General features: G+C 33.4%; 5 protein-coding genes across 8 annotated transcripts; 4 read left to right on the top strand and 1 right to left on the bottom strand.

The window, feature by feature from the left end:
- Positions 1–43,104: 43,104 nt before the first annotated feature.
- Positions 43,105–43,407, top strand: LOC125371064 (sugar transport protein 8-like). Its single transcript, XM_048378912.1, has one exon. It carries the CDS (start codon positions 43,105–43,107, stop codon positions 43,405–43,407), a length of 303 nt encoding a protein of 100 aa, XP_048234869.1.
- Positions 43,408–43,493: 86 nt separating this feature from the next.
- On the top strand, positions 43,494–44,659 carry LOC8271142 (sugar transport protein 8). The gene has a single exon (XM_002530144.4). The coding sequence runs from the start codon at positions 43,507–43,509 to the stop codon at positions 44,596–44,598; it is 1,092 nt and encodes a 363-aa protein (XP_002530190.2). The 5' UTR covers positions 43,494–43,506; the 3' UTR covers positions 44,599–44,659.
- Positions 44,660–45,786: 1,127 nt separating this feature from the next.
- On the top strand, positions 45,787–53,141 carry LOC8271141 (peptidyl-prolyl cis-trans isomerase CYP37, chloroplastic). Of its 2 annotated transcripts, none has more exons than XM_015725993.3 (12): positions 45,787–46,021; positions 46,814–47,074; positions 47,162–47,251; positions 47,654–47,749; positions 48,587–48,694; positions 48,900–48,949; positions 50,386–50,488; positions 51,378–51,431; positions 51,770–51,928; positions 52,014–52,136; positions 52,327–52,376; positions 52,478–53,141. In XM_015725993.3, the coding sequence occupies exons 1-12, from the start codon at positions 45,827–45,829 to the stop codon at positions 52,587–52,589; spliced, it is 1,401 nt and encodes a 466-aa protein (XP_015581479.2). In that variant the 5' UTR covers positions 45,787–45,826; the 3' UTR covers positions 52,590–53,141. The 2 variants fall into 2 exon arrangements, with proteins under 2 accessions (XP_015581479.2, XP_002530189.2); XM_002530143.4 differs by having other exon boundaries at positions 46,806–47,074.
- Positions 53,142–54,140: 999 nt separating this feature from the next.
- LOC8271140 (F-box/LRR-repeat protein At4g29420) lies at positions 54,141–56,723 on the bottom strand. The gene is made up of 2 exons (XM_002530142.4): positions 56,210–56,723; positions 54,141–55,480 (listed from the first exon to the last, which is right to left on the bottom strand). Exons 1-2 carry the CDS (start codon positions 56,682–56,684, stop codon positions 54,573–54,575), a joined length of 1,383 nt encoding a protein of 460 aa, XP_002530188.1. The 5' UTR covers positions 56,685–56,723; the 3' UTR covers positions 54,141–54,572.
- Positions 56,724–61,881: 5,158 nt separating this feature from the next.
- LOC8271139 (deoxyhypusine synthase) lies at positions 61,882–71,768 on the top strand. Of its 3 annotated transcripts, none has more exons than XM_015725995.3 (9): positions 61,882–61,972; positions 62,169–62,227; positions 62,493–62,699; positions 62,789–62,956; positions 63,762–63,980; positions 64,253–64,339; positions 70,846–70,951; positions 71,037–71,272; positions 71,472–71,768. In XM_015725995.3, exons 3-9 carry the CDS (start codon positions 62,505–62,507, stop codon positions 71,559–71,561), a joined length of 1,101 nt encoding a protein of 366 aa, XP_015581481.2. In that variant the 5' UTR covers positions 61,882–61,972; positions 62,169–62,227; positions 62,493–62,504; the 3' UTR covers positions 71,562–71,768. The 3 variants fall into 3 exon arrangements, with proteins under 3 accessions (XP_015581481.2, XP_025015067.2, XP_002530187.2); XM_025159299.2 differs by having other exon boundaries at positions 61,942–62,031; XM_002530141.4 differs by lacking the exon at positions 61,882–61,972 and having other exon boundaries at positions 61,979–62,227.
- Positions 71,769–72,089: the final 321 nt, after the last annotated feature.

Raw genomic sequence — 72,089 nt, 5'->3', positions numbered from 1 at the left:
TGTAGGACGAAATTGTTGTAATTAAAAAAAGTTGAGGGACCAAATGATAAGAAAGAAAATGAAGGGACCAAAAGTCGATATGGAAGGAAAGAAAGAAGAAAAGAAAGAAGGAAGAAGAAGAAGAAGGGAGAGAGGAAAGCATCGGGCGTCGGGGAAGAGAAGAGAGGGAGGAGGAAGAAGGCAGCAGTTGTCCGGGAGCCAGTGGTGGCGACGGAAGTGGTCGGCGTCGGCAGTCTGCAGCAGCAGCAGAGGCGCAGCGTGGAGAGAGAGAAGGCACGTGAACTTCCTTGTTGCTTGCAGTGTGTTTCCAGTCGGTGGCCGGCCGATCTTGGTGGCGATCGACTCCCCTTGGCCTAGGCTTCAGTTTGGTGGTGGCGGTGTCGCAAGTGGTGGCCGGAGTTGGTAGTTGCGGTGGAGAGAGAAAAGTTGGGGCAGCCAGCATTTTCTAGCTTTTCCGGCGAGCTTCGACGAGCTTTGGACGATCGAAAGACATATCCGTACTCTCCTCAGCTCAAGCTTCACAATGGCACCAGTTTCGTGGCGATCGGACTCCGTTTGCAAATTGATGGCCGAGATCGTTCTTAAATCCCTCCAGATGATCGGGGGTCAGATCAGAAAATCAAAAGTGGGGATCGTCATCAGCGCATCGTTTTGAGTCCGTTTGTGCATTCGGATCGTCGATTGGACTCCGGCGGCTGGAGGCGAGTCGATTGAGCGATCAAGCGTCTCGGTAATTTTCTCTGGCTCGTTGACTTTAGAATTCTTTGGTAGATTTTATATTTATTGAATTGCGTTGAATATTAAAAAATATTATGAGTCAAAATAATTATTTATCAGACTGCCTGCCTTGGATCGTGTTTTGTGATGTGTGGCGGAGTCAGAAAATCAGTGAAGTCTTGGGGACCCGACTCCCGTTAAAATGAAATGTTGATTATTCGAAGTATTTTCTGGCAGGTCCTGGACCCGTTTTATGGGGGATAAATGCCTGTATTTTAAGGGAGGTTCTGCCGGATTTTTGGTAGAATTCTTCCGAGTCGAGATTTTTAGATAGTTAGTCCTAGGAATCTAGACCTAGGGTTAATTATCAACTGTTTCAGCGTTATTGATTAATTATTTTCCATGATTAGATAATCCTTCAGTTCGGCTCGCTCCACCCGAGGTATCAGAGCAGAGCTAGGAGGTCATCAAAGCTGTGAGTGAAAGTCATATATCTGTTATGCACGTGTCATGCATAAATTTTAAATAGCTATTATGATTAACTGATTGCAAGTTTAAATTATTCATTTAATTACTATTTATATATATCATGCTCTTTGATTACTATTTATATATGTCATGTTTTTCATCACTAAATTTACTATTGCCTGATGACTTGGGATGGGACGACAGTAGAACATACTATTTTGATGAGTGCATCGGTATAAATCCGGGAGTGATGGAAAAGGGGTAAAATGGTAAATTTAAAAAAGGTAAGTTTAGGACTTGCCCTGGTCGAGCATTGCTCTCTGGACTGAGTAGAGTGAGTGTGCCGAAGAAAAGGTCCCTGGTCGAGCATTGCTCTCTGGGCACCGGCTTATTTGGAAACCTAAGTGATCAGACTGGTGTTAAGTACCCCAGTCGAGCTTCGCTCTCTAGGCGCCAGTCTTATTGGAGTAAGAGAGCCGAAAGGCTAAGAGTGTAGGTGATAATTAAGTGTCTAAACTGATTTAAGGACCCTGGTCGAGCCTCGCTCTCTGGGCGCCAGTTCTGTTAGAATGAGAGAGAATCGAGATGTTCAGTGTTAGGATTAAGGTTCTACTGAGGTACTTCGTCCCGTAGGGTGTGAAAATTATTTTATTTAAGCATGACATGACATGTTTATTTTTGCATGACTTAGTATTTATTTCAAATTAAATAAATGTGTTATTGAAGTGTTTGTAACTGTTTTTCCTTGGATATATGATTTTAACTCACTCTCGAGACTGACAGTCTCAATTTTGCTGTTTTTCAGATCTGTGATTGTTAGTCTTCACGCGGCTCTTATCTAGCAACCCGACTCCTTCATCATCGAGTGATGAATTTGGTTTGGTATATTCACTTGTAAAATCTTAGATTCTCTGCAGTAGAAATAATATACTTGTCAGTTGTAAATTATTGTAGTTTCGGGCTTTGCCTAATTCTTCGGGCAGACCCAATTAAATATGTAGAATTTAATAGTTAAGATATATTGTGACATCAGTAATATCATATGAGATCTAATTAATTTAATGAGTGTTAGGCTTACTACGGGATTCAGTGGCCTTACGCCTACCCATTCCCTAGGCGTCATGGGCCCAGACGGGTCATGATAGAAAAGTCTTTGCTCTGTGGCGCTTCCGAAATTTGGTCCGGGGATTTTTGCCGCAAGGGAGGTCGTTCCTGGGGTTTTCAAGGGTGAGGAGTCCGTTTCCGACATCGGTTTGCCAAAAAGACATCGACAAGAGGCCGAATGATGAAGGCAACCCCTTTTCTCTACGATCGGCGTCGGCGAAGGCTCTTGGACGCCGGCGAGCTGGCTGGGTAGCACAAGCGGTGAGGGGGAGGGCTGAAGTCGATGGAGAGAAGGAGAAAGAAGGAGGAAGGAAGAGAGGAGGGAGGGGGGGGGAAGGAAAGGGATGGGAAAGAAAAGAGGGAAAAATAATTTTTTTTATTTTTAAGAAAATACTATGTATTACAAGATATATTTATAAATATTAGAAAATAACTTCGTAATACGGAGATATTTATCAATTTGAGAAAATAACCCTGTAATTGTGGTGTATTTGTGAGTATGAGAAAACAAACCCTTACATGGGTTAATTTTATAATATGAGAACACAACACCGTAAAAGAGGAATATTTGTCAATATAAGAAAATAACCTCAAAAAATGTGTATATTTTTTAATTTGAGAAAAAACAACCCTGTAAAACGTGTAAATTTATGAATTTGAGAAAATAATCCCACAAAACGTGTATATTTATGAATCTGAGAAAATAACCTCATAGAAGGGGTAAATTTTTTAATATGAAAAAACAACCCCGTAATACGAGGATATTTATCAATCGGAGAAAATACCCCATAATTTTGGTACATTTGTGAGTATGAGAAAACAACCCTTAAATGGGTTAATTTTATAATATGAGAAAACAACCCCGTAAAATGGGTATATTTGTCAATATAAGAAAATAACCCCGTAAAGCGTGTATATTTATGAATATGAGAAAACAACCATGAAAAAGTATTATAATTGCGAGTCTGAGAAAACAGCCTCGTAGAAAGGGTAAATTTTTTAATATGAGAAAACAACTCCGTAATACGGTGATATTTATCAATCGGAGAAAATAACCCCGTAATTTTGGTATATTTGTGAGTATGAGAAAACAACCCCTTAAATAGGTTAATTTTATAATATGATAAAACAACCTCGTAAAATGTGTATATTTATGAATATGAGAAAACAAACCCATAAAAGTATTGTAATTGCGAGTCTGAGAAAACAGACTTGTAGAACAGGTAAATTTTTTAATATGAGAAAACAACTCCGTAATATAGAGATCTTTATTAATCCGAGAAAATAACCCCGTAATTGTGGTATATTTGTGAGTATGAGAAAATAACCCATTAAATAGGTTAATTTTATAATACGAGAAAACAACCCTATAAAAGGGGTATATTTGTCAACATAAGAAAATAACCTCGTAAAACATGTATATTTATAAATTTGAGAAAATAAATCCGTAAAACGTGTATATTTATAAATTTGAGAAAACAACCCCATAAAATGTGTATATTAATGAATCTGAGAAAACAATCCCGCTAAAGTATTGTAATTGCGAGTCTGAGAAAACAGCATCATAGAAAGAGTAAATTTTTTAATATGAGAAAACAACCCCGTAATACGGGGATATTTAACAATCTGAGAAAATAACTCCGTAATTTTAGTATATTTGTGAGTATGAGAATACAATCCCTTAAATGGGTTAATTTTATAATATGAGAAAACAACCCCATAAAAGGTGTATATTTGTCAATATAAGAAAATAACCCCGTAAAATGTGTATATTTATGAATTTGAGAAAACAACCCCATAATAGTGCTAATAATATAATATGAGAAAACAACATTATAAAAGTAGTATATTTATCAATATAAGAAAATAACCTCGTAAAAAGTGTATATTTATGAATTTGAGAAAACAACTACATAAAAGTAGTGTAATTGCGAGTCTAAGAAAACAGCATCGTAGAAGGGGTAAATTTTTAAATATGAGAAAATAACCTCGTAAGAGGGGTATGTTTATAAATATTAGAAAATAACCCCGTAATATGGGGATATTTATCAATCAGAAAAAATAACTTCGAAATTGTGGTATATTTGTGAGTATGAGAAAATAACCCTTTAAATGGGTTAATTTTATAACATGAGAAAACAACCCTGTAAAAGTGGTATATTTGTCAATATAAGAAAATAATCCCATAAAAAGTGTGTATTTATGAATCTGAAAAAACAACCTCGTAAAAGTAGTGTAATTGAGAGTCTAAGAAAACAGCCTCGTAGAAAAGGTAAATCTTTTAATATGAGAAAAGAACCCCATAAGAGGGTATATTTATAAATATTAGAAAGCAACCACGTAATAGGAGGATATTCATCAATTGGAGAAAATAACCTCGTAATTTTGGTATATTTGTGAGTATGAGAAAACAACTCCTTAAAATGGGTTAATTTTATAACATGAGAAAACAACCCTCTAAAAGTGGTATATTTGTTAATATAAGAAAATAATCCCGTAAAAAGTGTGTATTTATGACTCTGAGAAAACAACCCTGTAAAAGTAGTGTAATTGAGAGTCTAAGAAAACAACCTCTAGAAAGGGTAAATTTTTTAATATGATAAAACAACCCCGTAAGAGAGGTATATTTATAAATATTAGAAAACACACATGTAATAGGGGGATATTTATCAATCGGAGAAAATAACCCCGTAATTTTGGTGTATTTATGAGTATGAGAAAACAACCCCTTAACTGGGTTAATTTTATAATATGAGAAAATAATTCCGCAAAAGTGGTATATCTGTAAATATAAGAAAATAATCTCGTAAAACATGTGTATTTATGAATATGAGAAAATAACCCCGTAAAAGTAGTGTAATTGGAAGTGTAAGAGAACAGCCTCGTAGAAGGGATAAATTCTTTAATATGAGAAAACAGCCTCATCAAATGGGTAATTTTTTAAAAAGAGAAAACAACCCCGTAATACGGGGATATTTATCAATCGGGGATATTTATCAATCACAGAAAACAACTCTGTAAAAGTAATATAAGTAAATCACTTCGTAAAACATGTAGATTTATGAATTTGAGAAAACAACCCCATAATAGTGCTAATAATTTAATATGAGAAAACGACTCCGTAAAAGTGGTATATCTATCAATGTAAGAAAATAACTCTGTAAAACGTGTGTATTTACGAATCTAAGAAAACAACCCTATAAAAGTAGTGTAATTGAGAGTCTGAGAAAACAGCTTCGTAGAACGGGTAAATTCTTTAATATAAAAAATCAACCCCGTAAGAGGGGTATATTTATAAATATTAGAAAACAACCATGTAATAGGGGGATATTTATCAATCGGAGAAAATAACCCCATAATTTTTGTATATTTGTGAGTACGAGAAAACAACCCCGTAAAAGTAGTGTAATTGCGAGTATAAGAAAACACCCTTGTAGAAGGGGCAAACTTTTTAATATGAGAAAAACACCGTAAAAGGGGTATATTTATAAGTATTAGAAAACAACCCCGTAATATAGGGATATTTATCGATCGGAGAAAATAACCCAGTAATTTTGGTATATTTTGAGTATGAGAAAACAAGCCCTTAAATAGGTTAATTTTATAATATGAGAAAATAACCCCGTAAGAGGGGTATATCTGTCAATATAAGAAAATAACCCCGTAAAATGTGTATATTTATGAATTTGAGAAAATAACCCCATAATAGTGCTAATAATTTAATATGAGAAAACGACCCCGTAAAAGTAGTATATTTATAAATATAAGAAAATAATCTTGTAAAACGTGTATATTTATGAATCTGAGAAAATAACTCAATTAAAAGTATTGTAATTGCGAGTCTGAGAAAACAGCCTCGTAGAAGGGGTAAATTTTTAAATATTGGAAAACACCCCCGTAAGAGGGGGTATATTAGTAAATATTAGAAAACAACCTCGTATTATGAGGACATTCATCAATCAGAGAAAATATCTCGTAATTGTGGTATACTTGTGACTATGAGAAAACAACCTCTTAAATGGGTTAATTTTATAATATGAGAAAACAACCCCGTAAAAGAGGTATATTTGTCAATATAAGAAAATAACCTTGTAAAACGTGTATATTTATGAATTTGAGAAGACAACCCTATAATAGTACTAATCATTTAATATGAGATAACAACACCGTAAAAATAGTATATCTAACAATATAAAAAAATAACCCTGTAAAACATGTATATTTATGAAGCTGAGAAAAAAAATTCCGTAAAAGTAGTATAATTGCGAGTCTAAAAAAACAGCGTTGTAGAAGGGGTAAATTTTTAAATTTGAGAAAACAACCCCGTAAGAGGGGTATATTTGTCAATATAAGAAAATAACCCCGTAAAATGTGTATATTTATGAATTTGAGAAAACAACCCCATAATAGCGCCAATAATTTAATATGAGAAAACGACCCCGTAACAATGGTATATTTATAAATATAAGATAATAACCCCCTAAAACGTGTATATTTATGAATTTGAGAAAACAACCCTGTTAAAGTATTGTAATTGCGAGTTTGAGAAAACAGCCTCGTAGAAGGGGTAAATTTTAAAATATGAGAAAACACCCCCTTAAAGGGGTATATTAGTAAATATTAGAAAACAACTCTATAATATGAGGTCATTTATCAATCAGAGGAAATATCCCTATAATTGTGGTATGCTTGTGAGTATGAGAAAACAACCTCTTAAATGGGTTAATTTTATAATATGAGAAAACAACCCCATAAAAGGGGAATATTTGTCAATATAAGAAAATAACTTCGTAAAACATGTATATTTATGAATATGAGAAGACAACCCTATAATAGTACTAATCATTTAATATGAGAAAACGACACTGTAAAAATGGTATATTTAACAATATAAATAAACCTCGTAAAACGTGTATATTTATGAATCTGAGAAAAAAACTCCGTAAAAGTAGTGTAATTACGAATCTAAGAAAACAGCGTCCTGGAAGGGGTATATTTGTCAATATGAGAAAATAACCCCATAAAATGTGTATGTTTATGAATTTGAGAAAACAACCCCATAATAGTGCTAATAATTTAATATGAGAAAACGACCCCGTAAAAGTGGTATATTTATAAATATAAGAAAATAACCCCCTAAAACGTGTATATTTATGAATCTGAGAAAACAACCCCGTTAAAGTATTGTAATTGCGAGTATGAGAAAATAGCCTCGTAAAATGGGTAAATTTTTAAATAAGAGAAAATGCCCCGTAAGAGGGGTTATATTAGTAAATATTAGAAAACAACCCCGTAATATGAGAACATTTATCAATTAGAGAAAATATCCCCGTAATTGTGGTATACTTGTGAGTATGAGAAAACAACCTCTTAAATGGGTTAATTTTATAATATGAGAAAACAACCCCATAAAAAGGGTATATTTGTCAATATAAGAAAATAACCCTGTAAAATGAGTATATTTATGAATTTGAGAAAACAACCGCATAATAGTACTAATAATTTAATATGAGAAAAAGACAACGTAAAAATGGTATATTTATCAATATAAAAAAAACCCTGTAAATTGTGTATATTTATGAATCTGAGAGAAAAACTCCATAGAAGTATTGTAATTGCGAGTCTAAGAAAACAGCGTCGTAGACGGGGTAAATTTTTAAATGTGAGAAAATAACCTGTAAGAGTGGTATATTTATCAATATAAGAAAATAACCCGGTAAATCGTGTATATTTATGAATTTAAAAAAACAACCCTATAATAGTGCTAATAATTTAATATGAGAAAACGACCCTGTAAAAGTGGTATAGTTATCAATATAAGAAAATAATCCAGTAAAATGTGTATATTTATGAATTTGAGAAAATAACTCCTTAAAAGTAGTGTAATTGCGAGTCTAAGAAAACAGCGTCGTAAAAGAGGTAAATTTTTAAATATGAAAAAACAATCCTGTAAGTGGAGTATATTTACAAATATTAGAAAACAACCCCATAATACGGGAATATTTATCAATCAGATAAAATAGCCCTGTAATTTTGGTATATTTGTGAGTATGAGAAAACAACCCCTTAAATTGGCTAATTTTATAATATGAGAAAACAACTTCGTAAAAGGGGTATATTTATCAATATAAGAAAATAACCTCGTAAAATGTGTATATTTATGAATATGAGAAAATAACCCTGTAACAAAGTATTGTAATTACGAGTCTCGAAAAACAACCTCGTAGATGGGGTAAATTTTTTAATATGAGAAAATAGCCCCGAAATACAGGGATCTTTATCTATCGGAGAAAATGACCCCGTAATTTTAGTATATTTGTGAGTATGAGAAAAACACCTCTTAAATGGATTAATTTTATAGTATGAGAAAACAACCCCATAAAAATAGTGTAATTGCACGTCAAAGAAAAAAGCGTCGTAGAAGGGGAAAATTTTTAAATATGAGAAAACAACCCCGTTAGAGGGGTATATTTATAAATACTAGAAAATAACCCCGTAATATAGGGATATTAATCAATAGGAGAAAATAACCTCGTAATTTTGGTATATTTGTGAGTATGAGAAAACAACCCGTTAAATGGGTTAATCTTATAATATGAGAAAACAACCCCGTAAAAAGGGTATATTTGTCAATATAAGAAAATAACCTCGTAAAACATGTATATTTATGAATTTGAGAAAATAACTCCATAATAGTGCTATTAATTTAATATGAGACAACGATCCCGTAAAAGTGGTATATTTATCAATATAAGAAAATAACCCCGTAAAATATGTATATTTATGAATCTTAGAAAATAACCCTGTAAAAGTAGTGTTATTGCGAGTATGAGAAAATAAGCTCGTAGAAGGGCTAAATTTTTTAATATGAGAAAACAACCTCGTAATACGAGGATATTTATTAATCGGAGAAAATAACCCCGTTTTGGTAGATTTGTGAGTGTGAGAAAACTCTTTAAATGGGTTAATTATATAATATGAGAAAATAAACCCGTAAAAGGAGTATATATGTCAATATAAAAAAATAACCCCATAAAATGTGTATATTTATGAATTTGAGAAAATAACCCATAATAGTTCTAATAATTTAATATGAGAAAACAACCCCGTAAAAGTGGTATATCTATCAATATAAGAATATAACTTCGTAAAATGTGTATATTTAGGAATCTAAGAAAACAACCCCATAAAAGTAGTGTAAGTGGGAGTCTGAGAAAACAGCCTCATAGAAAGGATAAATCTTTTAATATGAGAAATCAACCCCGTATGAGGGTATATTTATAAACATCAGAAAACAACCACGTAATACGGGAATATTTATCAATCGGAGAAAATAACCCAGTAATTCTCGTATATTTGTGAGTACGAAAAACAACTCCTTAAATGGGTTAATTTTATAATATGAGAAAATAACCCCGTAAAACATGTGTATTTATGAATCTGAGAAAACGACCCTCGTAGAAGGGGTAAACTTTTTATATGAGAGCAACCCCGTTAGAGGGGTATATTTATAAATATTAGAAAATAACCCCGTAATATGGGGATATTTATCAATCGGAGAAAATAACCTATTAATTTTGTTATATTCGTGAGTATGAGAAACAACCCCTTAAATGGATTAATTTAATAATATGAGAAAACTGCCCCGTAATAAGGGTATATTTGTCAATTTAAGAAAATAACCCCGTAAAATGTGTATATTTATGAATTTGAGAAGACAACCCCATAATAGTGCTAATAATTTCATATGAGAAAATGATCCCATAAAAGTGATATATTTACCAATCTAAGAAAATAACCCCTTAAAACGCGTATATTTATGAATCTGAGAAAACAATCCCGTTAAAGTATTGTAATTGCGAGTCTGAGAAAACAGCCTCGTAGAAGGGGTAAATTTTGAAATATGAGAAAACACCCCGTAAGAGGGAAAATATTTATAAATATTAGAAAACAACCATAATATGAGGATATTTATCAATCAGAGAAAATAACCATGTAATTGTCGTATACTTGTGAGTATGAGCAAACAACCCCTTAAATGGATTAATTTTATAATATAAGAAAACAAACCCGTAAAAGAGGTATATTTGTCAATATAAGAAAATAACCTCGTAAAACGTGTATATTTATGAATTTGAAAAAACAACCCCATAATAATGCTAATAATTTAATATGAGAATACGATCCCATAAAAGTGGTATATTTATCAATATAAGAAAATAACCCCGTAAAAGGTGTATATTTATGAATATGAGAAGACAAACCCGTAAAATATTGTTATTGCGAGCCTGAGAAAACAGCCTTGTGGAAGGGGTAAATTCCTTAATATGAGAAAACAACCTCGTAATACGGGATATTTATCAGTCGGAGAAAATAGCCCCATATCTTTGGTATATTTATGAGTATGAAAAAACAACCTCTTAAACGGGTTAATTTTATAATATTAGAAAACAACCCCGTAAAATGGGTATATTTGTCAATATAAGAAAACAACCCCGTAAAACGTGTATGTCTATGAATTTAAGAAAATAACCCCATAATAGTGCTAATCATTTAATATGAGAAAACGATCCCGTAAAAATGGTATATTTATCAATATAAAAAATCCCGTAAAATGTGTATATTTATGAATATAAGAAAACAACTCTATAAAAATAGTCTAATTGCGACTCTAAGAAAACAACATCGTAGAAGGGTTATGTAATACCTAGAATTTTTATTTTGATAATAATAATATTAGTAATAATTAATAAACAAGTTTTTATTTAAATTAATATTACTTTATTTTTTTAATTAGTTTAATTGGGATGAATTAGATAGAATTTTAATGCTCGACAAAATAAGGGAGTTATATTTTTTATGTCTAATTAGTTTGATTTTTAAGATATTAATTAAGTAAATTCTTTGGAAAATAAATTATGTTTTTGGTCATTTAATTTTTCCCAATATGAATATATGAATTAATTTTCATATTTGAATGTCATGAAAAGAATAGTAAATAATATTTTTATAAAGAATTTTTTGGGGAATGATAAATTTTAATTAGCAAATGGTGTTGATTTTAATTGAGAAATATTTAGCAAATTGATTATTTTAATTAATTAAGTGTTAGGATTACATTGACAATTAATTTTGGAATAAGGATTAAAAATATAATTTTATTAATATGGGGTTTTGATGAAAATTTATAGGGTTGGTATTTTTTGTAATTAAGTGTGTTAGTAATGGTATTTTATTAATTTTACATTTAAAAGCAAGAGTAAATAAGTAATTCTCTTTTTTCAATAATTGCAATTTGGCTAGTTAGGGGTTTAATTTGAAAAGCTAAAGAAAAGTTTAAGGGTTAATCAGAAATTTTGCAGGGCGAAATTGTTAGTAATTAAAGAAAGTTGAGGGACTAAATGGTAAAGAAGAAAAGTTCAGGGACTAAAAGTCGATGTGGAGAAGAAGAAAAGGAGAAGACCGTCGGGGAAGAGGGAGAGGAAGGAGAGGTGTCGTCGCCTGTGTCGTTGAGCCGGTGGTGGCCGACAATGCAAGGCCGATGAGCCTGTGGAATGTGGCTAGCTTCAAGAACAATGACTTGGAAATCGCAAGGAGGAAGGCAGCGATTTTCTGGCGCCATTTCGGGCATTCCTGACGGCCAACGGTGGTGATTTTGGTCTCAAAATGACAAGTGAGTTGAAGGCTTCCTTTTAGGAGTAGCGGCATCGGCTTTGGTGGCCGGAGGAAGGAGTTTCGGCGAGGTGATGGCAGTCGAGTTTTCAGGCTTTTCCGGCGAGCTTCGGCTGATCGGAGGACATATCGAGACTCCCCTAAGCTCAAGCTTTCCAATGGCATCGATTTCCCGGCGATCAGACTCCATTTGAAAATCAACGACCGAGATCGTCTGTAAATCTCTCTAGGTGATCGGGGATCTGATCGAAAGATTGGAAGCTGGGATCATCATCATCGCTTCGTCTCGAGTCCGTAGGCGCGGTCGGATCGTCGATCGGACTCCGGCGACTAGAGGCAAGTCGACCGAGTGATCAAGCGTCTCGGTAAATTTCTAGCCCGTAGAGTTTAGAGTTCTTTGATAAAAAGTTATGTATTTAATTATTGTGTTGAATATTAGAAAAATTATGTGAGGTTTATTAGTTAAAATAAATAGTTTATCAGATCGTCTGCCAATAATCGTGATTTGTATTGTGCAGTGGAGTCGGGGAAAAATAATGTAGTGTGGTGGCCCGACTCCAGTTAAATAAATTGTTGGAATAATTGAAGTGTTTTTCTGGCAGGTCCTGGACCCGTAATACGGGGGGTAGACGTCCGTGTTTAGGGGAGGTTCTGCCGGATTTTTTGATAGAATTTAATCGAGTCAAAAAATTTTAGATAGTTAGTCCTAGGAGTCTAGGCCTAGGGTTAATTGTCAAATGTTTTACTTTTTCTGATTTAATTGTTCTCGTGATTAGATAAATCCATCAGTTCGACTCGCTCCACTCGAGGCATCAGAGCAGAGCTAGGAGGTCGTCAATGTTGTGAGTTAAAGTCACATATCTGTTTACATGTGTCATGTTGAGATCTTATGAAATAATTCTGATTACATGATTTAATATTTTAATTATTTATTTAATCACTATTTATATATGTTTCATTTTCTGCATTATGATTTTATTGATTGCGAGTTGACTCGGGACTGGGTGGCAGTAGAACATGCCACCTGATGGGTTGCATCAGGACCGCGTGCGCACCAATAGGAATTTGAGACAAATAGTAAAAAGGGTAAATTTAAAAAGGTAAATTTAGGACTTGCCTTGGTCGAGCATTGCTCTCTAGGCTGAGTAGAGTGAGTTTGCCGAAGTAAAGGTCCCTAATCGAGCATTGCTCTCTGGACGCCGGCTTACTTGGAAACCTAAGTGACCATACTGGACTTAAGGACCCTGGTCGAGCTTCGCTCTCTGAGCGCTAGTCTTATTGGAGTAAGAGAGCCGAAAGGCTGAGACTAATAGTGATAATTAAGTGATCGGATTGGAGTTAAGGACCCTGGTCGAGCTTCGCTCAATAGGCACCAGTTCTGTTGGAATGAGAGAGTCGAGATATTAGTGTTGGGATTAGAGTTCTACTGAGGTACTCTGTCCCGTGGTATGAAATAAAAATTTATTATATTTTATTTTGCAGAAGCATAGCATGACATGTATTTTTATTTTAAATTAAGCCAATATTTTATTGAAGTGTTTATATTCGTGTTTGGGATATATAATTTTAACTCACTCTCGAGACTGACAGTCTCAATTTCACTATTTTTTCAGGTGATTGTTAGTCTTCCCGCAGTTCTTATCTAGCACCCCAACTCCTTCATCATCGGGTTGATGTAATTGATTTTGGTATATTTGACTTGTAAAATTTTAAATTCTCTGTAGTATAAATTTTAGATTTATCAGTTTGTAATTTTATATAAATTTAAGTCTCGCCTAATTATGCTGGCAGACCGAATTTAATTTATAGTACCCGTTGATTTAAGATTAATTGTGGAAAAAGTGCTTTCGATTGAGTCCGAATTTCAATGGGATTGAGTTAGTGAATAGTAAACGGGATACGATGGCCTTAAGCCTACCCGGCAGCCCTAGTTAAATTTTTAAATATGAGAAAACAACCCCGTAAGAGGGGTATATTTGTAAATATAAGAAAATAACCCAGTAAAACGTGTATATTTATGAATTTAAAAAAACAACCCCATAATAGTGCTAATAATTTAATATGAGAAAACGACGCCGTAAAAGTGGTATATTTATCAATATAAGAAATAACCTCGTAAAACATGTATATTTATGAATCTGAGAAAACAACTCCGTAAAAGTAGTATAATTGCGAATCTAAGAAAACAGCATCGTAGAAGGGATAAATTTTTAAATATGAGAAAACAACCCCATAACAGGGGTGTATTTATAAATATTAGAAAATAACACCGTATTACGGGGATATTTATCAATCGGAGAAAATAACCCCGTAATTGTGGCATATTTGTGAGTATGAGAAAACAATCCCTTGAATAGGTTAATTTTATAATATGAGAAAACAACCTCGTAAAAGGGATATATTTGTCAATATAAGAAAATAACTCCGTAAAACGTGTATATTTATGAATTTGAGAAAACAACCCCATAAAATGTTTATATTTATGAATATGAAAAAATAACCCCGTAAAAGTATTGTAATTGCGAGTCAGAGAAAACAGCCTCCTAGAGGGGTTAAATTTTTAAATATGAGAAAAAAACTTTGTAATAAGGGGATATTTATCAATCGGAGAAAATAACATGTACTTTTGATATATTTATGAGTATGAGAAAACAGCCCCTTCAATGGGTTACTTCTATAATATGAGAAAACAATCCTATAAAAGTAGTGTAATTGCGAGTCTAAGAAAACAGTATCATAGAAGGGATAAATTTTTAAATAAGAGAAAACAACCCCATAAGAGGGGTATATTTATAAATATTAAAAAAATAACCCCGTAATACGGGGATATTTATCAATCGGAGAAAATAACCCCGTGATTTTGGTATATTTATGAGTATGAGAAAACAACCCCTTAAATGGGTTAATTTTATAATATGAGAAAACAACCCCGTAAAAGGGTATATTCATCAATATAAGAGAATAACTCCGTAAAACATGTATATTTATGAATTTGAGATAACAACAACATAATAGTGCTAATAATTTCGGATGAGAAAATGAACCCGTAAAAGTGGTATATTTATCAATATAAGAAAATAACCCGTATAACGTGTATATTTATGAATCGGAGAAAACAACACCGTAAAAGTAGTATAATTGCGAGTCTGAGAAAACAACCTCGTAGAAGGGGTAAAATTTTTAATATGAGAAAACAGCCCCGTAATACGGAGATATTTATCAATCGGAGAAAGTAAGCCCGTAAAACGTGTATATTTATGAATATGAGAAAACAACCCCGTAAAGTAATGTAATTGGGAGTCTGAGAAAACAGCCTCATAGAAAGGGTAAATTTTTTAATATAAGAAATCAACCCCGTAAGAGGCGGTATATTTATAAATATTAGAAAACAACTATGTAATACGGGAATATTTATTAATCGGAGAAAATAACCCAGTAATTTTGGTTTATTTATGAGTACGAGAAAACAACTCCTTAAATGGGTTATTTTATAATATGAGAAAACAACCCCGTAAAAGTGGTATATTTGTCAATATCGAAAAATAACCTCGTAAAACGTATATTTATGAAGCTGCGAAAACAACCCCGTAAAAGTAGTGTAATTGCGAGTCTAAGAAAATAGTCTCGTAGAAGGGGTAAATTTTTTAATATGAGAACAATCCTGTAAAAGGGGTATATTTATAAATATTAGAAAACAATCCCGTAATATGGGGATATTTATAAATCAGAGAAAATAACCCCGTAATTTTGGTATATTTATGAGTATGAGAAAACAACACCTTAAATGGGTTAATTTTATAATATGAGAAAACAACTCCATAAAAGGGGTATATTTGTCAATATAGGAAATAACTCCATAAAACTTGTATATTTATAAATTTCAGAAAACAACCCCATAATAGTGCTAATAATTTAATATGAGAAGACGACCCCATAAAAGTGGTATATTTATCAATATAAGAAAATAACCCGTAAAATGTGTATATTTATGAATCTGAGAAAACAACCCCGTAAAAGTATTGTAATTGTGAGTCTGAGAAAACAGCCTTGCAGAAATGGTAAATTTTTAAATATGAGAAAACAATCCCGTAAGAGGGATATATTTATTAATATTAGAAAAATAATCCCGTAATATGGGGATATTTATCGATTGGAGAAAATAACCCCATAATTGTGGTATATTTGTGAGTATAAGAAAACAACCTTTTAAATGGGTTAATTTTATAATATGACAAAACAATCCCGTAAAAGGGGTATATTTGTCAATATAAGAAAATAACCCCGTAAAACGTGTATATTTATGAATTTGAGAAAACAACCTCATAAAATATTTATATTTATGAATCTGAGAAAACAACCCCGTAAAAGTATTGTAATTGCAAGTTTGAGAAAACAGCCTCGTAGAAAGGGTAAATTTTTAAATATGAGAAAACAACCCCGTAATACGGAAATATTTATCAATCGAAGAAAATAACCCTGTAATTTTAGTATATTTGTTAGTTTGAGAAAACAACCCCTTAAATGGGTTAATATTATAATATGAGAAAACAACACCGTAAAAATAGTGTAATTGCGAGTCTAAGAAAACAACGTCATAGAAGGGATAAATTTTTAATATGAGAAAACAACCCCGCAAGAGGGGTATATTTATAAATATTAGAAAATAACTCCATAATACTGGGATATTTATCAATCGGAGAAAATAACCCCGTAATTTTGGTATATTTGTGAGTACGAGAAAACAAACCCTTAAATGGGTTAATTTATAATACGAGAAAACGACCCTATAAAATGGGTATATTTGTCCATATAAGAAAATAACCCCGTAAAATGCGTATATTTATGAATTTGAGAAAATAACCCAACAATGTTGCTAATAATTTAATATGAGACAACGATCCAGTGAAAGTGGTATATTTATCAATATAATAGAATAACTCCGTAAAACATGTATATTTATGAATTTGAGAAAGCAACCCCGCAAAAGTAGTGTAATTGCGAGTTTGAGAAAACAGCCTAGTAAAAGAGGTAAATTTGATAATATGTGAAAACAACCCCGTAGGAGGGGTATATTTATAAATATTAGAAAACAACCCCGTAATATGGGGATATTTATCAATTGAACAAATAACCCCGTAATTTTGGTATATTTATGAGTGTGAGAAAACAACCCTTTAAATGGGTTAATCTTATAATATGAGAAAACAACCCCGTAAAAAGGGTATATTTGTCAATATAAGAAAATAACCTTGTAAAACGTGTATATTTATGAATTTGAGAAAACAACCCCATAATAGTGCTATTAATTTAATATGATACAACGATCCCGTAAAAGTGGTATATTTATCAATACAAGAAAATAATCCCGTAAAATATGTTTATTTATGAATCTTAGAAAATAACCCCGTAAAAGTAGTGTTATTGCGAGTATGAGAAAACAGCCTCGTAGAAGGGGTAAATTTTTTAATATGAGAAAACAACCTCGTAATACGAGGATATTTATTAATCGGAGAAAATAACCACGTAATTTTGGTAGATTTGTGAGTATGAGAAAACAACCTCTTAAATGGGTTAATTTTATAATATGAGAAAATAAACCCGTAAAAGGGGTATATATATCAATATAAAAAAATAACCCCGTAAAATGTGTATATTTATGAATTTGAGAAAACAACACCATAATAGTTCTAATAATTTAATATGAGAAAACGACCCCGTAAAAGTGGTATATCTATCAATATAAGAAAATAACTCCGTAAAATGTGTATATTTAGGAATCTCATAAAACAACCCCGTAAAAGTAGTGTAATTGGGAGTCTGAAAAAACAGCCTCATAGAAAGGATAAATTTTTTAATATGAGAAATCAACCCCATAAGAGGGGTATATTTATAAACATTAGAAAACAACCACGTAATACGAAAATATTTATCAATCGAAGAAAATAACTCCGTAATTTTTGTATATTTGTGAGTACGAATAAACGACTCCTTAAATGGGTTAATTTTATAATATGAGAAAATAACCCCGTAAAATATGTGTATTTATGAATCTGAAAAAATAACCTCGTAAAAATAGTGTAATTACGAGTCTAAGAATACACCCTCGTAGAAGGGGTAAACTTTTTAATATGAGAACAACCCCGTTAGAGGAGTATATTTATAAATATTAGAAAACAACCCCGTAATATGGGCTTTTTATCAATCGGAGAAAATAACCCCCTAATTTTGGTATATTTGTGAGTATGAGAAAACAACCCCTTAAATGGGTTAATTTAATAATATGAGAAAACAGTCTCGTAATAAGGGTATATTTACCAATATAAGAAAATAACCCCGTAAAATATGTATATTTATGAATTTGAGAAGACAACCCTATAATAGTGCTAATAATTTAATATGAGAAAACGACCCCATAAAAGTGGTATATTTATCAATCTAAGAAAGTAACCTCCTAAAACGTGTATATTTATGAATCTGAGAAAACAACCCCGTTAAAGTATTGTAATTGCGAGTCTCAGAAAACAGCCTCGTAGAAGCAGTAAATTTTGAAATATGAGAAAACACCCCCGTAAGAGGGTATATATTTATAAATATTAGAAAACAACACCATAATATAAGGATATTTATCAATCAGAGAATATAACCACGTAATTGTGGTATACTTGTGATTATGAGAAAACAACCTCTTGAATGGATTAATTCTATAATATAAGAAAACAAACCCGTAAAAGAGGTATATTTGTCAATATAAAAAATAACCTCGCAAAATGTGTATTTTTATGAATTTGAAAAAATAACCCCATAATAGTGCTAACAATTTAATATGAGAATACGATCCCGTAAAAGTGGTATATTTATTAATTTAAGAAAACAACCCCATAAAACGTGTATATTTATGAATCTGAGAAGAAAAACCCGTAAAAGTATTGTAATTGCGAGCTTGAGAAAACAACCCCTTAAATTGGTTAATTTTGTAATACGAGAAAACAACCCCATAAAATGGGTATATTTGTCAATATAAGAAAATAACCTCGTAAAATGTGTATATTTATGAATTTGAGAAAACAACCTTAGAATGTTGCTAATAATTTAATATGAGACAACGATCCCGTGAAAGTGGTATATTTATCAATATAATAAAATAACTCCGTAAGACATGTATATTTATGAATTTGAGAAAGAAACCCCGTAAAAGTAGTGTAATTGCGAGTTTGAGAAAACAGCCTAGTAAAAGGAGTAAATTTTATAATATTCAAAAACAATCCCGTAGGAGGGGTATATTTATAAATATTAGAAAACAACCTCATAATATGGGGATATTTATCAATCGGAAAAAAAAACTCCATAATTTTAGTATATTTGTGTGTGAGAAAACAACCCTTTAAATGGGTTAATTTTATAATACGAGAAAACAACCCTGTAAAATAGGTATATTTTTCAATATACGAAAATAATCCCGTAAAACGTGTATATTTATGAATCTGAGGAAACAACCCTATAAAGGTAGTGTAATTGCGAGTCGAAAACAACCTCGTAGAAGGGGTAAATTTATTAATATGAGAACAACTCCGTAAGAGGGGTATATTTATAAATATTAGAAAACAACCCCGGAATATGGAGATATTTATCAATCAGAGAAAATAATCCTGTAATTTTGGTATATTTATGAGTATGAGAAAACAACCCCTTAAATGGGTTAATTTTATAATATGAGAAAACAACCATGTAAAAGGGGTATATTTATCAATATAAGAAAATAATCCGTACAACGTGTATATTTATGAATTTGAGAAAACAACCCCATAATAATGCTAATAATTTAATATGAGAAAATGATATCAATATTAGAGAATAACCCCATAAAAGGTGTATATTTATAAATATGAGAAGACAACCCAGTAAAAGTATTGTAATTGCGAGTATGAGAAAACAACCTCGTAGAATGGATAAATTTTTTAATATGAGAAAACAACGCCGTAAGAGGAGTGTATTTGTAAATATTAGAAAATAATCCCGTAAAATAAGGTTATTTATCAATCAGAGAAAATAAACCTATAATTGTGGTATACTTGTGAGTATGAGAAAACAACCCCTTAAATGGGTTAATTTTATAATATGAGAAAACAACCCCGTAAAAGGGATATATTTGTCAATATAAGATAATAACCCTGTAAATGTGTATATTTATTAATTTGAGAAAACAACCCCATAATAGTGCTAATACTTTAATATAAGAAAACGACCCCGTAGAAGTAGTATATCTATCAATATTAGAAAATAACTCCGTAAAATGTGTATATTTATGAATCTGAGAAAACAACCCCGTAAAAGTATTGTTATTTTTGAGTTTGAGAAAACATGTTCGTAGAAAGGGTAAATTTTTTAATATGAGAAATGAACCCCGTAAGAAAACAAACACGTAATACAGGGATATTTATCATTCAGAGAAAATAACCTCGTAATTTTGGTATATTTGTGAATACGAGAAAACAACTCTTAAATGGGTTAATTTTATAATTTGAGAAAACAACCCTGTAAAAGTAGTATATTTATCAATATAGAAAAATAATCCAGTAAAACGTGTGTATTTATGAATATGAGAAAGTAATCCTGTAAAAGTAGTGTAATTGTAAGTCTAAGAAAACAGCTTGGTAGAAGGGTTAAATTTTTTAATATGAGAACAATTCCGTAAGAGGGGTATATTTATAAATATTAGAAAACAACCCCATAATAGAGAGATTTTTATCAATCGGAGAAAATAACCTCGTAATTTCTGTATATTTGTGAGTATGAGAAAACAACCCCTTAAATAGGTTAATTTTATAATATGAGAAAATAACCGAGTAAAAGTAGTGTAATTGCAAGTTTGAGAAAATAACCTCGTAGAAAGGGTAAATCTTTAAATATGATAAAATAACCCCGTAATACGGGGATATTTATCAATCAGAGAAAATAACCTTGTAGTTTTGGTATATTTGTGAGTATGAGAAAACAACTTCTTAAATGGGTTAATTTTATAATATATGAAAATAACCCCATAAAAGTAGTGTAATTGCGAGTCTAAGAAAACAATGTTGTAGAATGGGTAAATTTCTAAATATGAGAAAACAACCTCGTAAAAGGGGTATAATTATCAATATTACGGGGATATTTATTAATTAAAGATAATAACCTTGTAATTTTGGTATATTTGTGAGTATGAGAAAACAACCCCTTAAATTGGTTAATTTTATAATATGAGAAAATAACCTCGTAGAATGGATATATTTGTCAATATAAGAAAATAACTCCGTAAAACGTGTATATTTATTAATATGAGACAACGACCTCGTAAAAGTGGTATATTTATCAATATAAGAAAATAACTCCGTAAAATATGTATATTTATGAATCTGAGAAAACAACTCCGTAAAAGTAGTGTAATTGCGAGTCTAAGAAAACAGCCTAGTAGAAGGAGTAAATTTTTTAATATGAGAAAACAACCCTGTAATACAGAGATATTTATCAATCGGAGAAAATAACCCCGTGATTTTGGTAGATTTGGGAGTATGAGAAAACAACCCCTTAAATGGGTTAATTTTATTATATGAAAAAATAAATCCGTAAAAGGGGTATATGTGTCAATGTAGGAAAATAACCCCGTAAAACATGTATATTTATGAATTTGAAAAAATAACCCCATCATAATGCTAATAATTTAATATAAAAAATGACCCCGTAAAAGTGGTATATTTATCAATATAAGAAAATAACCCCGTAAGATGTGTATATTTATGAATCTGAGAAAACAATCCCGTAAAAGTGGTATATCTATCAATATAAATAATAACCCCGTAAAATGTGTATATTCATGAATCTGAGAAAACAACCCCGTAAAAGTAGTGCAATTGGGAGTCTTAGAGAACAGCCTCGTAGAAAGGGTAAATTTTTTAATATGAGAAATCAACCCCGTAAAAGGGGTATATTTATAAATTTTAGAAAACAACCACGTAATACGGGGATATTTATCAATCGGAGAAAATGACCCCTTAAATAGGTTAATTTTATAATATGAGAAAACAACATTGTAAAAGTGGTATATTGGTCAATATAGAAAAATAATCCCTTAAAACGTGTGTATTTATTAATTTGAGAAAACAACCCCGTATATAAAGTAGTGTAATTGCGAGTCTAAAAAAACAGCCTCATAGAAGGGGTAAATTTTTTAATTTGGGAACAACCCCGTAAGAGGGGTATATTTATAAATATTAGAAAATAACTCCGTAATATGGGGATATTTATTAATTGGAGAAAATAACTCAATAATTTTTTTATATTTGTGAGTAAGAGAAAACAACCCCTTAAATGGATTAATGTTATGATATGCGAAAACAATCCCGTAAAAGGGGTATATTTATCAATATAAGAAAATAACCCCCTAAAACGTGTGTATTTATAAATTTTAGAAAACAACCCCATAATAGTGCTAATAATTTAATATGAGAAAACGATCCCTTAAAAGTGGTATATTTATCAATATAAGAAAATAACCCCGTAAAACGTATATATTTATAAATCTGTGAAAACAACCCCGTAAAAGTATTGGAACTGCAAGCCTGAGAAAATAGCTTCGTAATACAAGATATTTATCAATCGAAATATGAGAAAACAACCTCTTAAATTGGTTAATTTTATAATATGAGAAAACAACCCCGTAAAAGGGGTATATTTGTCAATATAAGAAAATAACTCCGTAAAACGTATATAATTATGAATTTTAGAAAACAACCCCGTATAAGGGGTATATTTATCAATATAAGAAAATAATCCCGTAAAATGTGTATAATGATGAATCTCAAAAAACAACCCCGTAAAAGTAGTGTAATTGCGAGTATGAGAAAACAGCCTCGTAAAAGGAGTAAATTTTTTAATATGAGAAAACAACCCCGTAATACGGGGATATTTATCAATCTGAGAAAATAACCCCGTAATTTTATGGATTTGTGAGTATGAGAAAACAAACCCTTAAATGGGTTAAATTTATAATATGAGAAAATAAATCCGTAAAAGGGGTAAATGTGTTAATATAAGAAAATAACCCCGTAAAATGTGTATATTTATAAGTCTAAGAAAAGAGCCTCGTAGAAGGGGTAAATTTTAAAATATGAGAAAACAACCCCATAATACGGGGATATTTATCAATCGGAGAAAATAACCCCGTAACTTTGGTAGATTTGTGAGTAGGAGAAAACAATCCCTTAAATAGGTTAATTTTATAATATGAGAAAATAAATTCGTAAAAGAGGTATATGTGTCAATATAAGAAAATAACCCCGTAAAATGTGTATATTCATAAGTCTAAGAAAATAGCATCGTAGAATGGGTAAATTTTCTAATATGAGAACAAACCTTTAAGAGGGGCGTATTTATAAATATTAGAAAACAACCTCGTAATATAGGGATATTTATCAATCAGAGAAAATAACCCCATAACTTTGGTATATTTGTGAGTATAAGAAAACAACCCCTTAAATGGGTTAATTTTATAATATGAGAAAACAATCCCGTAAAAGGGATATATTTGTTAGTATAAGAAAATAACCTCGTAAAACATGTATATTTATGAATCTGAGAAAACAATCCCGTAAAAGAAGTGTAATTGCGAGTGTAAGAAAAAAGCCTCGTAGAAGGGGTAAATTATTTAATATGACAAAATAATCCCGTAATACGAGGATATTTATCAATCAGAGAAAATAACCCTGTAATTTTGATAGATTTGTGAGTATGAGAAAACAACCTCTTAAATGGATTAATTTTATATAGAAAAAAATCCTTAAAAGGGGTATATGTGTCAATATAAGAAAACAACCCCGTAAAACATGTATTTATGAATTTAAGAATACAACCCTATAATAGTACTAATAATTTAATATGAGAAAACGACCCCATAAAAGTGGTATATCTATCAATAAAAGAAAATAACCCTGTAAAACATGTATATTTATGAATCTGAGAAAACAACCCTGTAAAAGTAGTGTAATTGGGAGTCTAAGAAAACAGCCTCGCAAAAGGGGTAAATTTTTTAATATGAGAACAATCCCGTAAGAAGGGTATATTTATAAATATTTGAAAACAACCCCGTAATATGGGTATATTTATTAATCGGAGAAAATAACCCTGTAATCTTAGTATATTTGTGAGTATCAGAAAACAACCCCTTAAATGGGTTAATTTTATAATATTAGAAAACAACCCCGTAAAAAGGCCATATTCATCAATATAAGAAAATAACCCCGTAAAATATGTATATTTATGAATTTTAGAAAACAACCTCATAATAGTGCTGATAATTTAATATGAGAAAACAACCCCGAAAAAGTGGTATATTTATCAATATAAGAAAATAACCTCGTAAAATTTATATATTTATGAATCTGAGAAAATAATTCCATAAAAGCATTGTAATTACGAGTCTAAGAAAATAGCCTCGTAGAAGGGATAAATTTTTAAATATGACAAAACAACCCCATAAACGGGGTCTAATTATAAATAATAGAAAATAATCCCGTAATATGAGGATATTTATCAATCAGAGAAAATAACCCCGTAATTGTAGTATACTTGTGAGTATGAGAAAACAACCCCTTCAATGGGTTAATTCTATAATATGAGAAAACAACTCAATGAAAAGGGTATATTTGTCAATATAAGAAAATACTCCCGTAAAACATATATATTTATGAATTTGAAAAAACAACTCCATAATAGTCCTAATAATTTAATATGAGAAAATGATCCCGTAAAAGTGGTATATTTATCAATATAAGAAATTAACCCCATAAAACGTGTATATTTATGAATTTGAGAAAACAACCTCGTAAAAGTAGTGTAATTGCGACTCTAAGAAATCAGACTCATAGAAGGGATAAATATGAGAACAATCCCGTAAGATGGGTATATTTATACATATTAGAAAAATACCCCGTAATACGGAGATATTTATCGATCGGAGGAAGTAACCCCGTAATTTTGGTATATTTATGAGTGTGAGAAAACCACCTTTAAATGGGTTAATTTTATAATATGAGAAAACAACCCCGTAAAATGTATATATTTGTCAATATAAGAAAATAACCCCGAAAAACGTGTACATTTATGAATTTGAGAAAACAACCCCATAATAGTGGTACTAATTTAATATTTCACTACGATCTCATAAAAGTGGTATATTTATCAATATAAGAAAATATCTCCGTAAAACGTGTATATTTATGAATCTGAGAAAACAACCCTGTAAAAGTATTGTCATTGTGAGTCTAAGAAAACAGCCTCGTAGAAGGCATAAATTTTTAAATATTAGAAAACAATGCCGTAAGTGGGGTATATTTATAAATATTAGAAAATAATCCCGTAATATGAGGGTATTTATCAATCAGAGAAAATAACCTTGTAATTGTGGTATACTTGTGAGTATGAGAAAACAACCACTTAAATGGGTTAATTTTATAATATGAGAAAACAACCCCGTAAAAGGGGTATATTTGTCAATATAATAAAATAACCCCGTAAAATGTGTATATTTATGAAATTGATAAAATAACCCCATAATATTGCTAATAATTTAATATGAGAAAACGATCTCGTAAAAGTTGTATATTTATCAATATAAGAAAACAACCCCGTAAAAGTATTGTAATTGCGAGTCTGAGAAAACAGCCTCGTAGAAGGGGTATATTTTTAAATATGAGAAAACAACCTAGTAACAGGGGTATATTTATAAGTATTAGAAAATAATACTGTAATATGGAGATATTTATGAATTCGAGAAAATAACCCCGTAATTGTGATATATTTGTGAGTACCAGAAAAATTCGCTTAAAGTGGTTAATTTTATAATATGAGAAAACAACCCTTTAAAAGTGGTATATTTGTCAATATAGGAAAATAATCCCGTAAAATGTGTGTATTTATGAATCTTAGAAAACAACCTCGTAAAATAGTATAATTGCGAGTCTAAAAAGATAGCCTCGTAGAAGGGGTAATTTTTTAATATGAGAACAACCCCGTAAGAGGGGTATATTTATAAATATTAGAAAATTATCCCGTAATATGGGGATATTTAATAATCGGAGAAAATAACCTCGTAATTTTAGTATATTTGTAAGAATCAGAAAATAACCCCTTAAATGTGTTAATTTTATAATATGAGAAAATAACCCCGTAAAACGGTTATATTTGTCAACATAAGAAAATAACCCCGTAAAACGTGTATATTTATGAATTTGAGAAAACAACCCCATAATAGTGCTAATAATTTAATATGAGAAAATGACATCGTAAAAGCGGTATATTTATCAATATAAGAAAATAACCTTGTAAAACGTGTATTTATGAATCTGAGAAAACAACTCGGTAAAAGTAGTATAATCGGAAAACCCATAATAGTGCTTAATTTTATAATATGAGAAAATAACTCCGCAGAAGGGGTATATTTCTCAATATAAGAAAATAACCCTGAAAAACGTGTATATTTAAGAATTTGAGAAAACAACCCCATAATAGTGCTAATAATTTAGTATGAAAAAACGACCCCGTAAAAGTGGTATATTTATCAATATAAGAAAATAATTCCGTAAATGTGTATATTTATGAATTTGAAAAAACAACCCCGTAAAAATAGTGCATTTGCGAGTCTGAGAAAACAGACTCGTAGATGGAAAAAAAAATTTAATATGAGAGAACAACCCCATAATACGGGGATATTTATCAATCGGAGAAATAACCCCATAATTTGTGTATATTTATGAGTATGAGAAAACAACCCCTTAAATGGGTTAGTTTTATAATATGAGAAAACAACCCCGCAAAAGGGGTATATTTGTCGATATAAGAAAATAACCCCGTAAAACATGTATATTTATGAATTTGAGAAAACAATCTATAATGGTTCTAATAATTTAATATGAGAAAACGACTCTGAAAAAGTGGTATATTTATCAATATAAGAAAATAATCCCATAAAACGTGTATATTTATGAATCTGAGAAAACAACCCCGTAAAAGTCGTCTAAGAAAACAGCATTGTAGAACGGTTAAATTTTTTTAATATTTGAGAACCCCATAATATGGGGATATTTATGAATTTGAGGAAATAACCCCGTAATTGTAGTATATTTGTGAGTATAAGAAAACAATCTCTTAAAGGGGTTAGTTTTATAATATGAGAAACCAACCTTATAAATAGGTTATATGTGTCCATATAAAAGAGAAATTCCATAAAACGTGTATATTTATGAATTTGAGAAAACAATCCCATAATTGTGCTAATAATTTAATATGAGAAAACGACCTTGTAAAAGTTGTATATTTATCAATATAAGAAAATAACCCCGAAAAATGTGTATATTTATGAATCTGAGAAAACAACTCCGTAAAAGTAGTGTAATTGTGAGTCTAAGAAAACAGCATCGCAGAATGGGTAAATTTTTTAATATGACAGAACAACCCCGTAATGCGGGGATATTTATCAGTCGGAGAAAATAACTTCATAATTTTGGTATATTTGTGAGTATAAGAAAACAACCCCTTAAATGGATTAATTTTATAATATGAGAAAACAACTCCGTAAGAGGGGTATATTTATAAATATTAGAAAACAACCCCATAATATGGAGATATTTATCAATCGGAGAAAATAGCCCCATAATTTTGGTATATTTGTGAGTATGAGAAAACAATCCCTTAAATGGGTTAATTTCATAATATGAGAAAACAACCCCGTAAAAGTGGTATATTTGTCTGTAGAAGAAAATAACCCTGTAAAACGTGTGTATTTATGAATCTGAGAAAACAACCTCGTAAAAGTAGTGTAATTACGAGTCTAAGAAAACAGCCTCGTAGAATGAGTAAATCTTTTAATATGAGAAAACAGCCTTGTAGAAGGGGTAAATTTTTTAATATGTGAAAAACAACCCCGTAAAATGGGGATATTTATGAATCTAAAAAATTAACCATGTAATTGTGGTATATTTGTGAGTATGAGAAAACAACTCCTTAAATGAGTTAATTTTATAATATGAGAAAATAACCCCGTAAAAGGGATATATTTATCGATATAAAAAATAACTCTCAAAATGTGTATATTTATGAATTTGAGGAAACAACCCCATAATAGTGCTAATAATTTAATATGAGAAAATGACCCCGTAAAAGTGATATATTTATCCATATAAGAGAATGACCTCATAAAGCGTGTATACTTATGAATCTGAGAAAACAACCCCGAAATTATAGTGTAATTGCGAGTCTGAAAAAACAGCCTCGTAGAAAAGTTAAATTTTTTAATATGAGAGAACCACCCCGCAATACGGAAATATTTATTAATCGGAGAAAATAACCCCGTAAGTTCGGTATATTTGTGAGTATGAGAAAATAACCCCTTAAATGGGTTAATTTTATAATATGAGAAAATAACCCCTTAAAAGGGCATATTTATCAATATAAAAAAATAACTCTGTAAAAAGTGTATATTTATGAATTTCATAAAACAACTCCATAATAGTGCTAATAATTTAGTATGAGAAAACGACCTTGTAAAAGTGGTGTATTTATCAATATAAGAAAATAACTTCGTAAAATGTGTATATTTATGAATCTGAGAAAACAACCCTGTAAAAGTAGTGTAATTACGAGTCTAAGAAAACTACCTCGTGGAATGGGTGAAATTTTTTAACTCCGTAATATATACAGGGATATTTATGAATCTGAGAAAATAATATTGTAATTATGGTATATTTGTGAGTATGAGAAAACAACCCTTTAAATGGGATAATTTTATAATATGAGAAACAACCCTATAAAAGAGGTATATTTATCAATATAAGAAAAAACCTCGTAAAACATGTATATTTATGTATCTGAGAAAACAATCCCGTAAAATTAGTGTAATTGCAAGTCTGAAAAAACAACCTCGTAGAAGGGGTAAATATTTTAATATGAGAGATCAACCCGGTGATACGGAAATATTTATCAATCGTAGAAAATAAACAGTAATTTTTATATATTTGCGAGTATGAGAAAACAACCCCTTAAAATAGGTTAATTTTATAATATGAGAAAACAACCCCGTAAAAGTGGTATATCTGTCAATGTAAGAAAATAATCCCATAAAACATGTATATTTATGAATTTGAGAAAATAACCCCACAATAGTGCTAATAATTTAGTATGAGAAAACAACCCTGTAAAACGCATATATTTATGAATTTGAGAAAACTTCATAATAGTATTAATAATTTAATATGAGAAAGCGACCATGTAAAGGTGGTATATTTATTAATATAAGAAAATAACTCTGTAATCTGGGAATATTTATGAATCTGAGAAAATAACCCCGTAAAAGTTGTGTAATTGCGAGTTTGAGAAAACAACCTCGTAGAAGGGGTAAATTTTTTAATATGAGAAAATGCCCTGGTAATACGGGGATATTTATCAATCGGAGAAAATAACCCCATAATTTTGGTATATTTATGAGTATGAGAAAACAACCCCTTAAATGGGTTAATTTTATAATATGAGAAAATAACCCCGTAAAAGGAGTATATTTGTTAATATAAGAAAATAACCCCGTAAAATGTATATATTTATGAATTTGAGAAAACTCCATAATAGTGCTAATAATTTAATATGAAAAAACGACCCCGTAAAAATGGTATACTTATCAATATAAGAAAATAATCTCGTAAAATGTGTATATTTATGAATCTGAGAAAAGAACTGTCACGACCCACTCTGTGGACCCGTGAACGGCACTAGGGAATGGGTAGGCTTAAGGCCACCGAATCCCGTAGTAAGCCTGACACTCACTAACTCAATCAAATCTCATCTCAAATTAATATTATTAAAGCCATAAATTATCTTAATAGTTACATTCTACATAAATACATCAGTCTGCCAGAAAAATTAGGCGAGACCCGAAACTCAGAAAATTTACAACTGATACATCTACTATTACTACTGCGGAGAATCTAAGATTTACCAATTTACATACCAAATCAAATACGTCACCCGATGATGAAGGAGTCGGGTTACTGAATGAGAGTCGCGGAAAGACTAACAGTCACGCATCTGAAAAAAAAAATTGAGACTGTCAGTCTCGAGAGTGAGTTAAAATCAAATAATCTAGAGACTATTGCAGTCTTCACAAACAATATTAATTATTCGAATCAGTATATCAAACCATGCACGTAAATACAACTCATTATAATCATACCAAATAAATAAATAAATAAAATATATTTTTATTTTTTTTACGGGACGAGTGGCTCAGTAGAACCCTAACCCCAAATTCTAGTAGCCTTTTGGCTCTCTTGATCCAATAAGACTGGTGCCCAGAGAGCAATGCTCGACCAGGGACCTTTACTCCGGCATCTCATTCCAATAGGACTGGCGCCCAGAGAGCAATGCTCGACCAGGGTCCTTAACTCCAGTCCGGTCACTTAATATTCAAATAAGTCGGCGCCTAGAGAGTGAAGCTCGACCAGGGTCCTTTACTCCGGCATCTCACTCAAATCAGCCCAGAGAGCCATGCTCGACCAGGGAAAAACTCATAATAATCTTATTACCGCAATTTCCTCAAATCAGCCCAGAGAGCCATGCTCGACCAGGGCGAACCCATAAAAATCTTATTACTCGTCCATGATCATTACCGGTGCGCACGCAGTCCTGATGTAACCCATCAGACGGCATGTTCTACAAGCCACATTTTCCAAATCGCAATCGCCACATTTAATAAATATTATTCTATAAAGAAGTCATTCAACCATATCAAAATAACGATTAACAATTTAGAGTAAGACATCATGCAACTCATGTGGAAAACTGATAATATTTGGTATTATCATAACATTACTATAATAATACTTATATTATCTTCAATAATTAATAATCCAGTGAAATTATTTACATTGCGATACTAATAACCATATTAAGCATAAACTTTCAAAATAGCATATTAAATTCAAACTTAGCAATAGTGCAACGATTAAGTGACTTTAACTCACAGGTTTTGGGCGACCTCCTAGCTCTGCTCCGATGCCTCGGTTGGAGCGAGCCGAACAGACAGATCATCTAATCACGGAAAACAATTTATCAATTATGCTGAAACAATCGATCATTAATCCTAGGTCTAGACTCCTAGGACTGACTGTCTAAGAATCTCGACTCGAAAGAATTCTACCGAAAATCTGGCAGAACCTCCCCTACAACACGGACATTACTCCCCCGTAAAAATTGGTCCAGGACCTGCCAGAAAAACACTTCAAATACCCAACAATTTAAACAATGGGAATCGGGTCCCCAACTTCACTATTTTTCCCGACTCCGCCACACAATACAAAACACGAGGCAGGCAAACTGACAGACAATTATTTTTGACTCACAAATATCATCAAGTACTCAATATAATCCAATAGACACACAATTAAACCAAGAATTCCAAAATTAATGGGCCAGAGAAAATTACCGAGACGCTCGGTCGCTCGGTCAACTCGCCTCCAGCCGCCGGAGTCCGATCGACGATCCGAACTCACCATCGGACTCGAAACGACGCGCTGACGACGATCCCCGCTTTCGATTTTCCGATCTGACACCCGATCATCCGGAGAGATTTGCGGACGATCTCGGCCGTCGATTTGCAAACGAAGCCCGATCGCCACGAAACCGGTGCCAATGCGAAGCTTGAGCTGAGGAGAGTCGGGATACGTCCTCCGATCGTCCATCCTCCGCCGAAGCTTGCCGGAAAAGTTGAAAAAGTCGGCTGCCACTCTAAATTTCACTTTGCCGAATCTTGCAACTCCGGCCACCCCAGGCGTCGCCACTGCTGCCAAAAGAGAGCCCTTGCCAAGAGGAGCCGATCGCCACTCGACTCGACCGCCAACACCGGCCGAACGGCCTCCGAAGCCACCGCTCCCACGCGATTCCTGCCAGACGCTTCTCCGCCACACGCCCGCCACTCCATCGCCCGACGGCCACCACAGACTTCCAAAGCCGCCACCGACGACGCACGCCACCGCCTTCCTCTTCTTCTTCGGCCATCACCCTCTCTCTCTCTCTCTCCCGTTCTACTTTCTTTCTCCCCGATCCCATTCCTTTCAATATCGACATTAGGCCCCCGAACTTTTCCTTATTATAATTTGGTCCCTCAACTTTCTTAATTACTTACAATTTGATCCAGCAGAATTCTAATTTAACCCCTAAACTTTCCTTTATCCTTTCAATTAAGCCCTTAACTAATTAATTTGGGCCAAATCCAAATTATTGAAAATACACAATTACATAAATACCCCTGACCGACATATTTATTTATGAAAATACCAAACTCACAAATTTCCATTAAACCCTCATAATAAAATTATACTTTTAATTCTTATTCCAAAATAATCCTCCAATTAAATCCTACACACAATTAAATTAAATAATCAATTTTCAACTTAAAATTTAATACTACTAATCAATTATAATACCAATTTTCCCAAAAACTTTTATAAACATCCTTTACAATTTCTACCATAATTTTCTAATATATAATTTTATTTATATATATATACATTTGGGAAAATTTTGAATAACCAAATAAAAATATAATTTATTCCTCAAATAATTTATTTAATTAACTCCTTAAAAATCAAACTAATTGGATATGGAAAATAACTCATTTATTTGATTAATATTAAAATTTCCATTAAATCATTTCAAATTAAACCTAATAAAAATGAAGCTAAAATTAACTTAAATAAAAACTCATTATTAAATATATAAAAATTCCGGGTGTTACATTCTCCCCCCCTTAAAAAAAATTCGTCCTCGAATTTTTAAAAGAAAAGGGACTTCACACTAAAATTGAAACTAATTAGGAACCTTTTATCTCCACTCGGCTTCTTGAGAACTTTTCCTCGGCAGAAATAAACTCAACCACAAGACTCATCGAGAAAGCCCTTAAGCAAAACTGGCTATCCTGATTTACGGCTCGTCGGAAACCAAATCTTTACTTACATCCACACACTGAGGATTCAACACGAGCAAAGGATCGAAAATATACTTCCTCAACTCAGACATACGAACAACTGGATTTGACCTCAGGGAACATTACTAATACTTGGCGGCAAGTCCAACTTACATGCCACCTCACCAACCTGCCGACAAAACCAAGGGTTTCCACACAAGAAGGGCCAACTCTGATCCTGCCAAAAATCCACTCACCAAATTTCCTTCCTAATGACATGTCCTTTGCATGTACAGAAAAAATCCTTAACATCCACATCACATCATCCTCGGCATAACATCCATCTGATCGCATCAACCGACACAACCCATGCCATCCTGACACAAGATTCCTCCTTGACTGAAATCCAAAAGCCTCCTTTATAATCCAACATGGGGCTTACAGCTCCACATACTTACTCTCTCAGCAACTTAGCTCGTCATTTAGAGAATTCCCAAGCTAACACAATTTACTTTGAAAAATTTACTTATTTATTTACTTTATAATCATCATTGATAAAGCTTTATCATCTTGGAAAAACACTTTTGTAAAATCATAAAATCTCCAGCCATTTCTCTTTATATAAAATTCTATAATATCGCGCACCAGGGTGATGATGCCCCTATCACCAAGGGTTGCAATGCACGATGTATGATGCATGCCCTAAAATGAATTTATGCATGCCTAATAGTGAAATGCCATAATGCACTCTTACTGGATCGCTATTGTATTTCAAAAACACTTGTTCTACTTAGAAAAATAAATAATGTTCGCTTAAGTTTCTCTGGATTCCGAGCATCCGAAAATACTCCTGCCACCTTTCTTAAGCTTCTTACAATCACAAACTCTAACATCCGCCCGACTTCCCAGGCACTAACTTCGGCACTACTAATTAAGGCGATGCCTAATGCGATGACGAGGCAGTCCATGACACGACTGCAACCACGCTCTACATTAAAACTGACTGCGGTACCCACCATCGAAACAACAATCAAAGCTTTCAAAGGCGGACTGCACTAATCACTTGATGAAAACGGCACGAGTCTACCACACTTCAGATCTTCCCATCGCTACAAAGCTCATTCTCAGCACAGCATCAAAGACAAGCTCACGGAAAAAGAATGACAAACTCTCCAACAGAGAAGGCTGAGACACTGGAGTCAATGAAAACAATAAGACAGACTTGATCCTAGCTCCGCAGTACCAAGAAAAATCTTAACTTAGGTCGAAGGAAATCTAAACCTAAGCTCTGATACCAAATTTGTCACGACTCACTTTGTGGACCCATGACCGGCACTAGGGAATGGGTAGGCTTAAGGCCACCGAATCCCGTAGTAAGCCTGACACTCACTAACTCAATCAAATCTCATCTCAAATTAATATTATTAAAGCCATAAATTATCGTAATAGTTACATTCTACATAAATACATCGGTCTGCCAGAAAAATTAGGCGAGACCCGAAACTCAGAAAATTTACAACTGATACATCTACTATCAATTACTTACAATTTGGTCAACCTGCGCACTTCCAAAGCTGCCACCGACGACGCACGCCGCCGCCTTCCTCTTCTTCTTCGGCCATCACCCTCTCTCTCTCTCTCTCTCTCGATCTACTTTCTCTCTCCCCAATCCCATTCCTTTCAATATCGACATTAGGCCCCCGAACTTTTCCTTATTACAATTTGGTCCCTCAACTTTCTTAATTACTTACAATTTGATCCAGCAGAATTCCAATTTAACCCCTAAACTTTCCTTTCAATTATGCCCTTAACTAATTAATTTGGGCCAAATCCGAATTATTGAAAATACACAATTACACAAATACCCCTGACCGACATATTTATTTACGAAAATACCAAACTCACAAATTTCCATTAAACCCTCATAATAATAAAATTATACTTTTAATTCTTATTCCAAAATAATCCTCCAATTAAATCCTACACACAATTAAATTAAATAATCAATTTTCAATTTAAAATTTAATACTACTAATCAATTATAATACCAATTTTTCCAAAATTCTTTTATAAATATTCTTTACAATTTCTACCATAATTTTTCAATATATAATTTTATTTATATATATATACATTTGAGAAAATTTTGAATAACCAAATAAAAATATAATTTATTTCTCAAATAATTTATTTAATTAACTCCTTAAAAATCAAACTAATTGGATATGGAAAATAACTCATTTATTTGATTAATATTAAAATTTCCATTAAATCATTTCAAATTAAACCCAATAAAAATGAAGCTAAAATTAACTTAAATAAAAACTCATTATTAAATATATAAAAATTTCGGGTGTTACAAGAACCCCATAAAAGTAGGGTAATTGCGAGTCTAATAAAACAGCCTCGTAGAACAGGTAAAATTTTTAATATTAGAAAACAACCTCGTGGAAGGGATAAATTTTTTAATATGTGAAAACAACCCCGTAATACTGGAATATTTATGAATTTGATGAAATAACCCTGCAATTGTAGTATATTTGTGAGTATGAGAAAACAACCCCTTAAATAGGTTAATTTTATAATATGAGAAAACAACCTCGTCAAAGGGGTATATTTTTCCATATAAAAAAATAATCTCGTAAAATATTTATATTTATGAATTTGAGAAAACAACCTGTAATAGTGCTAATATTTTAATATGAGAAAATGACCCCATAAAAGTAATATATTTATCAATATAAAAAAGTAATTTCGTAAAACGTGTAAATTTATGACTTTATCATTCTAACCAAGTCCCCCATCAACACCCTGAGATAGAACATTAAATCTAAGTTAGATTGAAATTAGTGGAGTCCTAAGAGACCATGTTGAAAATATCAAATGTGTTTTCTCTTATTTAATTGACCCTTCTATTTTCAATAACGGTGAGATTCTATCCATACAAAAAGCCTTCCAACTCATACCTAAAAACCAAGAAATGTTAAATTCCATCATCACCTTCGGAGAAGACTCATTTTTATATAAGGTTCATACATAAGTAAAAAGCTAAACTTTACTTATGAAACTTAGCCTGACATATTTAATCCAATGATCATTGTAATCAAATAGAAAGATATAAGATATATAAAACAGAAAATTAAGATTCCCTTAAAGTTCAAAGGCCCTGCAAGAAATGAAAAAGATTGATCCTCTCTCTACGCGTCTTTAAAAAGCTTCTTTAATTCTTGAAAGAATGATACAACAAAAGCTTGCTAGATATAGAAGATGATGAACTATATAAATTTCTAACTCATATTCACAATAAAATAGAATAATGTTTAACGATGAACAAAGTTAGAAAATCGATTAGAGACAGGTTAGTGATGGACATGTGTCCTTACCATACTGATCCTTGGAAATGCTTTAGCAATTTTTTTTTTTTTTTGTATTCGTCGCTAATTTAGAGTCGACCTTTTGCCTTTAGCATCGAAACACAAAAGTCTTTCCATGAGCAATGAACATTCCTTTTCTCTTGACGGATAACGATGTATAGTTTATCGTTAACCTTAGCAACAACATAAAGTTCATCAGTAAATTATAATTTTTCAAAAAAATATATGAACTCCATTGATAATTAAATGCTGAATTTTTATTTTCCTTTGAAAAATATTTTAGTTAAATTAATTATCCAATTTTAGTTTGTTATTTTAATATCTAGTTAATCTTTCTATTAAATTAATTGTTATTTTTTATGTTAATGTCCAATTAATTTTCATCATCAACAACAAAATGATGATAGTGATGATAATAATAAAAAAATTAAAAAGAAAAAAAAGGAAAGGAGATAAAGAAAAAATAAAGAGAGAAGGTGAAATAAATAATGGTAGAGAAAACGAAGATAGAAAAATGACAGAATAAAATAAAGGAAGAAAAAAAATATTTATAGATAAAATAAAGAATGAAATAGAAAATGAAAAAGAGAGGAACAAAAATGAAAAGAAATATTGCCAAATAAAATGAAAAAAAATAAGAAGAAAAAGGAAATTAAGGACGGACAATTTTGTCCTTAAGTGTAAAAAGAGAAAAGGAAGGTAGGAAAAGATTTTAAACTTATAGACAGTCACTTCCATCACTAATTTAGTATCTAAGTGGGAAAAGAAAGAAAAAGATGGGAAACAAATTTTAATATTTAAAGCAGCAAAGGAAAAAGATTTAGAGTTAGTCACAGATTTAATATTCGTTGCTAAAGTCAACAAATATAAAATAAAAAAGGTTGGATTTAGCCACAAATAATTGGAAACTTAAGGATAAGTTTAACTCAATTGCAAACCTCCAACATCAGCTTGTGAATTGCAGCTTCCATCATTTTCCAGAGAATCCAACAATACTGCTGATTGCTTGCAAAATTTGTTTGACTAGAAAGGAAGACTTCATTGCTCCGCTTTGAGGCTCATTTTGGTTTTTGAATGTGTTTCGTTAATTTATTTGTGCTCAATTTTTTATTGTTACGTTGTCTGCTGCTTAATTCTCCATAAAAAAAGAAAAAAAAAACTTAAATTTATAAATAATAATAATAATATCTTTTAATTGACTGAAATTAAAAAAAAAAAAGTTAATTTTTACTTTTTGCCTTGAGATTTACTATATTACACCGGTCAATTTATTATACTAATTTTAATAATTTGTTTGAAAAATTGGATAAGGAAAGAAACATAATTGAGTTTGCACATGAATCGGTATAAACTTAATTTTATATTTGGAACTCAAGATTAGGACAGAAATGATATTAATAAGGAGAATGTTGAAGACCAAAGGAAAGAAGACTTAACCAGCCACTACACTAGTGACCAAAGGTCAAAGGATCAAAGGACCAAAGGGCATGGCCTCAGGTCTGTACAGTTCTTTGTTGTACAGACAAGTCATTATAGGCCTGCAGAAAGGAAAAAGGAGTAACCTTTCTTCCTTAGGGAAGAAAGGTCGCTTCAACCATTCCTAAAAGAGAAGTTAACGTTGACATAGACCATAGGAGCTCTCTAGGTAGCTTGAAGACCTTTACCAGCTCAACTATGTATATATCAAAGCAAACTTACACAAAATAGCTTAGAATTTTCATTTGTAAAGATTCATTTTTAATCACAGAAATATAAATACAACTTTCACATGGTATCAGAGCAGGTTTAACCTCTCATCATCTACCCCAACCACGGAAACTCAAAATGTCTCACAATGATGTTTCAAAGCTAACCAACATTGTGCTCAAAGGCAACCAGAACTACTTTGAGTGGTCTAGGTTAGTATACATCAGTTTGAGTGGCAAGAAAAAGTTGGGATTCATCATAGGAATCAAAAGCAGACCAACTCCTATCAATCCAGCACAACCAACTAAAGAAGAAACAGAGGAGATTGAGGAATGGCAGACAACCGACCATATGGTCATGTCCCTCCTCACAAATACAATGGAACCACAGATTTTACGACTATGCATGTTACTCAAATCCTCGCAAGAAATTTGGAGGAAAATGAAAGGCTTATACGGACACGAGCAAAATTTTGCTCATATTTTTAATCTGAAGCAGGAGCTTTCTCAAATCAAACAGGGGACAAAATTAAGCACAACTACGCTACAAAAGTTTTAACCAGGTGGGAGGAGTTACAAAACTACCTCCCACCCACCACAGATCCAGAAGAGATCAGAAAGAAAGCCGAACAAGATTTAGTTTATACCTACCTGGGGGGTCTGGATTCCAGTTATGAGGCGCTGCGCTTGCAAATCCTACTGTCCAACTCTCTTCCGAAGATTGACGACGTCATAGCCATCTTCCAACAGGAAGAAACCAGACGTGTCACGATGAACATCCCCATCCTAGACAACCCAGAAAACTGGGTGTTTCTCTCACGCCACCCTGACTCCACCAAAGCATTTCGCGTAAGAGGAGCGCCTGCTTCTGTCGACAGGTGCGATCACTGCCGAAGGCAGGGTCACACCCGTGATAGATGTTGGCTTCTTCAACCCCAGCTGCAACCGCTACATGGTCGGGGGGAGAAAGGAACTCACACAAATTTTAGGGGAGGCGGAGGAAGAAGAGAGAGGGGAGAAAGGCGGTTTGGAGGCAACCCTAGAAGAGATGGGAGTGAAGGAAGGGGGTTCCTGGGCAACATATGCCACAGGGTCGGGTCGGGTCAGCAACATGGGTCGGGTTCATTTAAAAAATCCGAGCCCACAGACTATACTTGGCCCGAGCCCAAGATCTCAAATGAGCCTGGATAGTTGGCCCAGGCCCGAACCTAGTACCCCGACCCGATCCGCCCGTAAAGTCGGACTGGCGATCCTACTGCTTTACAAAGAAGCAATCCGACCCGACCCGGCTGAGAATTTGTAAATTTCCCAAGTTATTTCTCAACTCCAATCTCTCGTAAATCAACAACAATGTCATGGGTCAGGTTCAATTTCTAACTCCAAAAATTATTTTAATTTATTTAATTCTAACGATTGGATTATCGATTCCGGTGCTATCGATCACATGACATGGGACACAACAAAATTACAACACTTTATTCCCATTGACTCCCAACATGTGATCGTTGCAAATGGTGACCAAGCCAAAATTTATGGTTGTGGCACCTCCACCATCCTCCCCAAAAATATCCGTGATATATTATTGTTACCTGAATTTAAATCAAATTTATTATCTGTTGGAAAAATTACTCGTCATTTAAATTGTAATGCAATTTTCTCACCATCTTCTGTAACGTTTCAGGATCGCATCACCGGGAAGATGATTGGTGAGGGATATTTTAGAAATGGCCTTTATTACCCTAAAGACTCCACCAACCAATGTCTTGCATCGACGAGACCGGGTGATCAAGGAATGTTGATGCATAGGCGGTTTGGGCATCTTCTGATCGTGTCCTTAACAAACTTTTCTCTTACAAATTAAACTCTGGTTGTTGTGACATTTGTAAATTTTTCAAACATACGCGATTACCTTTCCCTTTATCTACTAGCATATCTAAAAAAATGTTTGAGTTAATTCATTCTGATGTTTGGGGACCTGCCCCCGTCACTTCTTATAATTATTTCCGTTATTTTGTCACGTTTATCGATGATTATTCCCGAACCACTTGCCTCTATTTATTAAAAGGGAAGAATGAAGTATTCACTTGCTTTCAAAATTTTTAGAACTTCATTCAAAATCAATACACTTCCAACATAAAAAAATTTTGTTCTGACAATGGAACTGAATACATTAACAAAAAATTTTCAGCATTTTTTACTCAACATGGAATCTTGCACCAAACCACATGTATTAACACCCCTGAACAAAATGGGATTTCTAAACAAAAAAATAGGCACCTTCTTGAAGTGACCCGGACCTTACTTTTTCAACATAATGTCCCAAATATTTTTTGGTCAGATGCCCTCTTAACCACCGCGTATCTTATCAATCGCCTTCCTAGTGTTATATTAAATTATCTCAGCCCTTTAGAAATTTTGAAAGGACGGAAAATTGAACTTGGCCATCTCCGAGTTTTTGGCTGTCTTAGTTTTGTACATGTCAAAAGAAGACACAAATTTGATAAAAGCTCAGTTAAAACTGTGTTTTTAGGCTACTCCTCTGAAAAGAAGGGTTACAAATGCTATGATCCCACTATGCACACAACTTACATCTCTCGCAATGTCTCCTTTGCTGAAAATGACCTTTACTTTCCCCGTGATCCAATCAGTACCACTGGCCCTGACACATTATTATTTCCACATGATATTTCTTTGTTTGATAGTCAAACGCAGGATGCTCATCTTGAGGGGGAGTTCACTCCAGACTCTCCGGCAATTCCTTCAGGGGGAGAAATTGGAGAAGAGTCACATGAAGAAATTACCTTATGAAGATCTACTCGACCCACCAGGCCCTCTGTCAGATTAAAGGATTGTGTGTCCCACAAGGTATCGTATCCTATCCAAAACTTCATTTTTTATAAATCAATATCAAGCCAGTATAAAGCTTATCTGGGGAATCTTACCCATCACATCGAACCCACCTCCTTCTATGAAGCTAACACCAATTCCAAATGGTGCAAAGCTATGGAGGAGGAGCTTCAAGCTCTTGAAAAAATGACACTTGGGATCTTATCCTCTTGCCCCAAAATAAAAAACTCGTCGGGTGTAAATGGGTATATAAAATAAAATATAATCATGATGGAACTATTGAGAGATATAAAGCTAAGTTGGTAGCAAAAGGGTTCACTCAAACCTATGGGGTGGACTACCAGGAAACTTTTGCCCCTGTGGCAAAAATGAGCACTGTTCGAATTTTATTATCTGTTGCTACTAACTCTGGCTGGAGTCTATTCCAAATGGATGTCAAGAATGCATTTCTTCAAGGATCCCTAGAAGAAGAAGTTTATATGACACTTCCTCTAGGACACAAATCCACATCAGATCATTCCCTGGTATGTAAGCTAAAAAAGGCAATCTACGGATTGAAACAATCTCCGAGAGCATGGTATGCCAAGCTAAGCCTTTTTCTCTTAAAAATCAATTTCAATAAATGTGTCTCCGATTCTTCTATGTTTGTAAAACACACGCACATATGCACCATAATTATCTTGGTTTATGTGGATGATATTATTATAACTGGGAGCGATGACATGGAAATTGAGGAAGTAAAACAGAAGCTAAAAGAGGAATTTGACATAAAAGACCTTAGTTAATTGTCCTACTTCCTTGGGATAGAAATAGCCAATTCTCATAAAGGCCTATTCTTGTCTCAGTGACTTACTAAAAGAAACAGGAAAGATTGGAGCCAAACCCATAAATACTCCAATGGAAACCAAAACAAAGCTCAACTTAGAAGATGGAGACCCTTTAGACAACATTGCACACTATCAACGTCTAGTAGGAAAATTAATTTACTTAACCGTTACTAGGCCTGATATAGCTTACGCAGTTAGTATGGTCAGTCAGTTTATGTATGCTCCCCGTACCTCTCACTTAGATGCTGTTGACCGGATTCTTAGATATCTCAAAGGTGTTCCAGGTCAAGGTATTTGGATGAAAAATAATAATGATAATACTATTGTTGGTTTCTCTGATGCAGATTGGGCAGGAAGCTGTGACAGAAAGTCAACCTCAGGGTTTTGCACCTTCGTAGGAGGAAACCTAGTAACCTGGAAAAGCAAAAAATAATCTGTAACCGCAAGATCCAGCGCAGAAGCAGAATATCGAGCCATGGCATCAACAGCCAGTGAGCTCATCTGGATCAAGCAAGTGCTAGCTAACATGAAAATAGAATGCAGATGTCCTATGAAGATGTATTGCGATAATCAAGCAGCCAGACACATCGCATCAAATCCAGTCTTTCACGAAAGAACCAAACACATAGAAGTTGACTGTCATTTCATAAGAGAAAAAGTTCAATCCGGAGAGATTGAAACCCCTTTTGTCAGAAGTCATGAACAGTTAGCAAACATATTCACAAAGGCGCTCGACAGATCAAATCATCTAAACCTACTTAGCAAGATGGGGTCTATCAATTTATTCAAACTCATCTTGAGGGGGAGTGTTGAAGACCAAAGGAAAGAAGACTTACCCAGCCACTACACTAGTGACCAAAGGTCAAAGGATCAAAGGACCAAAGGGCATGGCCTCAGGTCTGTATAGCTCTCTGCTGTACAAACAAGTCATCATAGGCCTGCAGAAAGAAAAAAGGAGCAACCTTTCTTTCCTAAGGAAGAAAGGTCGCTTCAACCATTCCTAAAAGAGAAGTTAACGTTGACATAGACCATAGGAGCTCTCTAGGTAGCTTGAAGACCGTTACCAGCTCAACTATGTATATATCAAAGCAAACTTACACAAAATAACTTAGAATTCTCATTTATAAAGATTCATTTTTAATCACAGAAATATAATTACAACTTTCACAGAGAAAGACAAGGAGTGAATGAATAGCTCCATTGAAGAAGCAGAACACTAAGAATCCTGATAATAAAGGATTAGTATTAATGTATATCCTTTTCCAAATTGGAAAGTAAAAACTTATGCTTACTCGAAGTTAGTGCAACTCCTTATCCAAATAGGAATAGGAATATATCCATACATGGAAATCCATAAAAAGCCAGGCCAGGACCACGAACTGTGTACTTTTGCTTTCTTATTGACATAAAGAAGGGAAGAGAAAACAACGATGGCAGCAGTAGATATAGAGAGAGGTGGTGGTGCTGGTGGGAAATTCCCATGGAAGAAACAAATTTATGTGTTCTTCTGTTGGATTTTTGCAGCCTTTGGTGGGCTAATGTTCGGTTACGACATTGGGATTTCAGGTGGAGTGACAGCCATGGATGACTTTCTCATCAAATTCTTTCCATCTGTTTATCACAGAAAACTTCATGCCAGGGAAGACAATTATTGCAAATACAACGATCAGCTTCTTCAGCTTTTTACATCTTCACTTTATATAGCTGCTATCTTTTCCAGCTTTGCTGCATAGGTTGTATGCAAAAAGTTTGGTCGGAAGCGTACAATTCTTGCTGCTTCACTGGTTTTCCTATTGGGAGCTGGCCTAAGCTCTGGTGCTCAGAACCTCCCTATGTTAATCATTGGCAGGATTCTCCTTGGTGTCGGTGTAGGATTTGGCAATGAGGCTGTTCCTCTATTCTTATCAGAGATTGCACCTGTTCACCAGCGTGGGGCTGTCAACATTCTGTTCCAGCTTTTGGTTACTGTAGGAATTCTATTCGCAAATCTCGTCAACTATGGAACTGCAAAGTTGCATCCGTATGGTTATAGAGTCTCCTTGGGGCTTGCAGGCTTGCCGGCCGTGTTCCTTTTTTTTGGCTCTTTAATCATAACTGACACACCAACAAGCCTAATTGAGCGCGGAAAAGAAGACGAAGGATATCAAGCTCTCGAGAAGATTAGAGACCTCAGTGATGTTGACTTTGAATTCAAACAAATTCAATCTGCCTGTGATGTATCCCGACAAGTCAAGACTCCATTCTGGAATGTCTTCAAACGCCCAAGCCGTCCACCTCTAGTTATAGGCATCTTGATGCAAGTGTTTCAGCAGTTTACAGGAATCAATGCTATAATGTTCTACGCCCCTGTTTTATTCCAAACTGTTGGATTCAAGGATGATGCCTCCCTTTTGTCTTCTGTGATCACTGGAATTGTGAATGTCCTAAGCACTTCGGTATCGGTTTATGCTGTGGACAAGTTTGGAAGGAGGAAACTGCTACTTCAAGCATGCGTGCAAATGTTTATTAGTCAGGTGGCAATTGGGCTTATTTTGCTACTAAAACTGACAGCATCAGGCTCACTTTCAAAATTACTGGCAGGAATCGTTGTGGGGCTTGTGTGCTTGTACGTTATGTCATTCGCATGGTCATGGGGTCCTCTCGGATGGTTGATACCAAGTGAAACATTCCCTCTAGAGACAAGAACTTATGGATTTGCATTTGCAGTTAGCTCGAACATGCTCTGCACTTTCATTATTGCTCAGGCCTTCTTATCAATGATGTGTAGTATGCAGGCCTACATATTTTTCTTCTTCGCTGGCTGCATACTTGTCATGGGGCTCTTCGTGTGGAAATTGTTGCCGGAGACCAAGAATGTTCCAATTGATCTCATGGTGGAAGAAGTCTGGAAGAAACATCCATTCTGGAGTAGATTCATGGATTAAAGTTAGCTTAGCAGTACGATTTGATCTTTTATTAGAAGAAACAGTAGTGGTAGTTTAGACATTTCGAGTTTGTGTTGTTTGATATTTTTTATTGCTCTGTCATAATTCTAGAAACTTCTTTTTGTCTTTTTTCATAACAAATCAAGTTCCCGGATTAATGCTTTTCATTCATGCTTTTGAAAGTTAAATTTGTTAATTTGATTTGGCGTTCATATCCTGAGGACTAGTAGTATACCAAGCAAAAATGCTGGCAGACTTAAAGATCAAATTGAAATCATGGAGATTCTGATACTGATTAGATATGAACTGACAAGTATCATTTGTATAAATCACAAGAAATAACTAAGAACTAGGGACCTTAATGTAACAAAATACACATAAAACTCTCTCCACCAGGAATGGCAGTGGAACGGGATGGATTTGGCTACGCTTATCTTCTGATTCTGATAAAAATTCAGAGCTGTAGGGTTCTGATGGATACTATTTATTGGAATTTGGTTCACTAAATACTTGTTAGACTTTCATTTCTTCTGCAAGAAATATACAAATATTCTTGGAACTAAAAGTAGTTCGTCCTCAGATCCAACACGCTTATTTTCTTAATACAGTGCATGTTATTATTTGCTCCAAAAATATTCCCTTTCCTCTCCTTCGTACAAACCATTAATAATTCTGGATTGAAATTTACTTAAACACGATATATCATGTTTATAAATTTTATTTTTAATTTTAAATTGAATTATTGAAATTTTATTAAAAATTTAAACAGTAAATAGTTATTTATTAAATAATAAATCTCAATTATTAGTTTTAATTGTTAGAATTATAAAAACATAAATTCAAATTGAACAAAAAACGCGTCGATGCAATAATTTTTACACAAATTACCTTACCATACACCAAATCGTTCAAAATCAATTTTTTTTAATGATATAATACAATAGATGCAAACAGATTCTGGCAACGCTCAATTAAAACGACCACTGAGGAATAACAGAAAGAGGATCTGAATAACAAATCAATTTGAATCCACCAATCTGAAATTATCAATTTTGACTTAGAATCAACTAAAAAAGAAAATTTGATTAAGTGGGGCTAGCTTTTTAAATAAGAAAAAGAAAAGCAAAAGAAAAGCAAATACTACAAGAGCCAATAGAAAACATCCACATAGGATTATATAGATAGATGAGGCGCGCCAAAAATGCCACTCTCGCAAAGCTAACTAACAATGATGACTATGGCTCTCCCTTTATCATCTTCCATTATCACTTCTCAAAAGCTCTCTTTTAGCCTTTCCATTGCTCAAAAGCACCATTTTCTCTCCACCCATTTCGCATTTAGACTCCATTATGCCCGTGGCAAAGTCACAGCAGCTGCACCTCACCTCAAAGTGCAATGCAAGTCTGCAAAAGATTATACAAAGGTTGGGTTTTTTTTATAATGTTTCATATTTTTGTTTTTGGATTTTTGTTGTTTTGCCTTCTTCTTATAGCTTTTGGTTGTTAATTGATGTTATTATTCCTGGTAAGTATTTGCAGAGCGTTTTAACTTCCAATTTAGTTTGGTTCTATGCCCTTCAAAATGTGAACTTAATCTGCTTAATTGGTTGGGGAATTTAGAACATCAATTTGAATTTAGAATGTAGAATATCAAGGCAGATTCTGAAACATATTCTGTTCTAGTAGGATGCACATTTTAGTAAAATGTCTGCAATGGGATTAATTCCATCATAAAGTAATAGCAAATTACATGCCCCAGATTTATCATAGTTCTTTTTCTGGAAGATAATAGTTGCTTTTTAAGTCTTGGGTAATTTAATAACTGCAAAACAATGTATTTAGCTATGAAAAAGCACCTGTTTCTTGCATGATAGTGAGACAGTTGACATGCAGCCTTTATTCATTTGAATTCTCAGCAAAATTCTAAATGTCTTGTAATTAAGATTCCATTTCTGCAATTTTTATCCCATGAATTGAAAATGAAATGAGAGTTGTTGAATGTAATGACGTTTATTTCCCCGCTCTACATTGACCTGCCATACTTTTCCTTTGTGATCAAGTGACAAATAATGAATACTAGATAATATGGACTATTTTCCTGGCATTCATTCTTACTTACTGGTGAAAATATACTGTGCATCAGGAAAATAACAGAACTTTATGTAAGTGTTCATAATTTGGAAAATGTGTTCTAAGGTGGGTTTTCAGTCATGCAGGATCTAGCTTACAGGCAAGATATCACTACTAATTTATGCACAAGCACTTTTGAACATGGAACGAAGAAACTTGAGAGTTTAATTGCTGTGATCCTTATCTTTGTGCAAATTTCGTCACCGCTGCCTTTGGTTGGTTTGGACTTTTGGTCTGTTTCTCCAGCAGAAGCAGTGCTTTACTCTCCAGACACCAAAGTTCCCAGAACTGGGGAACTTGCTTTAAGAAGGGCTATTCCAGCAAACACAAATATGAAGGCTATACAGGTCCTTAGTAATTATAGATGTGCTATTATTTCCTCAAATCTCAATGCTTAATCAATTAGCAAATGATTTTTGCTTTATTGCTTCCAGAATTCTCTGGAGGATATTTCATTCTTGCTCAGAATTCCACAGAGGAAACCTTATGGGACCATGGAGGGAAATGTGAAGAAAGCACTAAAGGTATGCTTAGTTTCTTATATAATCACATCCGGAGATCATATTATAAAAGTGGTACTGTTCAAGGTTTTTAGTTCAGTGCAATTTAATTAGTTATATTACAGTTATCAGGTAGGCATTTGTGCATCTTCTATGATTGGATATTATTTTTTGGAGAGATTCTCTCATGTGCCTTTTAGTCATTGAAGGATTCACATGTAGATCACCATCATTAATTATTCTGGACCTAACCCTTTCATCCTTATGTAAAATGTGTTGACCCGTGTTTTTGTAGTTAGTATACATCAAACTTAATCCACTTATTTTCGTAAACTCGTTACCACTGATCTTATCTTGTTCATTTTCACATCATTTGGCACAATAACTTAATATAATTAGTTTTTTTATTTTCCCCCTTTAACTCAGATAGCAAAAGATGAAAAGGATTCTATTTTGGCAAGTATACCAGCAGACTTGAAGGAAAAGGGATCGGCATTGTATGCATCTCTAATTGATGGAAAGGTATGGGAAGGCACTTTGGAAGATTATTGGCTCTTATAGGTGAGAGAGCCGCCTAGATATTCTTATCTTATCTGGACTGTGGTACATTAACTAGTAAAATAGGGTGGGCTGACCAAAATGCATGCACAAGTATGTGCAAAAAATAGATATACAGTGTCTAGGTGTTTTAATATGCACACACATGCTTATGAACTCTGCTTTGCTTAACCACTGTCTTAATATCTACAGTAATAGGTGAAGAACAGTAACTTTGTGATGCTTTTTTTGAGCAGAATAAATTATAAGAGCATGCAAGAATTAGTATTATGTTATTGACACATGAAAAGCTACCTATTTCTTGATGTAGTACTGGAATATGTTATTCTGCTGTTCCTGTTGTGAGGTACAACAAGAAAAAAGAATAGTATCTTACTGCATCTAAATCACAAATGTATCTACTAGAGATTATTTATCTTGCAAAAGCTATTGAGTCTGTAATAAGAATTTTGTTCCTTTTATTTCAGTAATGTTAGAAGTTGTATTTATCCCACATTGCTTGGTTATTGGGTTGTTATAGTGTATATAAGTGGATTTGGCACCCTCTTCTTTTGAGTTAGCTTTTGGGAATGAGTTCTATCCAAGCCCATTTGTTGTGGTATCAGAGCCGGCCTTTTGTCTGAGATCACTTAGTTACCGGGCTGTTATAGTGTATATAAGTGGATTGGACACCTTCTTCCTTTGAGCTAGCTTTTGGGAATGAGTTCTATCCAAGATCATTTATCAAGTAACAAGAACTTTAGTTTTAAGTAGATATGGTAGAATTTATTGGACTGATAGTAGAGTGCCCCTTTCTGCTAGGGTGGTTTACAAGCACTCATTCAATGCATTAAGGAACAGGATCCAGATAAAGTTTCTGTTGGACTTGCATCTTCACTGGATACAGTTGCAGAGCTGGAGTTGCTGCAGGTAAACATGAGTACATACTCCTCATTAACATTGGATGGTTCTTTTTAAGCAAATGCATTATAAGATATGTGAAAATCAGCTAAAGAATTGATATGCAGTCCCTAAATTATATCTATTAGGATGGTTGAGGAAACTTATGAGATTTACCAAACAAATGATATTTAGCATGCTGGAAATATTGATGTAATATTGTTTTTTGTAACAGGCTCCTGGGTTGCAATTTTTGTTGCCTCAGCAATACTTGAAATATCCAAGGTCATTCCTCTATAGGATTATCATCTAAGCATGTTTCTTTACAAATGAGTGCGATGATATATGATTTTAGGGCTCTCTGGATTGCCATTCTGATCCAAAGATCCACATGCTAAGCGAAAGCAGATATATATTTATGGGGGTATATTTATTATTCTTTTATTTAAATGATCCGTATCATGCACATTTCTATACATGATTGGTGCTATCTATATCTAACTCTTCTAATTGAGTTAAGTATGCTTGTCCAAGAAAAGAAATTTAAATATATTCTTCTACATAATTAAGTGATGATTGTTTTGTTTGAGTGACTACTTTGGAACATTGCATGCTGAGGCAAACAAACCAAAACATGAAAGAAGTCGAACTATGTTTTGATGTAAAGGTTAAAATGACAATGCAATTGCATGCTTTTAGATCTTTTCATTTTGAATAATCCTTGAAGTTAGATTAATTTCTCATGGCACCTAGGATGACTCTTGATCATGGCACCTAGGATGACTCTTGATCCTTTTTTCTTTGTTTTTGTGGGTCAATTTATCTTTTTATAAAATCTTCTATCAAGATAATGGTTGATTTGCAGCTAACCTCATTTTTATGCACTTGGAATGCTAGAAAAATTAATGTCCTCTTCATATGGAGACAAAAACACAAGTAAATATCAACTCGCAAATAAAGGAGCTAAGAAACAAACACACAATATTTTAACATAGTTCGGTCTCTCAGTAAACCTACATCTAGGATCATCCATTATATTAAACAATATTAATATTTTACAGAAACAAATTGTGAAACCATCTCGCTTATACAATTATAGTAAATAGTACATTATGTCCTTCTCATTATCCTCTAAACATAACCATACCATTTTCTATAAAAATAACCAAGTATACCAATAAGAGTGCCTCCTCATATACAAGAGTCTCCAAACATAGATTCATATCTCTATAATAGGCTTGAGCCTCTCAACTTGGCACCAAGCCTCTCTTAATTCCCATTTTGTAGCACTTGTTGTACCTCACAAGTACCATCCTCTCAATTGCACCTTTGTGGCACATCCAAAATACAAGAAGAAGTCTCCTCACTTTGGCCTCACCATCGACTTCCCATGCAAGCATAGCAATTATATATTGCCAATAATCTCAACCAATCTAATTGGCTTTTCTAAGCAAGACTTCCTGTTTACTATTCTTCAAGCTAAAGCAACTTCACAATGAAGTATTCTTTAGCCCAAGTATTCTTTATGGGCTTGGACTAACATGGAGATTACAGTTACATCTCCATAATATAGCTAGTCTTTTATTTGAATGCTTTCTGAATATGCAGTTGATTAATTTAGTATGCTTATAACAGATTTTGTTATGTGCTCAAAATTCAAGGTGTGCTCTTTTTTGTGTTATCTATTAATTGAATACTTTGAAATATTTTACATACTGTAGGCTAACAGGCAGAGGAACTGTAGAATTTACTGTTGAGAAAGCAGATGGTTCGACATTTACCCCTGAAGCTGGTGGTGAGGAAAGAAAGACTGCTAAAATTCAGGTTCGCTAAATTACTTTAACCATGTCTAGACGAATGTGACAAGCAAGAATCATTATAATTCTTTTTCCATTTTGGTTTATAGGATGCATGGTCTAGGCGTTGTACCCGTGAGTCCATGACTCAACTAATACTTTCTTAGGTGTAAAGGCTATGTCAGTTGGTTATTATCTCAAAACTTTATTTATGGAAAAGTTTCTGTATACAAATACTAAGGAGCACAGTGCGCGCACCCTTTATGCTACCAATCCTTTGGGCATGTATCCACTTAAAGTCTTTCATCACCAACAGATGCACCCTTTCCTTTCAAAGAAATAAAGATTCCTAACATGGCCAATTGTGCTAAAAGTTTAATACAATATGAGAGTCTGTATCTTAAAATGTTGTACAATTCTAGCCTGCTGCAACATGTTTTATGAGAGTCTGGAGTTTGCAGGTTGGGGCTAGGCAAGGATTTGTCAGTTAAGTTAATAGTTCTTGAACCAGATTATTACAACTGCATCATCCTTTATGGTTCATTCGATCAGGTTAATGAACTCAAGAACCCCAGAAGTCTTTCGTTCACCCTCTCCACCTTCTCTCTCATGTCTAGTTACAATATCTTTATAACTTTTTGTATACTTGACCAATGGAGGCTTATTGCCGTGGCTGCTACATATAGTTTATGTTCCATTTGCATTAGATTTTACTTGGTGCTTTGGGTTATAACATTTTTTGCTGTGACTGCTACCTTACTCTTGGTCTCTGCTCAAATATTGTGCCTGATTTGCAAGGCATTATAATTTTCATCAATAACATCCGGATCCATATACCTTATCTTGTATGTGACTAAAAATGCTAACTGATTTGCTGAATGTGTAAAATTAACTGATCATTTCACCCATGGATTCAGGTTGTTCTAGATGGATATTCAGCGCCATTAACAACTGGAAATTTTGCAAAACTGGTAAGGTAGTTGAACCTCACTTCAGCCTCATGGATTTTTGGTTTCCAATGCTCTTTCAATTACATTTTCTATACCTTCAAATTAAGGTTTTGCATGACAAGCAATGATGAACTCTCATATGTTGGAATATTTTCCAACATGCATTTTGAAGAAATGAAAAGGCCAATCAGTAGATGTCTATAATTTCCTGTCTCTTCTAGGTTTGATCTTTCTTCATTTTCCCTTCAGATTGCTTCCTCGAGCTTTAATCTTGTGCAATTTATTTTTTAATTTGATGTCTGTGGTTAGTGGACTATATTGCCCCTTTGATAGGAGACTCTTAACTGATAATGCTTCAGGTAGTTGATGGGGCATATGATGGAGCAAAGATCAGCTGCACTGACCAAGCTGTTATTATAGGCAGTGGGAATGACAAGAACACTGGTTATAGTGTTCCTTTAGAAATAAAGCCATCGGGGCAATTTGAGCCCTTATACCGAACAACACTAAGTGTACAGGTAAGAATAACATTCCTGTTTTATGCTCTAGCAATTGCAACTGGCAAAACATAATTTTTCATTGTTGTTGGTTACCATATGGAAGGATGGGGAATTGCCAGTGCTTCCACTATCTGTTTATGGAGCAGTAGCAATGGCTCACAGTGAGGTCTCTGAGGAGTATTCAGCGCCGTATCAGTTTTTCTTCTATCTCTATGATAAAAGAAATGTAAGTCCAGTTCAACTTCTTGTTGAATTAGCTGTATACCCAGAAGAAAGTTTAGAAGTCAGAATTATATTTAACATGCCATACAATTTTGGTCTGATATTATATTCTTCTTCATTTTCCTTACCTGTTAAATTTTTTGTCCATCAAGAGTGCAATTCATGCTTCTTTTTTTTTTTATGCTCATTTACAGTCCGGCTTGGGAGGCTTATCTTTCGATGAAGGACAATTTTCAGTTTTCGGGTATCTCTTTATGTGATTTACTATCTTGTCATGATCTGTATAATTAAGGTGCTTGTGCTAGTGGATTCATTTAATTTAATTTATACTGTTTCTCTTTGCAGATATGCCACAACTGGGCGAGACATCCTTTCACAGATAAAAACTGGGGATATCATCCAATCTGTAAAGTTAGTGGAAGGTCAAGATCGCCTTGTATTGCCAAATGAGAACTGATATTCCTTCTGTCACAGGAGGACTACATGTCATTCTTTGCATTCGTTGCATTTGTAGATTCAATTACTGTCAGACTAGTTTTTGTTTGGAGCTGGTTGTGTTAAAAGATCTTCAAAAAACATCTGTGTTATGGGGCTGCTAATGCTGCATTTGAGCTGATATTGACTCGTCTACGACGGCATATAAATAAGTCCAATATGAGCATTGCAGGATAAAAAGTAATGGCATATATATTACAGCAGCATCAGCCTACTGTAATATATATATATATATATATATATATATATATATATATGCCGTTAATTTTTAGTTCCTGGGCAGAGATGGCAATTTCATCCATTCTGTTGTATTTTATCCCTAGATGTCACAGAATCTTTATTCTGCCAAAACTAGCAGGCTCTGTAATATTTTCACTCATGGCTCTTTAAGAGTTTTCACAGTTGCATTGCCATTGCTCTTTTTAATTTTGTTTAACCCTTTTGTTGTGCAAATCTCAATACTGATACATTAGAACTGTCTCAAGAATGAAGAAAAACTTTTCTCTTCATGTTATCCTTTTATATTCAATAACATTTCAGTTCCTATGAATATAAATTCATTGAAGAATTCAACCGATTAGAGCTTCTAATGGTTTTAATGATGATTCTACACGTATTTCGTGTGTATCTCACTGATGGCTTTAAAAAACCTCGTGAATTGACTTAGATTTAGATTACAGGTGTAGTTCTTGCTGTATTAACCGCATCTTTTGGCGTAACTGGTTATTCCTTACCTTGGGACCAAATTGGTTCTATCATTTGACTCCGTACCAGGATTAAATTCTACATTTGAAAGATAGCCCAAAAAAATATATATTTAATTTAATATATTAAATTAAAGAGACTAATTTCTTATTACAACAGAGCTTTTATATGATCATTAATTACTTTGATTTCCCCAAGGAGCAGAATCCCCTCAAAGCGAATACTGCTCACTGCCAAAATTGAGTCTCAATTGCAGTAGCTTCTTCAAACAAAGGAGGTGGACATCTCTTGCAAAAGGCTCTTCCCATCCACCAAGGAGCCCGACGCTGCTCTGCAGAAAATAGCAATTCCAGAGTTCTAACCAAACCTGAGCGTCCCTCTACCCAAGATTACCAATAGGGTTCTTGAGAGATTACCAATAGGGACAAAACACAGTGAATAAGATGCATATTACAAAAACGAGAGGCAAGCTCTATCAAACGAGACTCATATCAGAGAGTGAATAAGGAGCAGAGCTTGATAGCCTAAACCTAGAGAGAGACGAAGTCCGAGGGGAATGCCAAATCTCAGTATCAAACCCATCGCCTATATTCCAACGGGCTCCAACATAGAGAAAATTTAACCTTCCCAGTATCCCATTCTTCCCAATTACAAAGACGGAAATCACTGAACAATGCTCGAAACAGAAGGCAAAAGTAATTTTATCTCTTGCATGATTTTATTATTAATACAATACATCCAGTATCCTGATTCTCAACCTATTACTACTGCAGGAAAAAAGAAAAAGAAAACCGCAAGACATTCAGCAGGAGCATAACAACTTAATCAGCTATTTATTACTGACAATCTCAGGGCAGTATTTCTACTCCCAAATTACAAATCTACTGTACAAATTGCAAAAGAAACACCCATCAGCAAATTCTTCTCCAACTTCAGAAATTGTGCAGTGAGAGAAGTTGGGGAACTTGCTAAATTTATCTTTACAAAGAATATGCATTATTTAACACCCAAAGATCAGACCATGACACAAGTATGCAGTACATATATAAGCTTCTTACCATTGTATACTAACTGTGCTAGCTTGAAGTGACACATCAACCATCCTGTATGAGGTTCATGTGCATCTGCCTTATGTTTTTGTAATGTTTGTATTCCCAAGCTCCTGTAACTACACTAGTTTGTACAGTGTATTTAGCAGTGCTAAAACAGATCAGGCTTATTCTCTACCTCGGTCAAATAACTAGGTAGCAGGATAGATGCCATCAGAGATCCAGGTGCCTTTTGAGCCTTCCTTCCACATTCCCCATCTCCATCTAATTCTTGGATGATCCGCTTTACATCGAGAGAGGAGGCTGCTGGCAACATTTGGATCTACTTCACAGTGAATGAGCAGTCCAACATCTGACAAATTGGTGCACTTATCCAAGATTGTGAAAATAAATGACAAAGTAACATCAATATCTTGTATAACTAATTGTACAATTACTTCTTTCAACTCCTTCATTTCCATATCATGCCGCAAACCATTAGTGAGAAAACATTTCTCCATATCAGACCAAGCAGCGGACAACAAAGTAAGTGAGCTCACATTCATGAACACATCAAACAGCATCTCCAGGTTAAGCCTAATCATTTCATCAGTTTGAATTGCATATTTCGGAGAGTCAACTGTCAGCCTCTCAACTGAACTATTAGAAGGAAACAAACGTATGAGGCTAAGAATATCGGTCGATTCAAGCTGTAAGATTTTCAAATCATGTAGCTGTTTTACTTTAAACTTATTTGCTTTCCGTATAGAAAGGTAGAAATCAGACAACAATGGAGTTTCCAGAATAAGAGATCTTGGTTCGATGCAATTAAGCTCAAGTTTCAACAGGTTGGGAGCAAAAATAGATAGAGAATTTGGAGCGTTTGACACTGTCCATCGGCATGTTCTAAGGTGATAGAGATGGATCTTTGGTTCTCTAAGTCCTCCAACTCCTACCAAATTGAGAACTTTTAGACAAGGAAAGCAATGGTTAACCTTGCTTAAGTTCTCATCATCTAGTCTTATAGACTCGAGTGTTAAACTTGTAAGCACGGGCATTGGAATCAAACCATCTACTGATAGCCAAGAATTCTTCACCTCAAGCTCAAGAAGACCATGGCCTGCAAATGAAGATACAAAAAAAAAAAAAAAAAAAAAGCAGTTTACATGATAATTTAAACTAAAACACAGTTCCTAGAGAAGTAAAAGAATAATTTAAATGGGGCCGGACTAAAGTTTTCAAGTGTTTTTGGTGGAAATTATACTCTTTCACATTCTCGCTTGCCCACCACTGCTTGCCCATGTTCTAAACAAACAATCCAACATAGAGGCACCAAAAGATGCACAATTGCATAATTACTCAATCCATAACTTAAGGCAACATTTTTATTTCTTCAAACAACGGGGAAAAGATTTTCATTGAGATTAGTTAAGATATATTTCCTCACCATACATGATTTTTTTGTTCTCCCAAATTAACTTACTAACTTGAAAAGAACCTATACTTTACCAATTTAATGCTTTACAAAGTACAGAAAAAAAGAATACCTACATAAATTTATAAATAAGCTAAACACAGGTAAATACATTTCAAGCGTCAAAACTTGTCGAAAAGAATTCATTTCCACTTAATCCTTGCTTTAGAAAAAAAAAAAAAGACCCCAAACACAACAGTCATAAGACCAATTTGAGATTTTTTGCGGTGACCGGATATGATCGCCGATAATTTATTTGATGGACCAAATACAGGAAAATGTTTTCAACGAAACAACAGAGCCTAAAACTACAAGAAAATAAATCTATACACGAGTAAGAAAGCAATCGATCAATATCATTAAAAAAGAACTCACAGCAAGAAGAAACAAGAGCTAAAATCTGAGAGCGTCGCCAACATGCTTGAATCCAGAAATCGGAAATAGAAAGAAATTTCAGCTCTCTACAAACCCTAGGCAACAGCAGCCACTCTTTAACAAACTCAACCTCGCTCAAATACAAATCATCTGACCACTCATCCTCTTCCACATCGTCATACGTTATTCCGCAGAGCGACTTCTCCACACCAATTGTAACAGAATCAACAACCAATGAATCGCTGCGATTCACTAGCCTGTTGAATATCCTCTTGAAAGGAGTAATTTGGTCTTTTGTATTCGGGGACCTTGATTTTAGATATCGGGATAAGGTGCATGTAAGGTTTATTGAACGGATATCGGAGAAGATCAGTTTGTTGAATGTTTTGGAAACGAGCCGGCACCGTGCGAGTTCGGTTGAATCGGTGAGACGAGTTAGGATCTCGAGCAGTATCGGCTCAGGCAGATGCTCCATTGGAAATTGAAACACAACTATAAAGTGAAAAGTAATAAATAAAATATAAATAACAAAAGTAACCAAGGAAGGTGAAAGATTTTAGGCAAAACACATAATTTGGCTCCTGAATTATTAAATTTTGTTTTATTGAGCCCCTGTACATATATTATACTCTATCAAGCCCTTGTACATTTACTTTACATCTCTTTTAAGGACTTATTGTACATATATTTTACTCTATCAAGCCCTTATATATTTACTTTACATCTCTCTTAAGGACTTGTGTAATAGCAGCAATGAGCATGTAATATATGCTTATAATTTTTTAGCGTGAATGTATAAGAACATATGAGTAGGATAAAGATTTCCTATACTCAATGATTAGGACAAAGAGAATTAGTTTACAATAAAACAAGTATATGACAATAAAACGTTATCATTTATATTTCAATCTCTAAATCAGTTTAAGGTTTTATTCTTTTGTGCATGTTTTCAATTAACTAGAATATGACAGAGAGAGACATATAAGGAGAAATTCTTTCGTCTTTAATTCTGTATTTCAGCTCTCGTTGTCTCCGCTCTTTAGGAGAGACAAAAAAGAAATAGATTTATTGAGTTTGTGGTGGACCAACTATTTGAAAAGGTGTGTATATTTGTTCCTACTGGACTTTTTTATTGTCGATTCTTATTACATTCTTTTTATGCTATGTTCTATGATCCCCTAGAGTTTTATATTCTTATATTTTTATAATGACATAATGACGTGGTGATCTTGGAATTTGATTAAAATAATATTGTTAGGGTTATAATTTGAGTTTCGGTTGTTGTTGAATTAATATATGTGCCCTTTATTAGTTATTAACATTAATTGCATAATTTATAGCAGTAACTTGCCATGCATTTGTATTTAGTTATTAAAGTTAGTGATTTCAGTTTGTTTGTTTTCTAATACAGAATAATGTCAACTTGTTATTATGTAAAGGTATTGATACATTATGAAGGGAGGCTTATTAAGACTAATGGTAGTATGTAGGAGGAAAAGTGAAACTAGCAGAGGAATACCTGGACATTGATTTGCTTTCTTATCCAAACTTGTTTTCATATGTTAAAGAATTAGGTTACATAAAGATTAATGGACTATATTATAAAGGTAGGAGTGTTAGTGAGTTTCAGTTATTAATATATGATGCTAGTGTCATGTTAACTTGTGGGCAGCTTAGAAATGATTATGAACTAAATATTTACATCGATCACATAAAAGGAAATGGATTTATCTCATTTAGTGAGACCCCTAATCAACCATTTGTTCAAGTTGGCTTAAGAAGTCAGAACTCTATTGTCACTAAGGATGAGTATACTGCTTTTTTAAGGAGGTTAATGTGAAAGGTAATGTTAGGAAAAATGGAAATAGGAGAAAAAATGTAGAGTTTGATGATTATTAACCTTATCTTACTTTTAATTAATTTGTTGTGTTTGTCAACTTATTGATTGATGATGAGGATGATGAAATCCAAAAGCCTAGGCAAAGGGTAAAAACTACTGGTCTAGAAATTCAACCAAGATTGTGAATGATGAGATATGAGAGCATGTGCAAAATGGAGACCATGAAGAAGTAGATGATGAGGATGAAATAAAAGAAAATTCTGATGGAAGCTCTACTAATAGCAACAAACATATTGACAGTAATGACTTAGGTAGTTACTATAGTTTAACAAATGACAATTGTGGAGATGATGCTAAGAGGAGACCTAGTACTATAGTAAAATATGAAGAGGATGCTATCATACTTGTGTTCTATCTAGAATGGTATTTGAAAATGTTGCTCAATTAAGATATGTTGTTGTAAAGTATGTTGTATTGAAAGGTTTGGATGTACGTTTTGTAAAGAATGGAATAAGAAGGCTAAGAGTATATTGCAAAAAGGGTTGTTCTTGGGTGTTGTTTAAGAGCTATCATAACAAAGATGACACTTCTACAGTGAAGACTTATCATCATGGGCACAAGTATACCAGGGTAGATAAAAATAGGATGGCTAACTCAAGCTTTCTTGCTACATTATTTAAGAATAGAATCATGACAAGACCTAGTATTAAAATTAAAGATATTAAGTCACTTTGTAGACAGATTTCAAGCTTAAAGTTAGCATGATTGTATGCAAAAATATAAAAGGAAAGTGATGTCATCGTACGAATAAGATACCATGTTAACATACTGTTTATGCCAAATATTATGCAAACAAGAACCCTGAAGATTTTATTGCCTTTTAGTACTATAAAGACATATATTTGAAGGCATACACTTATTCTCTACAGCCACTTAGGAAAAAACATATTTGGACTCAAACATGAGCTGAACCAATTCTGCCACCTTCAGTAAGAAAGATGTCAATAAGGCTAAAAAAAACAAGAAGAAAGGACATGGATGAGGTGAAAAAGGTTGGTAAGCTTAGGAGACATGGAATAATAATGACTTGCATATCATGTAAAAGCATGGGGCATAATATGAGAGGATGCCCGAGCAGGATTAAAGAAGCTAGATAAATACTACTTTAATACTATATTTATTTTTTTATTGACCTATATTGTATCTTCTAACTCTATTATATGTAGGTTATTGTCAAGAGAAAGAAAAGTACTAAAGAAGGAAGAAAAAAGTCTAATAACAATCACTCTAGTCAAATTGAAGCAGAAAGTTCTTTTGGGAATGAGTATTATAGTAGTACCAAATATAAAGGAAAATCAACAGGTTGGTTTAATGTCCAATCGTATTTGTTGTTGATTTTAACATTATTACTGTAATGCTCAGACTATGTTTTCTGTTTATGTAGCAAAAATAAAAGGGAAGAAATAAAAAGGTGCTACCAATGAGATTTCTATTAATATTGCTAATGCAAGCTTGGGGGTGAATATTGATTCGCAAATGAATGATAATAGATTTTGTGTCTAAATTATATTGATTCAAGAGCTAAATTACCAACTTGGAAGTCATGTTTGAAGAACAAAAATATCAGATTTCAAACACATAATTGGTTTATGACTATGGAATATACATTCCTTCATGTGGAAGTAGTCAAAGGTCAGATAGTGCACCGGATAGGACAAAGTGATCAAGTAGAGGCTTATTGTTGTACAAATATGATATTTTTGTTTGGTTGTATAACATTACTAAATTATCTTAAGAAACATTGAAGGCTATAATTGTTTTGAACTCTTCTATTAATGTAATTTGGGATGTTAATGAAATCTATTATTCATTATGCAATTAATTTGTCTAAATTATAATTAAATTAACTTACTAAAAATATAGAAGATACTAGCTTGCTATTAAGCTTTAATAAATATTGATAATTATTAAGCTTCCATTCAATCTCAACAAGAAAAAAGACCTAAAACATAGAGCCAATATATTGCTCAAATATACAACACCCGAAAACCAAAAGCTACTATCCACATATCCAAACTTATAAGCTGCTACCAAAATACATATCAGTGATAGACGTGAACAAAAACAACCTTACAATAATAATAAATACAACCCTATAAAAATCCCTATTAAACCATCAACACTTGGCTTCTTGGTTCGTTTCTATCACGACTACATTTAAAGAACCAATTTGTTACGTCAATGCTTCGATCTCCTCCATGGCCGATGAAAAAAAGCGTCCTTACTTCATTCAGCAAAGCCAAAGGCCTTTCACTCTTCCACTGATCATGCCACTTAAAATAATTGCAAATTGGTGGCTACAATTTTTTTTTAAAAAAATTCTCCCTAAAAAATATAAAATATAAAATGCAGAAAAGGTTTCAAAGTCCATGAAATACCTTAAAGGAGCACCTCTAGAATTTTCCATATCAGTTATTTTTTACTCCTTGAAACAAAAAGTTTTGCACAAGCTCCACACTGACAATAAACAATGTTGGAATCTCCAATTGCTCCTAAAGGCCCATCAACAATGAGAAGCTCGCTTCTACCACACCCATTTGCACTGCCACCTTCCATATTTTTCTAGGGTTCGATGTTGGCGGAGAAAAAGAAAAGATGCATATTTGAAGGAAACTCTAATTTCAGAGTCCCAAAAGTAACTTTCCACCGTGCATCCATTTGGCAGATAGATATATATTTTATTTTTCAAGTTGAAATTTTTTATTAATTTTCTATTACTTTTTAATATCGTTAAACGTGTGCCTTATACGCTCAATGATGGTGCTAGAAAAGGGCTTATTGAAACACAATAATAGTCAAAGGACTTATTGCAATAAAAATTAATTATTCAGAGGCCAAAATGATAAGTATTGCCAAGATTTTAATAAAATTTGAAAGTTAGAATATATTTAATAATAATTTAAAGGTTTGGTAGAATTTATGGAGTATTCAATTTTATTTTTAAATTTTTAAAAAAATTCTATAAACTCGGATGTATTCAATTATAAATTTATAAAAAGTAAGTTAGTATTAAACGAGTCATTGATGTTATTGACTTTTATATACATAGGCTTTTATATATTTTTAATATATTTTTTTTAAAATTCTCTTTTACTACTCTATAAAATTTTAAAATTAATTTTCTTTTCATAGATTATCATCTTTATTCATTTTCACTTTTTCATATTAAAAGAAAATAAAAAATTAAATAACACTCAAAAGCTTAAAATTATCTACTAATATTACTTTCTTATACCCATAAATTTAAAAAAATTATTAATTAAAAATTATAATTTAATTTTAAGAGAGGCTCTCATAAAATAAATAATTTTAAATAGAGAATCTAGTGATTTTTGAAAAATTATTTTGAGTATGTGAAGATCATTTTGATAATTGTTACCACTAGAAAGTGTAAAATACGGCATAAATTTGATTGTTTAATTATTAATAAATTATAATATAATAATTTTTTAAGAATAATTATTATCTTGAAAAAAATAGTGTTTATATCATAAAATAATAAATTCATTATTTGTATATGGATTTCTAGATGATATTATGTGAAATAATGCTTGAAATAAATACAAAAAAAAGTAAAATAAGTAATTCTATTTTAAATAATTAAATAATAATAAAAATCTATAAATAACTGTAATAAGTTTTTTAAATAAAAAATATGAAAAAGATTCATTAATTCTTTGAAAATAGTTTATTTCAGAAAAACTTATAAAATTCTGAAAATTCTTCCTTAGAATCTTAGTATGTGGGACCTGTTGCAACTTGCTTTACCCTTCTTCACTGTTTCGATCAAAATTTAAAAAATAAAAAAACTGCTGGCGCATGAGTGCTCCGGCGTATTGAAGTCTCCATATAATAGATATAAGGTTCTTTTTTCCAAAATTTCCTCCTTTCTCCAGGCAACCAAAGAAACCTCTTCCTTTTTGTATTTCCCTCTAAACTTGAGTTTCTCTGCACAGTTTTGAATTTTTCTTTTTTCCAATTTCACCTTCTCTACTAAAAACCGCTCTTTATACTTCTCATCATCTAATTCTTTTCTTTCTTTTTTTTTTTTCGTCAAAGAATTTACTGGGTCTTACGCTATTTCGCTGTCTTAAAGCTTGTTCTTTACTGGGTCACAGGTAATTTTCGTGTTCTTTAATGAGTTTGAATTATCGGCTAATCTTTCATGCTGAAATATAATTTGTGCCTTACGTTTTATCAGTTATATGTAGGTCATGTTCATTCTAGTTAGAGAGTATTTAAGCATTTTAAGTAACACAGCAGCCATTGACAATACTAATTGTATAAAATACAAAAGTCTAAATTGAAGCTTATTACACATATTGCATTCATAGCTAGAGATAGTTTAACTGAGGTTTCTGCCTTCGATTCTTTTGCTGTCAGGTGATTCTGTTCATGGAGGAGCAATTAGCATCATCAGTACACGCCACGGTCTTTAAAGAGTCAGAATCTCTTGAAGGAAAATGCATTAAGATTGAAGGTTATGATTTTAATCAAGGAGTTAATTATTCCCAGCTTCTTAAATCCATGGTCTCTACTGGGTTTCAAGCATCCAACCTTGGTGATGCCATTGGTGTTGTTAATCAGATGGTTTGTTTTACTTCTTGTGTTTAATTTATTTAATTTAGTGGGGTTTATGTTTGTGCTTTTTGAAAATATTTTTAATTTTGAGATTGAAGCTAGACTGGAGGCTTGCTGATGAGGATATAACAGAAGATTGCAGTGAGGAGGAGAGGGACCCAGTTTATAGAGACTCTGTTAGATGCAAAGTGTTCTTGGGTTTTACCTCCAATCTTGTTTCTTCTGGCGTTAGAGATACAGTTCGGTATCTTGTTCAGCATCATTTGGTAAGAAACTTTTTTTTTTTGTTTCTCTTTAATATGATTATGGACTTTCTTTCTATGTGCTTTAACTTAGAAACTTAGGATGCAGACTGTTCTTATTGTTTATGTGGGTTTGCTGGTTCAATTACTTGAGAAGAATCCAATTGTTGATACAGATATTTAGTTTCTCTGGGAATTGGAAACTTACAATGTAAATATTTGCAAGCAAAAGATAAGAGTTTTTGAAAATTTGGGCTCATTTGATTTTGATGAGTTATTCTCAAATGCTGGATTTGAGAAGAGAAGAAAGAAAAAAAACAAATGCAAACTGAAAGAGTTATTAAAAGTTTGGATGTGAGTAGTTTGATGAATTTTGAGCAAATAGTGGGTTAAATAGAGGTGATACTTAATATAAGGGCTTTTGGATTGCAGTATAATTAGTTTATTTATTTGAAATATTCATCTTCTGGCATCGTTTTCTAGATGCTTTTTTTAAGAAAAAAAATAAAAAATTCTAGTTTGCTCCTCTTTATTCATATTAAAAATGTTTCATGTCATTCTTCTGAAGGAGTTGACTTATCCTTATCTTGAGGCATGCTTCTTGACAAGAGAAGCTATATATGTATGACATGTATAATTAATTCATGAAACCATGAAACTTGTGATCATTTTATTGATATCCTGTTTGACTTAAACATTTTACATCAGACATGGTTATAACTCGGGTAATCATTCTAGGCAATCCAAACCTTTTGATCACATTCTTGCCACATTCTTCCCATGATTCTCAACTTGATATAAGGAATTATTTTTTGTAACATGAGTACAGGTTGATGTAGTAGTTACAACTGCTGGTGGCATAGAAGAAGATCTTATTAAATGCCTCGCACCCACATATAAAGGTGACTTTTCTCTGCCTGGAGCTCAACTGCGTTCAAAAGGTTTAAACCGCATTGGTAACTTGTTGGTTCCTAATGACAACTATTGCAAATTTGAGGACTGGATCATTCCAATTTTTGACCAAATGTTGAAGGAACAATTTGAAGAGGTTTGTATGTATTGCATTAACCATGGCTGTAATTTGACCATTTCATATATTTTTGTTTCCCATGAAGTTTTGGGGAGAGAGATTACCTTCTCTATGCACATTTTCTTGAGTTAGCCTCATTGCTCCCCACCCCTTTCCCTCCATACATGTGGAATATTCATATGGAATAAAAACCCATCCTGTGCCATTATTTATTTAATATTTTATAACACCTTATTAAGCAAATTAGCCCATCTCCCTCACATCATCCTTGGGGTTTTACTGTTTTACAGAATGTTTCATGGACACCATCTAAAGTGATTGCTCGCTTGGGAAAAGAAATAAATAATGAGAGTTCATACCTTTATTGGGCATACAAGGTTAGTATTAAATCAACATTAGCTTTGATCTTTTTCCTTTCCTAATCTATTTATTTTTTTAAAGTTATGAGATTCTTAATTTTCTCCTTTTCCTTTCTATTAAGTGTTTCATTGTTTTTCATTTAAATGGTTAAACATATTACAATCATTTACATTTATTCCTCATGCCACCTTGGTGTTATATACAGTCATTACTTACCCTTGATTCAACACCTTGTTAGAAAATTATAAAAGCCGTGATCTTGAAAATTTAAGCTACCAATCAATATCCTTCCAACATGATGTAGTTTATATGTGCGATGGGGAAGAGTGAGATAGAAAAAAGTATAAGCAAAGTGTGCTGGATAAACATTCTAGAGAGAAAATTTTCTTACATTGAACTTTCAAATTTTGGATAGTAAGCTAATATCTTGACAGAAATTTTAAGAATTTAAAAGATCGTACACCCTTTCTACAAGTAAAGAAGAGATTAGCATGTGAAGGTAAGGTTTCACTTCTCACGTGTTCCATTCTCTGATCTCTTGAAAGTTTTCTTACAATAGGACAACAAGCTAATATTGCCAGATATTTTACCAATTAAGTATTCCTTTCTATAAGAAGAGAGAAATTAGTATGCGAAGGCTTGAACTTCTCACATATTTCAATATTTGATCTCTTGGAAGTTGCAGGTAGAAAAGAAGAAAAAATACAGAAAAGAAGCTTATGATTTTGTTGGTGTTTTACTCTGGACCTTTCTACATCGCATCAGACTTCTTAAGTTTGAGATGCAATGTATACAAAGTACAATATATTGGACAACCATTTGCACAAAACTTTTTGACACTTTGATGTTGCGCTTTTCTCATGATGATTACATTGACTTATAAGATGTTGCAAATTTAAAAGGAATCAGCAATAGGAGGGAAAATAGATAGAAATTTGGCAATTCCGTTGGTAGCTTCTAAATGGATGGACATGATGATACAAAAACTATATGTTCTATAGTCCACTTACCATATTCTCCATGGCTTTAAGATTGATTATATTGGGATATATGATTGAAAACAGTGAACAAAAATATAAGAAGGCTGAATTAATTTTTCTATATTGATGTACAGCTATTTGAAGAGCTTAACTAAGAACAAAAAAGGCAGCTAATCTCCCTAATTAAGGAGAAATATACTATTCAACTAACTACCCTAATATAGAAGAAACTAAATATTAATTCCTAAGATTACTAATACAGATCTTAAGCCTCTAAATATAGAGTATAACAAATATGGTACATAATCACAATTATTTACGAGATCTTTCAACACTCCCTCTCAAGCTGGCATGAAGACATCACTCATGGCAAGCTTGCTAACTAGATTCTCGTGTTGCACCTTGGGAAGACCTTTTGTTAGTATATCTGCTGTTTGGCTAGCAGTGGGTTTGTAGGACATACATATCACACCACTATCTATCTTCTCCTTGATGAAATGTTTGTCAACTTCTACATGTTTGGTTCTGTCATGTAGAACTGATTATGAGCTATAGAGATTGCAGCCTTGTTGTCACAGTAAACTTTAATAGCTGCTGGTATAAGAATCTTCAATTCTTCTAGGAGTCTTTTTGTCTATAACACTTCACAGAATCCATATGCCACAAAGCAGAATTCTGCTTCAACACTACTCCTTGCCACCACACTTTGTTTTTTACTTTTTCAAGTAACTAGATTTCTGCCTACAAAGGTACAATAACCTGAGGTGGATCTTCTATCATTTACATCTCCTGCCCAATCTGCATTTGTGTAGGCCTCTATTAAAAGATGTTCTCCTTTTTTGAACAAAAGTCCTTTTCTAGGAGTTCTTTTGATCCAAATGAGTAAGTCCAGGTGAATGCATGAATTGACTCACAACACTCACTGCAAAAGCTATGTCAGGTCGAGTGTGAGCCAAATAGATTAGTCGCCCTACCAATCTTTGATAACGTTCTTTATCCATTACCTTATTAGCTGCTGCTGTTTTCAACTTTACATTAGGTTCGATTGGCGTATCTGCTGCCTTACAACCTGTCATTCCTGTTTCTTTGAGTAAATCAAGCACATACTTGCGTTGGTTGACAAAAATTCCCTCCTTGGATCTTGCAAACTCCATCCCGAGGAAATATTTCAGCTTTCCCGAGTCCTTAATGTCAAATTCGGCTTCAAGTTTCCTCTTCAAGTTGCTAATCTCAAGAGAATCATCCCCTGTCAATCAAAATAGCTACTTTAGCTTTGATGTAATGTTTGAAAAACAGGGTGTGATAAGCTTGGCTTTGAGAGAAACCATGTCTCTTGATAACATCACCAAAACGCTCAAACCAAGCTCTAGAAGACTGCTTTAATCCATATAGAGACCTTTTTAATTTGCACACTTTGCCTTTTCCGAGGTTTTCTTCAAATCCGGGTGGCAGGTCCATATATACTTCTTGCAATTTTCCATTTAAAAATGCATTCTTTACGTCAAATTGATGAAGTGGCCAGGTGAAGTTAACTGCAAGAGAAAGAAGTACTCTAATAGAGTTAATTTTAGCAACAGGAGCAAAAGTCTCTTAGTAATCAATACCATGAGTTTGAGTAAATCCTTTTGCTACTAGTCTTGCTTTGTATCTTTCCACACTTCCATCAGCTTTATACTTCACCGTGAACACCCATTTGCACCCAACCGTCTTTTTGTCTTTGGGTAGTTCAATGAAAGTCCAAGTGTTATTTCTTTTAAGAGCATTTATTTCTTCCATCACAGCTAATCTCCAACTCGGGTCACCTAATGATTCCTGAACAGTTCTTGAAACAAGCATATTAGAAATCCTAGACACAAATGCTCTTATGATTTTTTGACAGTTTTTTATATGACAAGTATTGTGCGATAGGATGTTTAGTGCATGTTCGGATTCCTTTTCTTAAAGCAACTAGAAGATCAAGATCAAAAGGAGTGGAAGTAGAGGGAAGGTTACTCTGAGTTGTAGGGCCATTATTCGGCAAAGCTGATTGAACATTTGCTGAAGGAATAACTGATGCTGTTTTAATTTTATGGAATTTCTTCCTAGTATAAACCTGCAGCTCATGTTGAGGATTATGATCCACTGGATTATGATTCGTTGGAAGTGCTTCTCCCCCTGTCTCTGATAAAGTAACATCTGGCAAAGTAGGATTAATAATGCTAACCCTAGTTTCCATATCAAAATTAGTTAAAGAAATGGATAAAGTTTCCTAAAAATTATTTTCTTTAACTAAGTTCTCCCCTTGAAGAAATTTTTTTTGAAAAAAAGAGTGATCCTCGACAAACCTGACATCCATGCTCTCAAAAAATTTCTTTGTGACTGGATTAAAACATTTGTACCCATGTTTATTAGAAGCATAACCAATAAGAACACATTTTTCAGCTTTGAGATCAAGTTTTGAGCGAAACACATTTGGGACATGCATATAGCAAACACACCCAAAAACCTTTGAAGGGGGATCTGTTGTTATCTTAGATATGGAAAAATAATTTTTCAAAACTTGTAAAGGTGTTTGAAATTTCAGAACTCGAGATGGCATTCTGTTTATTAAATAACAAGAGGTTAGGAGTGCATTACTCCAAAGATATTTAGGAACATTTATGGAAAATATAAGTGCCTGAGCAACTTCAAGTAAATGCCTATTTTTTCTTTTAGCAATATCATTTTGTTGTGATGTGTCACGACAAGTGGATTGATGCAGAATACCTTTTTCCAAAATAAATGTTCTCAAATATTTGTTGAAATATTTGGTCCCATTATCCGTTCTTAGAATGCCAATTTTTGTTTGAAATTGATTTTTAAATCGTTGTTCAACTTCAGATTTCTTTTCCAACAAATAAACCCAGCAAACTCGTGTGTGATCATCAATAAATGTTTCAAACCACTTTTTCCAGAAAGTGTGTTAACTTTGGATGGGCTCCAAACATCACTATGCAACAAATAAAATGGTTTTGAAGCAGAATATGGTTTTATTGGAAACAAAACACGATGACTTTTAGCTAAATTACAAGCTTCACAATGAAGTTTTGAACAATCAATACCTTTAAATAATTTAGGAAATAAAGATTTGAGATATGGAAAGTTAGGATGCCCTAATCTTTTATGCCATAACATAACTTGATCATAGACAAAGTTTGAACTTGTACTACCTAACACATGAGTTGTTTTATTCCCAGAACCAGTTCCATCAAGTAGTACAACCCATTTATTTCTCTAGTAGTTCCAATCATCTTCCCCGAGTTCCAGTCCTGAAAAACACAATTGGAAGGAGAAAAAAGAATGGAATAATCAGAGTTTTTAGACAATTTGCTAACGGAAAGAAGATTACATGCAAGTTTTGGAATATGTAAAACTGATTTCAAAGAGATTTTTTCTGAAATTTTAATATTTCCTTTGCCTGCAATAGGTGAAAAACTGCCCTCAGCTATTTTGATTTTTTCGGAACCGGAACATGGATAATACGAGTCAAACAATTGAGAACAGCTTGTCATATGATTAGATGCTCCTGAATCTATGATCCAAGGAGTAGTACTTCCTAGAACAAATAGAGCCAAAGAATTACTACCTGTTTGTGCCATAGAACCGATAGGAGAATTAGATGATGAGCAAGATTTCAGCAGTTTAAGAAGATGACTTCTCTTTACTAAATGGAGATGACTCGGCCTCATTTGCTGTAGGTGTGCTATGTTCACCAGATTTTTTTTCCTTACCATTAGGTGGTTTACCATGCAACTTCCAGCATTTTTCGCGAGTATGGCGTGGCTTTCCACAATAGTCACATTGCAGGTTGTTTTTGTCTTCTGAACACTGGTTGTGAGAAGTTCTACTGCTTACTTGAGCTTCAGGAATAGCCAGCGCTAATCCTTCCATGGATGCGGTTGAACTTGCAGTTCTCTTTCCCAACATCACATGTCTTCGACTCTCTTCTCTCCTTACCTCCGCAAAATCTTCACCAATTGGAGGCAGGGGATTTCTTCCAAATATTCGGCCACAGACCTCATCATATTCAACATTTAGACCTGCAAGAAATTTGAAGATTCGGCCAGTATCCACTATCATCTTGTACTGGTTGCAGTCATCATTTGATTTCCACTCATAATCATTGAATAAGTCCAGGTCCTGCCAAATCCGTTTAAGAGAATTGAAATACTTTGTCACAGAATTCTCACCTTGGCAAATTTTCCCAAGTCGTAGGGTCAACTCGTAAACTTGGATTGATTTCCAAAATCAGAGTACATTTCTAAGACATTGTCCCATAATTCCTTGGCTGTAGAGTAACATAGGTAGTTTGCACTTATCTCTTCAGTCATGGAATTGACCAACCATGTCATTACCATTGAGTTTTCAGCATCCCAAATGGTATAAGTTTTGTCATTCATGTCAGTTTCTTTATGATCTCTTGCAAAAGAAAAAAGAGTTGCTAAGGAAAAAAATAAGGATTGACATTTGAAGCCCCACACGCTGCTTTGTTTAACAAGCGTCGCCGAGGGCAGGAAAGCAAGGCAAGTCTGAAGGCAGAAGCCGAACGAGAATGAATACCACACAGAAGAGTCAAGACCAGGCTGCTCAGTATCACCTGTGATATAGCCAATCTTTCCTCTTCCTCGGAGGTACATGCGAACAGATTGTGACCATCGAAGAAAATTATCACCATTTAGTCGGATTGTACTAATCTGAATGGGATGGTTTTCGGATGTATTTCTCTGAGGTTCGGGCTGAGATGGCTGAAGAGGTTGGCTTGTCCCAGACGTGACTTTAGACATTTTCGAGATAAAAAGAAAAAAGATTCAGACCTAGGATTTTTGGCTTTGATACCATGTAAACAGTGAACAATAATATAAGAAGGCTGAATTAACTTTTCTATATTGATGTACAGCTATTTAAAGAGCTTAACTAGAAACAAAAAAGGCAGCTAATCTCCCTAATTAAGGAGAAATATACCATTCAACTAACTACCCTAATATAGAAGAAAATAAATATTGATTCCTAAGATTACTAATACAACTCATAAACTTCTAAATATAGAGTATAACAAATATTGTACATAATCACAATTATTTACGAGATCTTTCAACAATGACATTTAAGTGTGACACCAGCAGAGTTGTTCCCATATCATTTCAGTGTTGTAGTTAGTTGAATGGTCAGCATCTCGATCTTGCAACAAACAGGTTGTAGGCTTTGAGGCTTGAGAAGAGTCAGTGATGTAATATTGTTTTAGAATAGGATTTTCTCTTGAGTTTGTTTCTTGAACTGGAATACTGCAACAAGGATCCCTATAATATCGTTAAGCCTGGTTTTATTGCAAATAGTAAAAGTTTTACCAAAGAGAAAATTGGGGTTGCTAAAGTAGATGTACAATACGGTTGCTGGGCCTAAGAACCTCGTAAGGCAGTAGGCAGTGATTTTTGCCATTTTCCATGTTGTTGAAGGAGTAGACTAGTAGTTGTTGTTATTCTTTCAGTCTTTGAATGTTATCCACATTCTTTTGGGATGATTTGCAGAACAACATTCCAGTCTTCTGTCCAGGTTTAACAGATGGTTCTCTTGGGGACATGTTGTATTTTCATTCCTTCCGCAGCCCAGGTCTTATTGTTGATATTGTGCAAGGTAATGTTTCTTGCTGCAATGTTATTTTGGTATAATAATTAGCAACATAAGTAATGGAGGACTTAATAGGTAGCTCTTTTGACAGACATCAGGGCCATGAATGGTGAAGCTGTCCATGCAAATCCTAGAAAGACTGGAATCATCGTTCTTGGAGGAGGCCTTCCAAAGCATCACATATGCAATGCTAACATGATGCGTAATGGTGCAGATTATGCTGTTTTTATCAATACAGCGCAAGAATTTGACGGGAGCGATTCTGGAGCTCGTCCTGATGAGGCTGTGTCATGGGGAAAAATTCGAGGATCTGCTAAAACTGTCAAGGTATGATTTATTTTCCCTCTTTCCCTCTTCAGTAATTATTTACACTTTTATAATTTCTGTCATTACCAGTCACGAGAACTGCAACTCTATGTTATTATTCCCTTGATTGTAGTTTACCGCGAGAGATTTTGTCTAATTGATTATAATTATAGTGGGTATATGATTAAATTGCTCTCCCCTCCTTTCAAATTGCAACCAGGTACACTGTGATGCGACCATTGCTTTTCCACTGCTGGTTGCTGAAACATTTGCCTCAAGGAGAAATGGGTATGTCAAGACCAAAGCTTAATTTGATTTTAAACACGTCCTGGAGGTGAGTTAATTAAGATCCAAATGGTGTTTTGAATTATTTTGTCGGAACCACATAAAATTTAGGAATCTGAGATAATACAGACACTCGCATAACACCTCTCTCTAGAGGAAGACAAATTCACATTGGTTTAGTAACTTGGACAGTTAGATTATTACAAATATCATTTTTTACAAGGATTGTTTACATTGCTTCCAGTGTTCGATCTTTATTTTCTAAGCTTAAAGACCTAGTCTGCTTCTTATACCTTTGAATTCTTGCCCTTGGTGTTTTCCCCAACTGCATTGTCACCAGCAAAACAAGCACAGCTCTGTGATATTGGCAGCAATTTTAATGACTATGCTTTGCTTATTGTTTAGGAATTAGCTAAAATTCCGTGCAATGCGGCTGTTTTATTGGTATTATGAATATTATAGCAACATAAATATGTTACAACAATTTTTAGATGACACACACACACACACACATATATTGAGATATAAAAGTTTCTAATATGTATTCTTATTA

Source organism: Ricinus communis, chromosome 9, assembly GCF_019578655.1.
Source record: "Ricinus communis isolate WT05 ecotype wild-type chromosome 9, ASM1957865v1, whole genome shotgun sequence".
Lineage (NCBI taxonomy): Eukaryota > Viridiplantae > Streptophyta > Magnoliopsida > Malpighiales > Euphorbiaceae > Ricinus > Ricinus communis.
Note: the sequence above shows the minus strand (reverse complement) of the source record. Positions and strands in the feature narration are given on the sequence as shown.

What these genes read in the sequence shown, in the direction of transcription:
- LOC8271141 (XM_015725993.3), top strand. Translation starts at nt 45,827, where the DNA reads ATGATGACTATGGCTCTCCCTTTATCATCTTCCATTATCACTTCTCAA. An exon ending in CTGCAAAAGATTATACAAAG is followed by an intron (nt 46,022 to 46,813) that starts GTTGGGTTTTTT and finishes TCAGTCATGCAG; the next exon opens with GATCTAGCTTACAGGCAAGA. An exon ending in ATGTGAAGAAAGCACTAAAG is followed by an intron (nt 47,252 to 47,653) that starts GTATGCTTAGTT and finishes CCTTTAACTCAG; the next exon opens with ATAGCAAAAGATGAAAAGGA.
- LOC8271142 (XM_002530144.4), top strand. Translation starts at nt 43,507, where the DNA reads ATGTTAATCATTGGCAGGATTCTCCTTGGTGTCGGTGTAGGATTTGGC.
- LOC125371064 (XM_048378912.1), top strand. Translation starts at nt 43,105, where the DNA reads ATGGCAGCAGTAGATATAGAGAGAGGTGGTGGTGCTGGTGGGAAATTC.
- LOC8271140 (XM_002530142.4), bottom strand. Translation starts at nt 56,684, where the DNA reads ATGGAGCATCTGCCTGAGCCGATACTGCTCGAGATCCTAACTCGTCTC. An exon ending in AGCTCTTGTTTCTTCTTGCT is followed by an intron (nt 55,481 to 56,209) that starts GTGAGTTCTTTT and finishes CTTCATTTGCAG; the next exon opens with GCCATGGTCTTCTTGAGCTT.
- LOC8271139 (XM_015725995.3), top strand. Translation starts at nt 62,505, where the DNA reads ATGGAGGAGCAATTAGCATCATCAGTACACGCCACGGTCTTTAAAGAG. An exon ending in TATTGTTGATATTGTGCAAG is followed by an intron (nt 70,952 to 71,036) that starts GTAATGTTTCTT and finishes CTCTTTTGACAG; the next exon opens with ACATCAGGGCCATGAATGGT. An exon ending in GATCTGCTAAAACTGTCAAG is followed by an intron (nt 71,273 to 71,471) that starts GTATGATTTATT and finishes AATTGCAACCAG; the next exon opens with GTACACTGTGATGCGACCAT.